The sequence below is a fragment of the Monodelphis domestica genome, chromosome 1, assembly GCF_027887165.1.
Source record: "Monodelphis domestica isolate mMonDom1 chromosome 1, mMonDom1.pri, whole genome shotgun sequence".
NCBI classification, from domain to species: Eukaryota; Metazoa; Chordata; class Mammalia; order Didelphimorphia; family Didelphidae; genus Monodelphis; species Monodelphis domestica.
In genome coordinates, this window is record NC_077227.1 from 160,867,958 (window position 1) to 160,940,046 (window position 72,089).

The 72,089-nt window shown below is 38.3% G+C and overlaps 1 protein-coding gene across 2 annotated transcripts; it reads left to right on the forward strand.

Annotated features, from left to right (window-relative positions):
- Positions 1-6,049: 6,049 nt before the first annotated feature.
- On the forward strand, positions 6,050-43,284 carry NOX5 (NADPH oxidase 5). Of its 2 annotated transcripts, NM_001291670.1 has the most exon segments (22): positions 6,109-6,228; positions 9,945-10,095; positions 10,188-10,196; positions 11,845-11,851; positions 12,015-12,071; positions 12,452-12,456; positions 12,632-12,842; positions 15,622-15,856; positions 16,122-16,275; positions 24,134-24,312; positions 25,156-25,338; positions 26,459-26,591; positions 27,006-27,148; positions 28,293-28,297; positions 29,307-29,321; positions 29,323-29,353; positions 30,938-31,062; positions 32,185-32,250; positions 33,274-33,289; positions 34,433-34,532; positions 41,185-41,351; positions 41,930-42,061. In NM_001291670.1, coding segments are annotated over 22 exon segments (2,244 nt in total).
- Positions 43,285-72,089: the final 28,805 nt, after the last annotated feature.

Below are 72,089 nucleotides of genomic sequence, written 5' to 3' on the forward strand. Positions count from 1 at the left end.
TCTAGTGTTTTTAATAGGAATGGGTATAATATTTTGCAAAAAGTTTTACTACATTTATTGATATCATTATATGGATTTTGTTGTTTCTGTTATTGATCTGGCCAATTATGTTGATGGTTTTCCTAATACTGAACCAGCCCTGCATCCTTGGTATAAATTTTACCTGTTCATAGTATATGATTTTTGTGATATTGCTGCAATCTCTTTGCTAGTATTTTATTTTTTTGCATCAATATTCATTAAGGAAATTGGTCTATAGTTTTCTTTCTCTGTTTTTCATCTCTTTGGTTTAGTTATCAAAACCATCTTTGTGTCATGAAATGAATTAGTTAAGACTCTTTACCTACTTTTTTCAAGTTGTTTATAGAGTATTAGGACTATTCCTTTAATGGCAGAATTCACATGTAAATTTATCTGGTCCTGGGTATTTTTTCTTAAAAAACTCATTCATCCCCCCCAAGACAGAGTTACTTAAGTATTCTATTTCTTCTCCTGTTAATCTGGGCATTTAATATTTTTATAAATATTACTTTATTTAATTTAGATTGTCAGGCATATAATTGGTCAAAACAAATCCTAATAATTACTTTAATTTCATTTTCATTGCTGACATATTCTCCCTTTTCATTTTTGATATTGGTAACTTGGTTTCTTTCTTTTCATCTTTAAAATCAAATTAACCAATGGTTTATTTTATTGTTTTTTTCCACAAAATCATTTCCTAATATTTTACTGACTAGTTTAATGTCTTTTTTGTTGTTGTTGCTGCTGCTGTTGTTTTACTTTCAATATATTAATCTCTCCTTTAATTTTCAGGATTTCCATTTCAGTGTTTAATTGGAGATTTAAAATTTATTCTTTTTCTATTTTTGTTTTGTTTTGTCCCCAATTCACTGATCTGTTCTTCATTTATTTTTCTGATATACATGTTTAGAGATATAAAATTTCCCCTAAATATTGCTATGACTTCAAGGGATAAGATTTTTAAAGACTTTTGTAAAGGTCTAAATCAGACCTAGATTCTCCTCTGTCTAGCATGAATTATGCTAGGATAGCCCATTAGGAAGCCAGACTTCATTGAAGTAACTTAGTATATCTGAATCTGTCCCTCTATTCCCATTCTAAGATGGATCTCTGGATTTGGGGCTGGTAGAGGAGGGGGAAAGGATGATGAATAGGGAAGAATCCTAGGTCCTAGGAAATTCAGACAATTTCTTTTCCTCCTTAAGTTCTGGAGTTCTCTCCTATCTTGGCTTAGCCTCTGTGATAGATAGGCGCCAACATTGTAAAGGATAGTAGATGGTGAGGAATCCTGGGTCTTAGGAAACTTAGACAGTTCTACCTTTTTACAGTCTGGAGCTCTTTCCTCTTGGCCAGTCTTTATGACTGTTAGGCACACTAACATTGCACCAGCAAAGAGAGACAAACAAAAATTACAATAAGGCAAATGGGCAAAAGCTAAAGTAACAACAACGAAACAATTGAAAGCTGTGAAATTAACAATGACCAAACTAACTGCTGGGTCTGTACCCCAAAGAGATAATGGACACAAAGACTTGTACAAAAATATTCATAGCTGCGCTCTTTGTGGTGGCCCAAAACTGGAAAACGAGGGGATGCCCATCAATTGGGGAATGGCTGAACAAACTGTGGTATATGTTGGTGATGGAATACTATTGTGCTCAAAGGAATAATAAAGTGGAGAAGTTCCATGGAGACTGGAACAACCTCCAGGAAGTGATGCAGAGCGAGAGGAGCAGAACCAGGAGAACATTGTACACAGAGACTAATACACTGTGGTATAATCGAACGTAATGGACTTCTCCATTAGGGGCGGTGTAATGTCCCTGAACAACTTTCAGGGATCCAGGAGAAAAAAAAACACCATTCATAAGCAAAGGATAATCTATGGGAGTGGAAACACCGAGAAAAAGCAACTGCCTGAATACAGAGGTTGAGGGGACATGACAGAGGATAGACTTTAAATGAACACTCTAATGCAAATACTATCAACAAAGCAATGGGTTCAAATCAAGAAAACATCTAATGCCCAGTGGACTTACGCGTCAGCTATGGGGGGTGGGGGGGAGGAAAAGAAAATGATCTATGTCTTTAACGAATAATGCTTGGAAATGATCAAATAAAATATATTAAAAAAAAAAAGAAAAAAAACAATGACCAAACTAGGCCTTAAGTAAGAGATGTGACAAGGCACCACCTTATTTGCAAAGGAGAACTATGGGTATTTTTTAGCCTAATAAACGTTTATTGTACTGCATCTCCAATACTCCAAGCATTATTTTAATAATATTTATTAAAATCAACTTAGAGCAAAGAGAAAGCAAAAACCAGAGCAAAAGCTGCAGCCTCTTCACTCCACACTGTCCCAGCCAGCCAGCAAGAGCATGCACTGACAGAAAGGACTTGACGATGCACATCCAGGGAAAGGAAAGGGAATTGTGGGGATTGTAGTCCCCAGGGTTCAAGATTCCAATCAATACAAATGTGCACGTGAAGCATTTCCAGATTCATCAGAAAGCATATAATGTTGGGCTTTTTTTGCTATGTTGGTTAGTTTATCTGAATGACTCCCCATCTCACTCCTACTCAACATGTTAAAAAATGGAACTTATACTTTTCCTAAAGCTACTCTTCCTACTTATTCCACAATTTCTGTTGTGAGTACTGCCCATCCCCCCACCCCCTAATATTTCTAGATACCTAGGATCATCATCAAGACCCAGAGTGATCTTTGGCTCTCTTTGTTTTCACTTACCCTTTCCCATGTTAATTCATTTTTCAAGTCTTGATTCCATCCCCACAACATTTCTGGCATCCATCCCACTCTCATTATTCAAATGGCTACAGCATTACTTCAAGCCCTTGTAAGAAATTAAATTTAAGTTTTTATGCTAATATGAAAGTTCTAAAATAATGTTGTGGGCACCAATTTAGAAATATTACAGCTTAAGTCAAAATTACTTTTAGCAGCTTTATTTACAGAGGTGGAAAGAGTGAAAGTGGAAAAATGTAGAGACAGATTCTAATAAGTCTCGCAGCCCTTCTCTTGAGAAGCTAGACTAAGTCCCAGCAGGACTTCTCCAAGACTGTCTCCACATGGATTTTTCTGGTAGTCCTCAACCAGAAGTCTTGGACCAATGCAGCCTCCCCCAAAGCCAAGGCAGGAATCTCTGGAACCAGTCTGTCCAAAGGCCAGGAAAGGAAGGCCAGCTATTCACTCTTCAAACTGATGCAGGATTCAGGGAAAAAGTCTCCTCCTCCAGTCCATCTCACCAACACAGAGAGTCTCCAAAGACGAACTCCAAAGGAGAAATTCAAAGGAGAGGTCCCTTGGACAGAAAGTTCAGGACTTTTTATAGTCGTTTTTTTCACATCACTTCCTGTCCCTTCCCCACTTTACAGGAACCAATCATAGTCTTTTAATTTGCCTAGCACTACCCAGGGGTGGGGAGCAGTGTCCTTTGGAATTGTCACCCACTCTAGCAAGTGACTTGTGAACTCTCTTACTTAGTGACTGGTAATGTACTAAGTAGGGGTATTTGAGTTTTTGATTGATTAACTTAAAAGTTGCTGATTGATAGACAAAGAAAGTCTGATTCATTTTCCACACCCTCAAAATGTCAATACCTCAATATTCCTTCACCTGGACTATTGTAACAACCTTCTAGTACCCTCTATGCCTCTAGTCTTTCCCCCTTTCAAATAATTCTCCACATAGTTGTCATTCTAAGAAAATATCACTCCCTTTCTCAGAAACTTTTTGCCTTTAAGATAATATAGAGGGGCAGATAGTTGGATCAATGGATATAAAATCAGATCTAGAGACGGGGGGTCCTGAGTTCAAATTTGATCTTAGAATCTTCTTACCTATGTGTTCCTAGGCAAGTTACCCAACTGCCTAGCCCTTACTGCTCTTCTACCTTAGAACTGATACTTAATATTGATTCTAAGACAGAAGGTGAGGGCTTAAAGAAAATACAAACTTTGCTTCTTTGTTTCTTTTTTCCTTTCTTCTTTCTTTGTTTCTTTGTTTCTTTTTTGTTTGTTTGTTTGTTTGTTTGTTTGTTTGTTTCTTTCTTTCTTTCCTTGTTTCTTTCTTTCTTTCTTTCTTTCTTTCTTTCTTTCTTTCTTTCTTTCTTTCTTTCTTTCTTTCTTTCTTTCTTTCTTTCTTTCTTTCTTTCTTTCTTTCTTTCTTTCTTTCTTTCTTTCTTTCTTTCTTTCTTTCTTTCTTTCTTTCTTTCTTTCTTTCTTTCTTTCTTTCTTTCTTCATTTGCCCTTTCTATCTCTTATCCTCCTCCTAATAATGGAGTATATATTTTTCCTCTTGGTTCTCACTTTAGTCTAAATCATTTGAGTGATATTCAAATAGTACCTGTTACCCCTACCCCTTCTTCAGTCATGGTCTTCTATTTGCACTCCTAATTATCTGAGATGAATCCCACTATCTCATTCCTTTCTCCCCTTTCATTCTTTTTAAGATCATCAAAACATAACAAAATGTCTCCAAGGCTCTTTATTTTGCTCGTCTCCCTCTGTGGGCCCTGCTGCATCACCATTCTTAAGAGATACTTATATAATCCCTCTCCAATTAAAAACATAAACAGTTTATAATTATAAGGTCTTCTCTGATTGCTCACCTTCATTTACATTTTTTGTTTCTTTACTCTCATGTTTGTATCCCAAAGTTTTATTAAACTCTAGTCTTTTCATTAGAGGTGATGGAAAGTCCTCTGCTTCATTAAAAAATAAAATATAATATGTTTTAATATATTAAAATTCTATTTAAATATTTATTTATATTTAAATATGAATAATAAAATAAATAATGAAAAATTTAAAAAATCTTGTACGATTATATTTAGCTTTTCTGGATAAACTATTCTTGATTGTAAGCCTATATCATTCACCTTTTAGAGTACTGTATTCCATACTCTCTCTTCCTTTATTGTGGTAGCTGCTAAATTTTGTGTGATTCTGATTGTGGTTCCTTGGTACCTAGATTATTTCTTTCAAGATACTTGCTATTATGTATTTCAGGGGTATTATTAATTATTACCCTTTTATATTCTATAACAATACTCTTCACTTCACTACCATGATCCTCAATTCATGTCATCAGCATTTCACATCAAGCAGCAATCCCAAGGTTGCAGATCATTTCTCACTGTTTCTATTTAGAAACAAACCCAGAGGGTTGGTCTTTTTTAATCTTTTCCCAGTATTCTAGGATCAATTTTTACCAGAATCCTTTTACACTGAGGACATAATATAAATGCTTTTATTTTTTGAGGGGAGAACCCTGGCATGTTAAATATATATATGCCTAGGTGTGCAAGAATTCTAGTCCAAATGAATTTACTAAGACCCAATGAAACATGCTGTGGGTCTGGAAGTGATCAAGAATTCAGGAAATCAAAAAGAATGAGTAAAATCTGTACTTGACACCATAGGCAAGCTCTCTTCTTAGGTAGACCCTATTTACTTTTAATTGAACTTCATATTTCTTGCTTAACATGGTATTTGGTGTTAATAAAAATCTTTCTTTCCTCTCTCCTTCCTTCCTTCCTTCCTTCCTTCCTTCCTTCCTTCCTTCCTTCCTTCCTTCCTTCCTTCCTTCCTTCCTTCCTTCCTTCCTTCCTTCCTTCCTTCCTTCCTTCCTTCCTTCCTTCCTTCCTTCCTTCCTTCCTTCCTTCCTTTCTTCCTTCCTTCCTTTCTTCCTTCCTTCCTTCCTTCCTTCCTTCCTTCCTTCCTTCCTTCCTTCCTTCCTTCCTTCCTTCCTTCCTTCCTTCCTTCCTTCCTTCCTTCCTTCCTTCCTTCCTTCCTTCCTTTCTTCCTTCCTTCCTTCCTTCCTTCCTTCCTTCCTTCCTTCCTTCCTTCCTTCCTTCCTTCCTTCCTTCCTTCCTTCCTTCCTTCCTTCCTTCCTTCCTTCCTTCCTTTTCTGAGTCAAATGAGTTATATTTAATCAGAAAGAAGTCAAGGAAATTATAAATGAAATCTACGCCTAATTAGGATACCTGGGACGTCTCTCAGGATCCTAGTCCACTTTCCATTGACAAGCCAAAAATTTCCTTTTTGTTCTCTAGTGACATGAATGCTGATGATGATGCTAAGTGGCTGGAGTGGGTGTCATTTCAATTTGAGGCCATCGCTGGAGAAGACCGAGAGATTGACCTGCAAGAGTTCAAGAAAGCACTGAAAGTGAAAGAGGCAAGTGCCTACTTCATAAAACCAAGTTAGAGTATATTTCAACTAGAGAGAAGGAGGGAAAGGTCATAAGAAATGAGCCACTGATCTATGTACTGCTTCAAGAAAAGATGAGGGCCCCCCATCAATGAGAGTCTGCAATCTTTTTTTCTCTATGGAAAATTCCTCTTTAGGTCAGTTATATGGTACAATGGATAGAGCACTAGGCTTGAAATTAGAGAGATGTGAGTTCATATTCAGTCTCAGACATTTACTGGGCAAGTCACTTCACATCTGTCAACCTCAGATTCCTTAACAGTAAAATGGGTATAATAGCTGCACCTGTTTTTTAGTGTTCTTGTGAGGGCCAAATGTGATAGTAATTATAAAGTGCTTAGCACAGTGCCTGGTAAATATTAAGTGCTATATAAATGTTAGTTATTATTATTGTTGTTATTAGGTAGGAGCAACAATATTCTCCCTCCTCCACTTGGAAGTATCAGGAATAGCCCCATTATATTCATCCATAGGTTTTTTTTTCGACCATGATTGGCTGTAGTTCTAGGTCCCCTCAATTCTTCTTTCCCAATATTTTTGTTCAGCTTTCTCTGCCTTCCATTTAGATTGCCTTAAGCACTTCCCATGGGCATTTTCTTCTTTGAGCAGGCTAGAATCTTTGCTGGCCCAATGCTGAGCTAAAAAATATCTCATATATAAAGTTTCTCCTTCAAAGTCTAGTCAGTAATACTACTCTCCAGGATGCCAAATTATCAGCAGGAACCATCAGAACAGGTAAATCTTTTGCTGGTCATCATACGGTCATTTGAAATCAATCCCACTGGCTTTCCAGGTATGTTTTTCCATGTGGAATTGTTGCAATTGGTACATATTAGAGGAACTTGATACTTCATTATAGGAGAATCCTTAGCAACCACAGCCTTATAGGAATTGATTTTCTAGGCAATCCTTTTGTGTGGGTTACATGCATTGGGATGCTGACCTAGCTCTAGATTTAGAGTTACTTAAAATTAATAATTTATTAATTTTAAAAATTTAGCTACTTAAAATTTCAGTATGAGATTTTATTCCTTGAAAATCAGTAAAATAAATCAGGGCTTGTTCTACTCTTTTATTGATTGTCTAAACGTATGAGAGTGATGGAGAAAATATAATAATGTAGATTAAACTCAAAAGGGTGCCCTGGGTACTTTTTTCAGAGAGCCAATTAAACATTTATTAACAGATCTGCCTCCCCAATTGCCTTTTCTTAAGGTTTTGTAAAACTATTATATTCCCTAAAATGGCACAGGAGTGAATTCAACAGTCTATGCACATGCACACTTCATTCAATCTTCAAAAGAAAAGATATTTTAACATTACAGAACATAAGGGGGGGGGAGTTTTAATGGGCAGCTGTTAATAAGTACTAAAACCCTGATTCTGAATCTTGAACAGATTGTCTAATATTGTATACTGGCTCATATCTGTACATGCAGAACTCCCTAAAAGTCCATTAAACCATTTTCATTTATAAATAAGGGAGAGAGGTTAGCCTTTATTCCCTAGGCAAAAGAGCAGTAAGAGTCATTTTATATGGGAGAAAAAAATGCTATCTGCCCAAATAACTTACACACTGCTGGCACTACTCTCCCCTTGCAGAATCTTGAGTTTTGTTTTACATTTGTTTTACATATCCCTGGGAATATAGAAAGATGTGCTATTTTTGTCGAGAGCAAAGAGAAAGTGATACTGATGGGAATTTCCTAGTTGGACCTGCTGAATCCATGCAGAATACAAAGACGAAAGCTGCTACCTGATATTTTTTGTCCCTGAATACGTTTTTTTTTAAAAACTTTTTTTAAGCCTTTATTTGGTCATTTTCCAAGGTTATTCATTAGAAAGAAAGATCACTTTTTTTTCCTCCTCCCTCCCCCAACCCCTCCCATTGGCGATGCGTGATTCCTCTGGGTATCACATGCGTCCTCGACCCTAGCCCATTTCCATGCTATTGATTTCCTAGTAGGGTGTTCATTCAAAGTCTCTCCTTGATCATATCCCCTCCACCCCTGTAGTCAAGCTGTTGTCCTTCCTCAGGTTTTTACTCCCACCGTTTGTCCTCTGCTTGTGGGTAGTGTTTTTTTCTCCTTGGTCCCTGCATGTTGTTCAGGATCATTGTATTGAGACTAATGGAAAAGTCCATTACTTTCGATTGTACCACAGTGTATCAGTCTCTGTGTACAATGTTTTCCTGGTTCTGCTCCTTTCTCTCTGCATCACTTCCTGGAGGTTGTTCCAGTTCCCATGGAATTCCTCCACTTTATTGTTCCTTTTAGCACAATAGTATTCCATCACCAACATATACCACAATTTGTTCAGCCATTCCCCAATTGAAGGGCATCCCCTCATTTTCCAATTTTTGGCCACCACAAAGAGCGCAGCTATGAATATTCTTGTACAAGTCTTTTTCCTTATTATCTCTTTGAGGTACAAACCCATCAGTGCTATGGCTGGATCAAAGGGCAGACAGTCTTTTAGCGCCCTTTGGGCATACTGAATACTGGTTTAACTTTTATTGAAGCAGTTCCATAATAGCCAGGATCTTCTTTAAGACATTCTGCTGTACATCCTAATCATTACTGGGTGTTTTAAGTTTATCTGAATGTGTCAATTTTAATGCATTTTAATGCAATTTATATGCAATGCTGCTAGATCATCTGACAAGTCAATTCTAGAGTGATCTATAGTGTCTGGAAGTTCTGATACATTCCCAAGTTCATCTAAAAAACATGCTCATATGAAGTTTGTTACTCTTGATGAATGGATTTACTCCTTCCACATAAGATTTCTTGGTGCCAAACTCAATCAGATTTACTATTTGCCTACATTTAGCCACCAAGGGAAGTGTTCTTACAGCAGTTGGGGAAGGAGAATCTGAGATGATATCAAACATATGTGGATTCAAGATAGCAGGACAGAGAAGTCGAAGAAAGACAAAACCACTAACAACCCTGGTTCTCAAGGTGGTTGTGTTCATTGGCCATTTATATTGTACTGATGAACACCCCAGAGTCCGAGCCCAAATCTGTACAGCCATGAATACTCTTCCCACAAGCTCTGAAAGTATGTTCAATAATTGCCTTAAGTTAGTGTTTACTTTGTGTATGTGTGTACTAAATTAGTCTTAGCCATTTGGGTTGTACAAATAAACATCCATAAATAGACCACAATGTACAAGGCAAAATGTCTGCAGCTGTGAATACTTTTTCCACAAGGTCTGCTTCATTTAAGAATTATTGACAATCTTAATTACTTCCTATAGAAATTGACTTCCTGTTGATGGGTAGTATTCATTGATAGAAATATTCAAGAAGATTTTAACAATGGAGATTCTTTTATCAGGTGTGAAGACCCAGTATTAGGGAGTACGGTGGATAGAGAGCACTGTCCTTGGAATTGGAGAAGTTCTGAGTTCAAATTTGGTCTCAGAAATTTGGGAGCTGTATGAACCTGGGCCCTTGAGGCTCTCAACCACTATTTGCCTGTCTTTGTTTCTCCATTAGTAAAATAATAGCATCTATCTTCAAGGCTCCACTGTGTGGATAAAATGAGATAATATTTGTAAAGCACTTTGCAAACTTTAAAGCATTATGTAGATATTCACTGTAATTAAAATGATAGAATGATGATAGATCTTCTAAGACAACAGTCTTAGCTAACATTTTTTTTTTTGATTCCCACAGTCCTTCTTTGCGGAGAGATTTTTTGCTCTGTTTGACTCCGATGGAAGTGGCACCATTACTCTACAAGAACTTCTGGGGGCTTTAAACCTACTCATCCATGGGAATACAATGGACAAACTCAAGTTCCTCTTCCAAGTCTATGATGTGGATGGTAAGGGGATGGCCACAAGAGGTAGAATATGATGGCTATGACTGTGAGGGTCAGGGGAAAGGCAGGAAAGTAGGGCTGTTTTTCTCCCCCAGGGCTATGTTATTTTTCAGTCATTTTAGTCAAGCCTGATTCTTCATGACTCCATTTGGGGTTTCAAAGATACTAGAGTGGCTTGCCATTTCCTTCTAGAACTCATTTTATAGATGAGGAAACTGAGGCCAACAGGGTTAAGTGACTTGCTCATGGTCACACAACTAGTTAGAGTCTGAGGCTAGATTTGAACCTAGGAAGATGAGTCTTCCTGATTCCAGACCTAGTGATCTATCTACTGTGTCATCTAGTTTCCATGGTTAATTCCACTAGAAGTTCAGTATTTTTCTGAAGAATGAATAGCCTTGTTTTTTGGTAAAGGAATGTCAGGCAAGAAGGTGTTGACTGGGGGATTTCTTTGGGAGTAGTAGGATTCTGTTCTTTCTTCCCTAGTGCCTTTCCTCTGAGATTACCTTGTATACATCTAGTTGTTTGGTGTTGATTCTCCCCATTAAAGGGTGCAAGGATCATGTTTTTGCTTTGCTTTGTATCTCCAGCATCTGGAAAATAGTATGAGCTCAATACATATGTGTTGACTGACTTACTGATAGTTACCTATTCTGCATGTGCATGATCAGCCCTTAGTTCCAAATGGGGGACCCTAAGTAGCTACTAAATTCTTAGAGGAAGACTCATTGAAGTGAGTAGGAAAGGGAGCCATTGGCAGGAGGACAGAGTCCCTTCAGACAAATTTCATTTACTTCAAGATAGTCAGAAAAGCTAAATAAAATGGGTTTGGTCCAGCTAGACCCCTAAGTCTAGGAATTGGGTTCACAAAACCAGTAATAGGGTTCTTATCTGGATCAAACAGGAGCAGACATTGTGGGGAGGGAGTAAGGAGCCTCAACCTGAGGACTGATGCCAATTCAGGCATTCAGTGGAGAACAGGACAGAGACAAAAGGGAAATTTTCTGGAGAATACTGGAGGGGGAAGTTCCTGGAATTTGGCAGCTAGCTGACATTTAAACTCTCCCATGGTAGGCAAAGGGGTTTTGAGCCATTTTTGCTGGTCTTACTCTGACTGAGTGACTCAAGTGTTTTGTGCTTCTCCAGGAGCCTCCTTGTCCAGTGGAGTGGGGAGGCTAATGGGGTCATTACAGATTCCAATGAGTTAACTGGATCCAAGTCCAGGGCTCTCTAGAAAGCTTAAGTGAAGTTGGCAACCATTGGGCTATAAAAAGAGTCTATCTAACTCTGATCTTAACCACTATCTGTCTCGGTTTCCTCAAACGTAAAGTGAGAATAATAACAGTAGCTACCTCCCAGGATTGTTGTAAGGATCAAATGAGATAATATTAATAAAGCACTTACCACAGAAATACATAGAAGGAGCTTAATAAATGTTCTGTGTTCCCTCATTCCTTGTTTCCTCAATTCTGCGATCTCTTCATGATTATGTTTTATTAAGTGTTTTCTGTTTGAAATTATGCATCTGTTGGCTTGATGTGGGAGAATCATGGAAAAGTGAACTCAGAGCTACAAATGTGAAAAGATGGGAGATCCTAACAGAATTATGCATTTGGATATGATCTTTAGGGGGGCCCCAAGTTGCATATAGGGAGTTGATAGTCTTTGCTCCATCATTACCTATACTCTTTCTTCATTATCATACTTGTTAAAGCCATCCACACACTCCATACACTCAGTAATCTACTTAAGACAGAAGATAAGGATTTAAAAAAAATTTGTAACCTCAGCTCTTAGCATGATGCCTTGAACATAATAGAAATTTAACAAATGGCTGTTAAATAAATGTTTTTGAGCAGAGGGAGTTCTATGATGACTTTTATCTATTCTTCTATTACAGTAAAAATTAAAATTAATCTCATTTATTCCCCATCTACAGGAAGTCAGTGGTCTCTCGGGAAATGTAGTTCCCCTTTAGGGTAACAGATTTTCAATTATACATTAGTCATGATGTTATTTAGATGTTTCAGTCATGTCTGACTCTTCATGACACCATTTTGACTTTTCTTGGCCAAGATACTCAACTGGTTTGCCATTTCCTTCTCTAGCTCATTTTACAGATGAGGAAACTGAGGCTAATAGAATTATGTGACTTTTTGGGTCACATAGCTAGTAAGTGTCTGAGGTCAGATTTGAACTTAGATGTTCCTGACTCTCAGGCCTGGCACCCTATGATATATTTTGGGATATCTATAGGAAAAGGAAGAGGACACCTGATCGGGGTTCAAGAAGACATGGGTGAATCCAGGTCAAAGTCAGTACTCTACTCCTTATTCCATTCTGCTGCCTTAGGAGGGAGTCATGGCCAGCCATCATCATTCATTTTCCTTTTGGAAAGACATTGTCCTGGAGGCTCTGAAAATTTATATTGTGATATTGGACTTGATGGATTCTTAAGTTCCTTTCTAGCTCCAAATCTATGTTTCTATGATGACAAGAGTGCCTACTCCTCCCCATGACACTCACTTCTCCCCACCAGGAAATGGCTCCATTGATCCAGATGAGCTACGAGTAGTGCTGCAGTCATGCCTAAAGGAGAGTGCCATCTCTCTGCCAGAAGAAAAGCTGGATGACCTCACTCTGGCCCTCTTTGAATCAGCTGACAAAGACCACAGTGGTTCTATAACCTTTGAGGAGCTCCAGGAAGAATTAGACAAATTTCCTGAGGTCATGGAGAATTTAACCATCAGGTACTATTGCCTTTCTCTAAGTTGTGAATCTTAAAAATTCTCAGACCCTACTTCATAAGGTTTGGTTAAGACCATTCCCCATTTTAAACAATGAAGGAACTTAGATCAGGAATGTGAGACCTCTACTCCACCCCTACTTAAGCCTGCTTTAGGGGAAGAAACTCCTTGCTGAACAATAAAAAATACTTAAACCCATACTTATAGTAAGGCAAAAGTTCTTAAGCTATGCCTATTTTTAGATCTAATACAAAAGGGTGCTAATACCTATAAAGGTCAGGCAACTTGTGAACTTGCAAAAGGCAAAGAAGTGAAAACTTACTCAGGCGTGAATTACTCAAAAGTTTAGCCTTCTTAGGTGTGAATTAAGAATGGTCTGTCCTTTGGAAAACGTCTACTGTGATTGGTAGATGTGAGAACTTAGGGGAGGTGACATAGGAGAAAATTCCCTTTAAAAGGAGAGGAAAAGCTGCCCTGAAGGACAATCTCAGAGGAACTCTCTCTGGAGATGGCAACTGGCCAAAGCTGAACTGGTCTCTCTCTGAACACTAGAATCCTTGCTTGGGACAAATCTTGTGGTGAGTGGATAAAAAGACTGACTGATCTCTCTCTCTTAAGGCTGGCCTTAGCTGGCCTAGCTCTTTTTTCTCATTATTCCCTTTTCTTTCTCTCTCTTTCTTTAATTCCTCATTTGTATTAATTAAAATCTGTATAAAACCCAGTTGACTTGGGTATATTTCATATTTGGGATTTTTTCCCTGGCGACCACCTTATATTTGATTTAAAACAAGACACTGTCTTGAAACCATATTTTCTGCGGTCATAATTTAAGGCAACCACTCTATTATCTGCAACAGTTTATGTCTTCCACTATTTTAATCACTACAGTTTATGGCCTCAACTATGTTAACTCTTATAAAGTGGATGATTATCTAATGATGCATCTACTTTGAACCAATTCCCCTTCCCCAAATTCCCTCACCTCAACCTGGATTTGATGTTAATACATTGCTTACTGTTGAAATTTCATTTGTTACCATTTCCCTTTGGCCCTCTTTGTAGATTGTACTATGTTGATAAATGTCATTCTGTTTATCTTGGACCAATAAATCAATCAGTCAAAATCTTTTAGGCAGGGGCATTTAAGTGACTCAATAGATTGAGAGCCAGGTCTAGAGATGGGAGGTCCTGGGTTTAAATCTGGCTTCAGACACTTCCTAGTTGTGTGACTCTGGGCAAGTCACTTAACCCCCATTGCCTAGGCCTCACCTCTGCTTTGGAACTGATATACAGTATTAATTCCAAGATGGAAGGTAAAGGTTAGAAAAAATCTATTAGGAACTGACCATATGCTAAGTATTGGGGTTATAGATACAAAATTCAGATGATCCCTCCCTTCAAGGAGTTTACACTATACTATACTGATGGGGACACAATAAGTAAATATGAAATATATACAATATAAACACATAGTGAATAGTGATAGGGGGATGCATTAATTAACAATAGAGTAAATCAGTAGGGGCCTAGGAGTTTAGTTTAAATGCTATGGTTAGGGGAGGGTAATGGAGTCGTCATAGAAACTCAACAATTAATTGGAACCCAGTATAGCAATTCCCAGAGGGGAATGGCAGTCACTGGGCTATACAGTCTGAATTCTTACTATCTAACCCTCTAATCTTAACTGCTATCTGCCTCAGTTTCCTCAACTATAAAAAAGGTAAGAACAATAGCAGCAACCTGCTGGGATTATTGTGAGGATCAAATGAGATAGTATTTTTAAAACTCTTAGCACAATACCTAGCACATAGTAGGCACCTAATAAATGTTGATTGATTGATTGATTGATTAAGCTCCTTGTCAGCAGGTATATTATACATTAGATAGCTGTTGAACTACTAGATCAAATGCAATCAGGCTCATAGGTGAAGACTTTCTAACAATGGTGATGGTCATGATCTACTTTCATTGAATCATTTTCTATTGGAGTTTGGTAAATTATCCCAATTGTGGGTTTGTAAGCTTTGTAGATTATCTGTCCCATTGTTTACTAATCTTTTAAATGATCCATTTTGTAGTTTCTCTAGTTTTGGGGGTTATCTCTATAAAATAGACACAGTGGATAGAGTAATGGGACTGTGATCAGAAAGATCTGAGTTCAAACCCCATCTCAGACATTTACTGGCTATGTGATCCTAGGCAAGTCATTTCACCTCTGTTTGTCTCAGTTTACTGTAAAATTGGAATAATAATAGCACCCTTCCCCCAGGGTTGTTGTGAGGATCAAATGAGATAATATTTCTAATGTGTTTGGCACATAAAAGGGGTTTAATAAATGCTTCCTTCCTTCTTTCCTTCTTTCCTTCTTTCCTTCTTCCTTCCTTCCTTCCTTCCTTCCTTCCTTCCTTCCTTCCTTCCTTCCTTCCTTCCTTCCTTCCTTCCTTCCTTCCTTCCTTCCTTCCTTCCTTCCTTCCTTCCTTCCTTCCTTCCTTCCTTCCTTCCTTCCTTCCTTCCTTCCTTCCTTCCTTCCTTCCTTCCCTTTCTTCCCCTCCTTCCCTTTCTTCCCCTCCTTCCTTCCTTCCCACCTTCTTCACTTCCGTGTAGAATCATTTTATGGATTGATTATCTGATTTGTAGTTTATCCACTTTGTTGCTTATTAGCATTGATATCAAGGTTTCCTTTCTCTCTCTCTCTTATTCCCTGAACACACTAATTAGGCTTTCCCCACACTGAGGTGTCTTCTCCAATGAATGTAAAGCACACTTTTTTTTTCCCCCACAGTGCAGCTAATTGGCTGAAGCCTCCATCCTCCAAGAAAAGGCCACAGATACCCCGCCACCTGACTTCAGCATACTGGCATAACAACTGTGGCAAGCTGGCCGTTCTGGCTGTCTACATTGGACTCAACATCCTGCTTTTTACTCTGGCAGCCCTGAAGTACCAGTCCTCTGGAACCAGGATCATGATCGCTAGAGGTGGTGGCCAATGTCTGAACTTCAACTGTAGTTTCATCGTGGTGAGGGCTAGATGGAATTTCCTTCACGGGATTATAGGGAGGTAGTTGGATGAGGAGGAATGGATAGGAATGAAGGGGGAAGGTTTTAGCTTGGTACTCTAGGATCATTCAGCTTCCTGAGCTGAGATTCTCCTTACTTTGGAGAAGTAGCCTAGGAGAATGTAATAAGACTATGTCCAGGGAGAAAAGCAAAGGGACCAGAAAGAGGCACAACTATGAAGTCGCCACTGCTTCTTTTTTCTTCCCCACCCCTTGGCCTCCCTAGGTATTGATGTTGCGGCGTTGTCTCACTTGGTTAAGGGCCACATGGTTGGCCCGAGTTTTACCACTGGACCAGAATGTTGAGTTCCACCAGCTCATCGGCTATGTGGTAGTTGGATTCTCCTTCCTACATACCACTGCCCATGTGGTCAACTTTGGTAAGTTTCTGCTCCCAAGAACTCACTTCCCTAACCAAAGCCACTGGAATCTCATCATGATTTTCCTCTCCCCTAACCCTAATTTTGCTCTTTTCTCAAAGTACAGGTCTAAGCATTTCATTCCTCTACTCAGTAAACTCCAGTGTCTCCCGATTACTTCTAAAAGCAAATATAAAGGCTTCTGTTTTGACATTTTCATCCCTTATGACCTGCCCCAAAACTGCTTTTCCAGCTTTATTACACATTATTCTATTATATCTACTCAATGGCCCATTTAGACTGACCTTCTTACTATCTGTACATACAACAGCTGATTTCTCTTCTGAATTCCTTTTATTGGCTTTACCTGAAATGAACTCCAACCTCTCCTCTTCTTTCAGAATCCCTGGCTTCCTTCAAGTTTGATTCCTCCATGAGGCTTTTACTGATCTTCTTTCCCAGCTGTTGTCACAATACATCCGTGATAATAAGAAACTGAGGCACAAAAGGTCCAAGCTTATCTATTTATTCATATGGCTAGTGATTACCAAAAGTAGAGGCCAATGGTTCCTCAGTAACCAAAGACCCTTGAAACAATTAGAATAGTTTTTTAAAATATAGTTTAGTGGTTACATAAGGTCCACTTCTTCCCCAACCCTTGAGAAGGTAAGCAGTATGATATCAATTGTATGTGTGAAGTCATGCAAAATATACTTCCTTATTAGTCATGTTGCAAAAGAAAACAGATACATACACATAAACACAACAAAAGTCAAGGACGTTTTAAAGAGTATGCTTCAATTAGCACTCAGAGTTCATCAGTTCTCTCTCTGGAGGTGCATAGCACTTTCCATCACTTGATGGATCCTTTGAAATTGTTTAGGATAGTTCTCTTAATCAGGGTATTTAAGCCTTTCATAGTTAGTTGATCATTCTTACAATAAGGCTTCTGGTATATAATGAATTCCTACTTCTGATCATTTCATTTTGCATCAATTCACATAAGGCTTTCCAGGATTTTCTGAAATCATCCCGTTCATCATTTCTTTGCCCATGTGAACTGGTTCAGTCATTCTAGAGAATAATTTTCAATGATGCCCAAAGGGCTATAAAACTGTGCATATCCTTTGATCCAGCAATACCATTACTAGGTCTGTATCCCAAAGAGATCAAAGGAAAAAGAAAAGGACCTATATGCACAAAATATTTATAATATCTCTTTTTATGGTGATTAAATTGGAAATTGAGGGGATGTCTATCAATTGGGGAGTGGTTGAAAAAGTTGGGGCATATGATTGGATGAAATACTACTGTATAAGAAATGACCCTATAGTCTTTGCCCATGGTTAAGACTGATCAATATCTTCAGATTATTAAGAATTGTAGACTGATAGTTAAGGAAAATGTGTATCCTGTACATATAACAGTGTTTACCAGAAGCATCTGGCAACCCTTTCTGCAAATTTTTCCAGCTTCCTCTAGCTCTAATGACATGAGCTGTGTGTAATCACATCTAGGATATAGATTTTCAATAAACTAATCATCAGCTTGAAGGCCTGCATTACTTAGAAAGTCAGTCCTGTTGCCAGTCACTAGATTAAGGCTCTAACAAGAGCAGTGCTATTTTAAAAACCTATTTCTACTGAACTGATATACAGAGACTCTAGCTCTGAGCTCTGCTGGAGGGAGAACAGGCATGGGCTTCTGCCTTCCTCAAGTTTTAGGATGGTTCTAGAGGTTCTTATGACAAGGCTAAATATTTATTTTAGTGGATGTTATGCAAGAAGCTGGTAACCACACACTGTGTTAGCCAAACAACCATGCAGGTGAAAATTGATTTCTTTTCATTTTTCATTTTTTTTTACTTAAAATTTCATTTTAATCTTATTTTAATGATAGATTTTGCTTTTATATTACCTTCATCTCCAGATATCTCATTTCCACTCCCATTCCCCTAACTCGTGAGCTCTTCCTTGTAGCAAAGAATAAAAAAGGAAGAGGGGGCAAAAAAGCATTTCAGTAAAATTAACCAACTCATTAACCAAGTCTCACAATGTCTACACCTGTAATATTCCCTGCAAAGAAGGGATAGAAGCATATTTCTCTTCTCTTCTCTGGGATTAAGTGTTGTCATCATACTTATATAATGTTCAGTTTTGGTTTCTTGTTCTTTCCATTTACATTATTATAGCCATTGGATATATTTCATAGATCTTAGATTTGAAGCTGCAGAAGACATTGGAGTCCAATAATCCAATCCTCTTATTTTACAGATCAGGAAACTATGAACCAATGAGATTAAATTATTTGTCTGACAGGGTCATAGAGATATCAGAGGTAGTATTTGAACCCTCTTCTTCTGACTCCAAATACATTGTTCTTTCCACTATATCGAGTGTTTAACAATTTGGGGGGGTTATGGGGCCTATTTGACAGTCTGCTGAAGCCTATGGACTCAGAATAATGTTTTTAAATAACTGAATGAAATACTAAATTTAAATTAGTCATTTAGTCACAAATGTTTAAGTCTGCTTTGTACTGGGAACTTTTTTTTAAAGAGTCAAAATGTGATTAAGCTCAAGGAACTTAAAATCTAATGGAAGAGACAAGTAAACAAATATGTGCCAAAAAATCAATATATAGGATAAACAGGAAATAACAAACAGAGGAAGGCTCTAGAATTAGGAGGAGTTGGGAAAGGCTTCCAATAGAAAATGGGATTCTAGTTAGAACTTAAAGGAAAGGAAGCCTGAGCAGCCAGTAGGAAGAAAGGAGGGGGAAGAGCATTTCTGGAACAGTGGTAGCTGAAGCCTAAAGATGAAGTGTCTTGTTTGTGGAATAGCCAGGAGGCTGGTTTCATTGGATTAAAGAAGATGTGCTGAGGAATAAGGTGTCAGAAGACTGGCTAGATAGTAGGGGGTTAGGTTATGAAGGGCTTAAAACTTCGAACAGATTTAATATCTGATCTTGAAAGAGATAGGGAATCATTGAAGTTAATTGAATTGGTGAAATGGTCAAAACCTTTTGGTATCTGAAAGAAGGATGGGGGGAGGCTTGAAGAAGGTTAATGGAACAAAAAAATATGTAATTCCCCCCATTCCCCATCCAAGTCTGCAGAGCTGCTGAGATCTATCAAAGAACTCCAGGTTAGGAATTCTTGAAAATGTGAAGTATTTTTTTGGTTCTGCCTACCTTACTTGGTTACAATTCATAATCATCTTCCCAAGTGTCTGTTAAAATGTCAATTCTTATGATGCAGCAAAATATTCTATTATATTACCAGAGTTGCTGCCTCCTACATCATGATTATTTGCTATATTGTTTTTCCTTCAGTTCTGCTTAAGGATTACAGGCAGGACCAGTAAAGAACTAAACAACACTGGAGTTCCTAAAATTTTATTCTATTTAAAAATGGAATGGGCAGCCATGGGTAATAGTATATTTGCCCTCATTGATGATCTTCAAGCAGAGACTGCACTTGGTGGGCATGTTGTAGTAGGGATCTCTTTTGAGTACGGATTGTACTAGCTTAAGTAATGTGACAAGGAAATCACTTTAAAAAGACTGATATATATTAATTTAAGGTCGCCAAGGAATTCAGCTATGTAATTCCTAAATGAAAACTCAAGTCAGCAGTCAACCTTTTATGGAGTTTAATTGCAAACAGGAGGAAGAAAGGTATTAGAGATAGAGAGAGAGAGAGGGGGGGGGGGAGAGAGAAAGGGGAGAGAAGGGAATAGGGCTTAAATATCCCCTCTGCTTAGGCTGGGCCAAAAGGTCCAAGCCCTTAGATAGCTGAGGCAAAGAAAAGAGATCAGTCCCTATCACTCACGTGACCAAAATGGAGAAACAGTCTCAGGGGCCTCCACCTCCAGCCTCCTTCAGAGCAAGCCCTCCTCTCAGAGCAAAACCTCTCGAACTCCTCCAGTCCTCAGACCCCGCTATCTTTAAGGAAACCATCCAAGTTCCCTCCCCTCAGTTCTCACATCTACCAATCACTGTCCATGTCTTCCCTGTGCCAATGGTGGCTCTAGCTTAACCCAGGACCACCCAGAGGTCTGTGGTTTTGCACATGTCTGTTGAAGGTCATATTCTCAAATAATTAAATCTTGATCCTTTGCTGCAGCCCTTCCTAAATCCTTTTACTCTGAGTAGGGTGGAGATTGTATTTTCCAAGACCTGGTTCTGTCATTCCAAGTATCTCTATTGTATTAATTCTAAAATCAATCATGACTCAAAGAACTTCCTGTTCTATGCTTAAGCATAGGTCAAAGCCCTTTCCATTGTTTAGCAAAAGGTTTCTGTCCTAAAGTAGTCTTAGGTAGGGAGGAGAAGGATCCTCCCGTGCCAAGGGGGTTCACATTCCAATAGAGATCTTACTATCAGTAGGAAATTTTTTCCAAGTATGAAATTTTCCAATGGTGAAATTTCCAACATTCATAAGTCTAAGAAATTTCAAGGTTTACAGTAATCAACCTATGAAAACTTATTATGTGCCTGCTATAAGGAAGATGATGTGCTAGGGACCAGAGAAATAAGACAAAACAATGACCACAGAACAGTCCTTGCCCTAAAATAGTTTATATTCTATAAAGAGAGACAGCAGGTACAATATATTCATGTACAAAATAAGTGCATAAGGCTCAGTGGATTGAGAGTCAAGTCCAGAGATGGGAGGTCCTGGGTTCAAATATGATCTCATACACTTCCTGGCTGTGTGACCCTGGGCAAGTCACTAAACCTCCATTGCCTAACCCTTACTGCTCTTCTTCCTTGGAACCAATACACAGTATTGATTCCAAGATGGAAGGTAAGGGTTTAAAAAAAAAAGAATAGTAAACAATAATCTATGATTACAGTCCATGTTTCAAGTGAGTATGGTTTCATTCATCCTTTTTGCCAGAGTAGTTCAGGTCTTTAACCTCTTCAAAACTCTCATAATTCCCAAAGTCCCAAATTCCATAAGTCTAAAAGCTTGGACAAAAATCTCTTTGTAGCAAGAGTGGAGAATTTAAAACTTCATCAGAGACAATATTTGCCAGTACAGGCTGGGTGTCTTATAGCTTACTGTTTCCAGGATGTATCCTCTTCCTGTCTTGCTGACTTCTGGATCACACTGGCTAGCTGGACAGCCAAAATCCTTGCTGCTACTACAGATTATTCATCCCTCTTGGGTGTCCTCTTTTAAAGAAACTTCTATCTCCTTCTAGGCAACAGCAGTGCTATCAATACCTGGTCTTCTGGAAAATAGAATTCTTAGTCTCCTCAAATAAGTATTATATCTTGGGGTCACATATCCTGAGAAATATAGTCCTTTTTGCCTTGGAAATACTGTTATATATAGATAAGGAAATGAAGGCTCAAAAGGATATTCACTTTGCTAATGGTCCCATAGTTACTAATTGCCAAAGGCAAGATATGACCTTGTGCAGAAGATATCATAAGATTGAAGGGCACTAGTGAGTACCAGCAGACAGTCTCAACTCAAATAAAGGACAACATTTAATACATATGCACATGGATGTGTCCAACTCTGTGCTAGGTGTTGTGAGGAATAGAAAAGAGTCATACTTAAAACTGTATGTGCCTTTTGATCTAGTAACACCACTACTAGTGGTCTATATTCCAAAGAGATCCCCCAAAAGGGGAAAAGGACTTATTTGTCCAAAAATATTTATAGCAGCTGTTTTTGTGGTAGCAAAGAATTGGAAATCTAGGAGTTGTCCATCATTTGGAGAATGGCTGAACAAGTTGTGACATATTTCCATGTTGCTGGTGTTTACATTACAGTGTTCATTTAGAGTCTACATCCCCAATCATATCCCCTCAACCCATGTATTCAAGCAGTTGTTTTTCTTCTGTATTTCTATTCCCACAGTTTTTCCTCTGAATGTGGATAGTGTTCTTTCTCATAGATCCCTTCAAGTTGTTCAGGGTCACTGCATTGACACTAATGGAGAAGTCCATTACATTTGATTGTACCACAGTGTATCAATTTCTATGTACAGTGTTTTCCTGGTTCTGCTCCTCTCCCTCTGCATCACTTCCTGGAGGTTGTTCCAGTTCCCATGGAATTCCTCCACTTTATTATTCCTTTGAGCACAATAGTATTCCATCACCAACATATGCCACAATTTGTTCAGTCATTCCCCAACTGAAGGGCATTCCCTTATTTTCCAATTTTTTTGCCACCACAAAGAGCGCAACTATGAATATTCTTGTACATGTATTTTTCCTTATTGTCTCTTTGGGGTACAAACCCAGCAGTGCTTTGGCTGGATCAAAGGGCAGACAGTCTTTTAGCGCCCTTTGGGCATAGTTCCAAATTGTTCTCCAGACGGTGATATTTTTTGATGAATAACTGTGAGTGACTTAATTATTCTCAGCAATGCAGTGATCTAAGACAATCCCAGAGACTCTTGATGAAAATGCTGTCTGTCTTCATAGAAAAAACTGTATACAGATCAAAAGAAGCTGGATTTCAATTTCTTTCTTCTTTTTTTTTTGTAATTTGAGATTTCTTCCACAAAATGGCTAGCATGAAAAAATGTTTTACATGATTGGATATGTAAAATCTATGTCAAATTATCTTCTATCTCAAGAAAGGGAAAATAATGGGAGGAAGTGAGGGAGAGAGGGCAAAAAGGAGGGAGAGAATTTAGAATTTAGAATTTAAAATTAAAAAAATGAATGTTAAGAATTATTTTCACATATAATTGGGGAAATAAAATATTATTAAAGAGAAAAGAGAGCCATTCTCTTTGTCCTTAGGGAGTTAGCATTCTAGCTGTGGAAATGAATTAACAATTAGAATATGTAAAAACAATTCAAAATGAACTGCTAAATTAAAGATAACTAAATGGAAAAGCATTTATTAAGTGTTTATAACGCATCAAGCACTTTGCTAAACTCTCAAGATGCAGACAATAAAATTGAGAAAATCATTGCTTTCATGGAGGTCACATTCTAATTGGAGGAGATAATACACCAAGGAAAGCTCTTGTTTATGTTCAGTTCATGGAAAATGGAAAAGCCAAAAGTATTTAGGAAGATAAAGTTGCAAGGCAATTGGCAAGGTCCAGAAGATCTTAGAGGGAAATGGTTGTTCCACTATAAAAAGAATCATGAGTAAAAGGGTACAGTGGGGCTCTGGGATATCTGCTGCACAAGTAAGGATCCAGGGGTCAGCCTCAAATTAGCAGTAGGCATCCTGCACTTTGCGGGAGATGGGCAATGGGACAATGAGGGGTGTTTGGGGAAGAAAAAGTCAGTGGCTTCCTTCAGTGACATCAGATATGTCTGGTCTTTCTTTTTGTCACTCATTGACTGGATGGGGTCAGGGAAGGAAACAAAATTATATCATTTTTAAGATACTCATTTATTTAAATAGCTAAGACAAGCCAATACATATGATACTAATTAACTGTGGGGTCTTGAGGTACTCATCTTCTTTGGATTTCCATTTCCTTCCTAAAGGATTCAAGAGAACAAATTAGTGGGGGGGGGGCAGGAAGTGAGATGTCCTAACTTATACATGCCTGAATGATTTTTAATGAAAAAGAAAAGAACAACAAATAAATATCCCTGCTGTGGGTCCAGCTGTGAACTAGACACTATGAGAAACAGAAAAGACACATTCTAAACTGGAAAATTTCCAAGATGCCTTTCTGACACTAGCATTCTATGCCTGGGAATCTAAACACTGTGTAGAAGAAAGAACGTTCAATGTGGTTTAGAAAAGTGATGTCTATTAGTGGTTGCTGGCCCCTGGCCCCTGGAACAGATTTGAAGACTGGCTTGGATCCATAGTTGTCCCGGGTGCCCAGAAGAGTGGTCTGTTTCTGCTTTCTCCATTCTGGAAATCTTTTTTTTTTTCTAGCTCAACTGGCTCAATCAGAGAACAGCACCTTCCAGTTCTGGGAATATCTCCTCACCACTCGGCCTGGCATTGGCTGGGTCTATGGCACAGCATCCCTCACGGGCATCGTCTTGCAGCTTCTCATCCTCATCATGCTTGTATGTTCCTGCTCCTTTGTCCGAAGGAGTGGACACTTTGAGGTATGCTATATAATCCCTTCTTCCCTCTCCCTATATAGCCAGTTTCCCTTTCAGGACCATTATCTGAGGCTATCTGTCCACCTCTTCCATTCCATATCCTTAATTCTAGTTATTGCTTTTTTGATCTTCTAAGGGTCATATTCCAGTGAATAAAAGACTCATGAATATGCGTACATGTCATTTATATGCAAGTTTCAGGCACTACCCTGGACAGCACTATTTTTATAATCAAGTCAAAATGCTTGGCTTTGGAAAGCTCCTCAATTTCCCCAGTGCTTTTCATCCACTTAATATCATTGTCGGGTCCACCTGTGATGGGCAGTAGAAGCAAAAAACCCTTTTGGGATCAAAGAAGGAAAAGAAGAACTGGGATACCCTTTTTAAAAAAAAATTTCTAGTTACTTCCAGACCAGAACTCTCTTCTCTAAATCTCTAAATCAGCCAGCACCACCCCCAAGAGGTCAAATAGTAGATGGGTACCAAATGTTTGCACTTTGCAGAAAAAGGCAGATAGGGTAGGGCCCTCCATAGGGCTTAAGTCCTCTAGTCTATTGTGGGGAACTTCACCCTACTATAGGCAAAAAATCAAAGGAATATTGTCTCCTTTTCCACTCCTTTGGCTGAAATTATTGCTCTTAGCTAGTGAATGGTCCTCCTGGCCATGGCTGTCCTGGCTCTGGCAAACCCAAAAGTGAAAGGAAGTTATTGACACTGAGGAGCTACACCAAGGCTCTGACTATTTGCCTGCCCAGACCTCCCCAATCCCCATGGGGCAGCTCAAGATGGTGCTTTGCTGAATTTGAAACTGCCTCCCTGTCAATATCTTTCTTTGTGATCTCACAGGTATTCTATTGGACTCACCTCTTGTACATCTCTATCTGGGCGCTACTTATTGTACATGGGCCCAATTTCTGGAAGTGGCTGCTGGTCCCTGGTCTCTTATTCTTCCTGGAGAAAGTTGTGGGGCTAGTATTGTCACGCATGGCAGCCCTGAGCATTGTGGAAGTCAATCTCCTCTCCTCCAAGGTGACTTGGTCCTCTTCTACCATCTTCTTGTATTCTTATGAACTACAACCCCACTTATCACCACCATAAAGATTTAAGGGAACAGAAAGTGGAAGAAGAAAAGTCACATGGGTCTAGGATCTCTTCCAGCTCTAAATCTATGATCCAGTGATTCTATGAATAAAAGAAAGCTATCAGTCATTCCATAATTAAGTGTTCCATTGTAAGGCACAGACTGCAAATGATATAGGAGTTCTAAAAATTCTAATAATAAAAATTTACAGACTTCTATAGAGTCCGTGAGGTTTGTTCCATATCTGATCCTCATAATAACCTGTTATTATCCTCATTTTGCAGATAAAGAAATGGAGGCACTGAAAGTTCAGGGACTTGTCCAGGGTCCTCTAGTTAGAAAGTATCTCAGGGCACATAGTAGGTACATAATGTATATTTGTTGACTAACCAAGGCAGGATTTTGAACCAATACTTCCTGAAGCCAGATCCAACTTCACTATTCCCAATGTATCATGCTCCTATCTAAGAAGGGAGAGATCAGTGCAAGCTATGGTAGTTGGGGGAAGTTTCATGAAGGGAGGATACATTTAAAAAGGTAGTGGAATATTTTAAAATCTTTCCTGAAAAGAACTGAGATGATCTGTATTCATGAATTCATGGATTCAATTTTTGCCCTTATCTCTTACATTCTTGCTCCCCACTTTTGATTTACTCCTAGTTAGTAAGTTAGCATTCTCGATGTTTAATATGGTGCTGGGGCAGCTAAGTGGTGTAGAGGTTAAAGCACAGGACCTGGAGTCAAGAAGACTCATTTTCCTGAGTTCTAATCAAGCCTCAGACTAGCTACATGACCCTGGACAAGTCACTTGCCCCTGTTTGCCTCAGTTTCCTCATCTGTTGAATGAACCGGAGAAGGAAATGGCAAACCACTCCATCATCTTTGCAAAGAAAACCCCAAATGGGATCATGGAGAGTCAAACACAACCTTAGACCTGGAGTCAGGAAGACCTGAGTTCAGATATGCCTTTGACACTTGTTACCTCTTCCCCACCCCTCCATTTCTACCCTATCTTCCCTTCCTTCTGTGGAAAGCTTATCTGACTGCATTTGTTTCCTTTCAACCCAGGTTACTCACCTCGTGATCAGTCGGCCCCCTTTTTTCCGTTACAAACCTGGAGACTACATATACTTGAATATCCCAGCTATTGCCAAATATGAGTGGCACCCTTTCACCATCAGCAGTGCTCCAGAGCAAGAAGGTATGAAAGGATTTTGTCAGGGACATTTGAGCAGCCTGTCACCTGCGGGACTGTGACTGTGCACACCAAATCTTTACCCCAAAACATTGATATCGTCTATCCTTGGAACCCTGGCTGTCTTAGATCTGGCTCCAATTACTCCTCCTTCTTCTCCTCCTCCTCCTCCTCCTCCTCCTCCTCCTCCTCCTCCTCCTCCTCCTCCTCCCTCCCTCCCTCCCTCCCTTCCTTCCTTCCTTCCTTCCTTCCTTCCTTCCTTCCTTCCTTCCTTCCTTCCTTCCTTCCTTCCTTCCTTCCTTCCTTCCTTCCTTCCTTCCTTCCTTCCTTCCTTCCTTCCTTCCTTCCTTCCTTCCTTCCTTCCTTCCTTCCTTCCTTCCTTCTGGTTTCTCATTCCCTCTGGTTTCATCCCCTTCCCAGACACTATCTGGCTGCACATCAGATCTCAAGGACAGTGGACAAATAGGCTATATGAATACTTCAAGGCTGCTGACCCCATTTGTCTTGGTGCCAAGAGGTTGACCCAAAGCCTAAAGCTCAGAAGGAGTCAGAGGAAGTCCCAGGTAGGTTGCTGAAGAGGAAGGGAAGTTTTCTTCAAAAGTCCTGGGTCCCATCGAAAAGTATGCAGATACCAGCTCTTAGGGGGAAAAAAAAAAGTTTTTTTTTTTTGTTTAGTGTGCCCACAATGCATACTTTAAAATTTAATATGCATTATTGATATTTTCTCTATCACTTTCTTAAGTCTAGATTGTTAATAAAGCAACAAATCAAGCCCTAATTTGTTGTGTTTGCAAATTTCCAAGTACTGAATGCTCACACTGAAATGGTAAGGGGCAGGTTAGAATTAACTCATATTATTCACATAAATCAGCACACCCATGACCTAAGACACCAGCCTGACTACTTCTCCTACAGTTAGTGAACATCATTTACCAAGCAGTAGAAGACTGCACAGGGCTAGACTTACTTACATAGTTGCCTATATTGTGTGATTTCATCAGCCTCCAGAAGACCTACTGGATGATATCTGAAATTCCACTGACTAGAGCTTGCCTCTTTAAATTAAGTCTTTATTCTCAGGTAAAAGGCAAATGCTGGGGAGAGGTAAGATACACTGTTCTCAGACACTGACACCTTAGAGGAAAGCGAAGGGTCTTTCTGAATTTCCTGATAGGAAGAAGAGAAGGAAAAAAATATCACTTTGACACAGAAGGAGAATAGTAAGAGAATGTGGAGGCCTGAGGCAGTGTGGTACCTTGGAAGGATGAGTGGTTATTGTTCAGTCATTCTGGTAGTGTCTGACTCTTCATGACCCCATTTAACATATTTCTTGGCAAAGTGTGATTTACATTTCCTTCTCCAGCTCATTTTTCTAGGAAACCGAGGCAAATAAGGTAAGTGACTTGCCCTGGGTCCCATTAATAGCGGACCTGGGTTCAAATCCCAGCTCTGCCTCTTGAAATACAACAGTGGCAAAATCATGTAACTCTTCTGGACCTCAATTTCCTCATTTGTCAAGTGAGGGTGGAAAGCAATTGATCTCTATTAAAGTCCTTTCCAGCTCTTAAATCTGGGTTCCTATGATACTTTGGCCTTTTGGCTAGCTAGTCTTATGTGGGCAGTCTGATAAGATAGCAACACCAAAGGAGAGGAGACCTCATCCCTACCTCCCCTGTGGAGTTTTTAATCTTATTGCAGAGATAAGAGAAAGACCCATGAAATGCCATTGGGCCAATTACACATTGAACATCCTATTGAAAAGCATAAGATAAAACACCTTTAGAAAGAAGGGAAGGGAAAAGAAGGAACCAGAGCTGGAGATGTCCAATGAGCCATGGCAGCCCCAAAGAAATCACTTTCTGAGGAGGAAAAAGCACAGCAAATTAGAATGTTCTATACAGAAAACTGTCCTTTCCAGGAAACCAGGGTTGAGGTCCTGAGTGCTCATTCTGCTAGTGCAAAGGTAGGAGAAGTGGCCACTAGCATGGAGGACACTGTGGAACTGATGTCCTACAATCCTGAGAAATCACCCCAGCAAGAGAAGGAAGACCTTGTTCACTGTGGAAAGGAGAAAGAAGAGAACCCTCTGCTGAGAAACGTGAGGCTCTGGGGTTTGGGGGAGGGTGGAAAGAGGAAGGAGACAGAGAAGTTAGAGGTGGAGAGTAATTTCTTATTTTCCTCTGGGGATTATACACTCTTGGACTCCACTCTATTCCAGGAATCTCTAAGACTTAGCTTCCTGCTTAATGGGTATTCTTAAAAATTCCCAAGAACAGGATATAGTCCTTCATCTATTTGTGAAGAAGTGTGTAAACCCCGCCCCCCCCCTTTATCAACCAAGAATAAACATTGCATGACACACTCAGGTGGTAGTGAATGGGGAGGCCTGGAAAGAGGAAATATATAGTGGAGAATAATTATAGATGAGTGTGTGGGTGCTATCCACATTCCCCCAGTTCAACAAAAACTTGTTTCCTCTTGTTCCTGCCTAGATTTCTGAAACAGCATTCATTGCTCCCAAGGAAATAGTTGCTGTACTCCACAGTGACTTTGGTATCCAATGTTTGAATATTTTAAAAATCTGACCTTAAAAAAAATGCTTCCAGGACTATTTTAGCCTCCCACCAAAACCTATACTAGAAAAAGGTTGTGGTGGCCAAGAACAGGGAAAACAGCTAATGTGACCCTCCAACCATCCCAGCCCAAATTTCTGTTCCTTATAGGTCCTTCCCCTGTTGAATGAAAACCATCGTTTCTGTAAAATTAAGGTAAAGGACGACAAGAGAAGAAGGCATTGGGAGGTAGGGGTGGGGGGGGGGGGAAACCAGAGAGAAGTCTTTAAATAAGTTATAGGCAGGGGCAGCTAGGTAGCACAATGGTTAGAGAGCCTCACCTAGAGTCAGGAAGATCTGGGTTCATATTTGACCTTAGACACTTCTTAGCTGTGTGATTCTGGGCAAGTCATTTAACCCTGTCTGTCTAGTCCTTGCCTTTCTGTCTTAGAGTTGTTACTAAGAAAGTAATGTTTATAAAAAATAGAAGAAGAAAGAAAGTTATGGGCCCCAAGGAGGACCTACATTGTCATTCTTTTCACAGGATGGGGATGACCAAAGCTATATTGGAGATTCTATTGCAAGGCTTACTTCCATAAGCAAAAAAAGCACCTGATTTGTAATTAGAAGGATTGAGTTCAAATACAAGCTCATCACTTTTATGTAGCCATGAGCAAGTAATAAACCTTTCTGGGCCTCAGTTTCCTCATCTATAAAATGAGTCAGAATGAAATAGTAGAAATAATTAGTTTTGAAATTAGTAAATAAGTACAAATTCCACATCCCTCATTTATTATTTGTGTGACCTTAGGCCAGTCCCTCTCTAAAACTCCATTTTCTCATCTATGAAATGGAAGAACGGCAGGTAGCCTAGATGACCTTTAAGGTCCCGTTGAGTATTAAATCCATGGTTTTATGATATCCTGCCCTTTTGACATAACAAGTGGAAACTGTCCAATAGGCCATAATAAGGAAACTGAGGTCCAGAAATATTAAGTGAATTTCCCCACATGACATAACTAACTAGTCAGTGGCAGGGCTCAGATTTGAAGCCATTCCAATAACCTTTCTACTGTATTATGTACATACCCAGAGAATCTAGTTTCTAGTTTTTGCTCTGTCACAGTCTAGGAGTGTGACCTTAATAAAAATCAGTAGCATTTATAATTGAGGCAAACAGAAGTTAAGTGGCTTGCCCAGGATCAAAGAGCCAGTATCTGAGACTGGATTTGAACTCAGCCCTTCCAACTCCAAGTCTAGACCCCTATCTACTGCACACCTTAGCTACCATAGACAAAGCATTTCCTATCTCTGAATCTATATCCATAAAGTGAGGGATTTAGACAAGATTAACCCTCCCAGACCTGAGATTCTGTGATACTGTGATTGTGGGACTTTCCCAAAGAGACCTCCTCAAAAAAGGGGTTGACAGAATGGGAGTGAGACTGGGAAGGAGAGGGATGGAGTACCTGAGACCTGGGCTAGGACTGATCAAGTAATACATTGGTTCAGATGCCTGTATGTTCCTGGAGCCAGGAGAAGCATGAAATTCTATTTTTTTTAACACTTGCCTTCCATCTTAGAATCAGTTCTATGTATTGGTTCCAAGGCAGAAGAGTGGTAAGGGCTAGGCATTGGAGGTGAAAGGACTTACACAGGGTCACACAGCAAGGAAGGATCTAAGGCCATTTTTTAACTCAAGAGCTCTCATCTCTAGACCTGGTTCTCAATCCATTGAGCCACCCAGCTGCCCCCAAAGCATGAAACTATACTCTTTCTTTGTCTCATTCCTGATCCCAGTGCTACCTGGATGGTCCCTATGGAACTCCTACTCGAAGGATCTTTGCTTCTGAACATGCAGTGTTGATTGGGGCTGGTATTGGCATCACTCCTTTTGCCTCCATTCTGCAAAGCATTATGTACAGGTGAGTGGGGGATCTGTGACTGACTTGCCAGTGAGAGAATTATAACATTGTGTGAACCAAATTGACTTATAAAACTGACATATATATATTATAAAATTGACTCTATCTTGAGAGTTAGGTTTCATTGTTCTATAAATTCCATCTGCTTGCTAATCGTGGGAATTGAGTGACATACTATTATATCTGGGAAAGCCTTTTTACTCACTTCCCCCCTCCCAACCCCTGAAACTTGCTTATCCCCCTCCCAATTCAGAAAGTTTCAAATCTTTCCTACATTTAGAAGATTACCTAATCTTGTATCTTGGTTTATATCTTATTAATTATTTTCTTTTAATGCATAAAAATCTGTCTTCCTCTGTATTGGGGTCCATTGCTAAGCTGAAGAGGCCTGGTCCCGATTTATTATGCAATTGGTATATTTTGCTTAGTAAATCAATATGTTCAGAAGCTCAAATCTTTGTTTCCTCAGTTATCTCATATTTCGTCTGTTACACCAGCCCCCAACCTGTTGAAGTTTAGAGAGGGAATTACCCCCTTCTTCTCTTCTCTTTTCTTCTCAGTTGCTCTTACTCCAAGCCCATCCTTGTTAAGATTATGCTTTTGTTACATAGGATCACCCACAGCCTGAATGTTCAATAAACTTTCTAAAGATTCAAATATCCAAAAAATAAAAGTAGTTTCCAAGACAATTAAAAGTAGTTCAAGAAAATAAAAATGTCCACCAAGAAATTAAAAATAGACAGCAAGGAGGTTCCCTAGAGTCTCAGGAGCTCCTCTCTAAAGTCCTAAAAACTGATTTGATGTGTGTGCATATACATATAATAAATATATATGTAAAATATATATAGTATACATATACATATGTGTGTATTTTTACCTAAAGAGTTTGTAATTAAGTAAACTCCAACTGCCCCAGCTCTGCCTTTGCTCCTTTGATAATGACAATCACAGATGGCATTGTGGGGGTGGAGGGGGTTAACTAAAAAATCCTGGCCCACCAGTGTCTTGATACTTTTTTCTCTTTCCCTTCTCCCTTTTCCTCTTGCTCCTCTTTCCTCTATTCTAACTCTAACCCCATTTTCTAATCTCTCTCATTGTCCCCCACTGGTTGACATTACTCAGGCACCAAAAGAGAAAGCAACATTGCCCCAACTGCCATTACTCGTGGTGTGAAGACATTAGGGATGATGAAATGAAACTGCAGAAGGTAAGTGATGGTTTTCTAAGGGTGGGGTGGCTGGGATCAAGTTTTTCTCTAATTATGTATCACCACTTGGGAGGAAATATCCTTCATGGAGGAAGGGGAAGGAATTTAATGACTTTTCATCTGCTGAAACCCTTCATTACTGTCCTATACCCTCCCCCAAAGCCTCTCCAGCCCCGACTCACCCCCATACTGTTTTCCCAGGTGCCCAATGTTCTCATGCTATCCTAACCCTGGAGACTTGCTCTCTCCTTCCTCCATTCCACCCCCAGTTTCTGTGAGATGATCTTAATTACCATCTGGAAGAAAGTATCTGATTAAACTAATAAAAACAGATGGGAAAGGCTATCATGTAGAAGAGACATCAGACTTCTATATAGGTACTGAGGGAAAAATTTGGACTGGCAGGTGTATATGATCTAGAGAGACAGAGAGGAAGATTTATATTATGCATAACAATTAGAGTTGTTATACAACAAAAAAGGGTGATATGACTTTCACAGGAATGAGTTCTCTGTCATGGAAAGCATTGATATCTTTGTCAAAGACACACCAGAGAGGGTTCTTGCATTGAGTCAGAGGCTCTATTAGATTTGTGAAGAGTCTATGTTTTTAAAACCTTCTTGGATTTAAGTTTAAATAAAGGATTTTATGTCTTCTAAGGTCATTCTCGTTTTGAAAGAAATTCATCAAGAAAAAGAAATAAACTTCTAGTGGAGAAAATATATACTGTGGGAGTAGGGTTAGAGGGAAAGATGAAAATGACACTGAGACCTAGTTTCATGGTTAAACAGGACATCTAGTCCTAGATATTCCGATGTAAGGTCTTGAGAGCCAAGACACCTGGGCTTGTATCCTAGCTTGTCTAACCTTGAGTAAATCACTTAAGTTTTTTGGACCTCAATTTCTTTATCTATAAAATGGACAGATTGGGTTTGATGACTTCCAAGGTCCCTTTGGGCTCAAAATATATGATTTTATGATCCAATGGTTTATTTGGATTTCAGTTTTCTCATTTTCAAGATAAGTGTAATAATCAAGGTCACAGAAATATAAGAGGAATCCTAGCATCTAGGGCAGTGATGGCAAGTCTTTTAGAGACCAAGTGCCTGAATTGCAATACTCATGTGAGCTGCCCCTATACCTTAGAAAGGGGAGGGAGGAAGTATTCCCATTGGGCTGCTGGGCAGAGGGGAGGGTAATGGGATAAATGTCCTCAGGTGTGGGGTAGAAGGGGTGGGGAGCAGTCCCCTCTGGCATGCATGCCAAAGGTTTGCCAACACAAATTTAGGGGAACCACTAGACCTCCAGTCAGAAAGACCTGAACTTAAATCTGTACTCAGTAGTACTGCATCTCTTTGGGGGCAGCTGGGTGACTCAGTGGATTGAGAGCCAGGTCCAGAGATGGGAGGTCCTGGCTTTAAATTTGGCCTCATACACTTCCTAGCTGTGTGACCCTGGGCAAGTCACTTAACCCCCATTGCTTAGCCCTTACCACTCTTCTACCTTGGAACCAATACACAGTATTGATTCCAAGACAGAAGGTAAGGGTTTAAAAAAAAAATCTGTATTCAAGTACTTACAAGCTGTGTGATCCTAATTAAGTCACTTAACCTCTGCCTACCTTAGTTTCCTCATCTAGGAGTGGGAATAATAGCACTTATCTCCCAGGTTTTTGTAAGGATTAAATGAAATGACATTAAAAAAACTCTTAACTTCCATCTTAGAATTAATACTATATAATGGTTCAAGGCAGAAGAGTGGTAATGGCTATGCAAGAGGGGTTAAGTGACTTGCTCAGGGTCACAAAGCTAGGAAGTAGCTGAGGCCAGATTTGATCCCAGGACCTCCTTTCTCCAGGCCTGGTTCTCAATCCACTGAGCTACCTAGTTGCCCCTGAATATTTGAATATTCAAATTCAAATATTCAAAGAATATTTGAAAAGCATGTTGCAAACATTGAAGCATAACTTAAATGCTAGTTATTATTACCATTATTACCACAAGTGGTTATCGTGAATAACAAGGGTGAGAATAAATGTGAAAAGCCCTTCACCCAGAATCTTGTGAATAGTAAGTGCTCAGAGGATGAACTGAAGTGAAAGTATCTTGAAAAAGTTAATGGTATATTCACTAACTCGATAACTCGATGGGTTAATATCACTAGGTGGACTTCATTTGGATCAACCGTGACCAGAAATCATTCGAATGGTTTGTGAGTTTGCTGACCAAGCTTGAGATGGATCAAGCTGAAGAGGAACATGGAGGTAGGGTGAGATGATCAGGGAGTTTTAGGTCTTGAGATGACCTGCAAATGGGGTAATACCCTAATTTGCACCCTAATAAACAGAAACAGGGAATGGAGCTTTGCATGCATATACAGAATTCTAAGGTAGCAAACACTAGTTGACTCTGGGAAAGTCACTGAACCCCTCTATGCCTCAATTTCTTCATTTATAAAGTGAGGGAAGGCTAATTAGTTACTTTTTTATGTGTCAATTTCCTCATCTGTAAAATGAGGTTTGATGAATCACTACACTGTGCCCCTTTGCCTCTGTTTCCCCACCTGTAAAATGACAGATTTGGACTAGATGGATTTTGAGTTGCCTTCTAGCTTTATACATGTGATTCCATGAAGTGGCTGTATTTAGGTGCAACCTTAGGGGACCACAGAGGCCATCGAGTCCAACCTCCTCATCTTACTGATGAAAAAATTGAGGGCTAGAAGGGTGGAGACTTTTCAAGGGTCATGCAGCTAGTAAGTGACAGAAGAGAGATTCAAACCCAAATCTCAGACTATATTCTGCTTCCCAGTTCCAACCCAGTAGGAAATGACTATAGGACTAAGGGGTCCTTGGGGAAACAAATTTGGATTTTCTTCAGGAGACAATGAGGAACCTTTGAAAGATTCCAATAACACAGTTGAAGTATTGAATCAGGAAGTTTATTAGGAAGGTAAGTTGAGTAGATTTGGGCAGACAGGGAGAGGCTAGAATCAGGAAGATGGGTTAGAATACCACTGGAACTGTCAGGGGTTCTCCATCTATTAGGGGCAGAAGACCAACCTTTTTTCAATGTCTGATGTGGTTAAAAACCTCAGGAGAGCCTCTGTAGTCTTTTTACCTTGCTTCTTCAATCCCAATTCATCTCTAAGAGTCAAGGATTCAGAGGAGGTAGGAATTAGGGGATAACCTTTTCTCCCTCATATTTGGTAAAGTAGACCAGAGAATGGGGAAAAGTCCTTTAAGATCAGGGTCTTTAGGTAGCATCTTCATGCTCTCTCCTATCCACTGTCACCCACAGGAGCTCTTAGAAATGGTTCTGATGGGGCCGCTAGGTGCCACAGTGAATAGAGCACCAGGTCTAGAACCAGGAGGACTTGGGTTCAAATCTGGCCCTATATACTTTCTAGCTGTGTGACCTTGGGCAAGTCACTTAACCTATTTACTGAGTCCTGGCCCATCTGCCTTAGAGTTGTCATGAGGACAGAAAATAAAGATTAAAAAAGAAGAAATGGTTCTGACAATGTTAGTAATAATTATCTGCAGCTTCACAGCACTTTCTTCACAAGAACTGTTAAATTTAATTGTGGTTGGACCCTGAATATTTATATATATATATATATATATATATATATATATATACATATATATATATATATGTGTGTGTGTGTGTGTATGTGTGGTTGCCAGGGATTTAATTTCTAAATCCCAAAATGAATTACTAAAGTAAATGGAATTTATGGTAGTTTATTTACAATAGAGGGAAGATTTTAAGGAAGAGAGAAAAGGGGGGGAGAGCGAGAGAAAGAGAGGGAGCGAGAGAGCGAGAGAGAGCTCTGGCTTCTTCTGATACCAGTTAGAATTTCTAAGCCCCAGTCAGGTGAAGAGAGTCTCAAGATGATGGGCCTTTCCTGGAGGTTTCACACCTCCAGAAAGGCAGGGTCACTAAGTTAAGGGTCACTTTCAGTCACAAACGGTGACCTAAAAAAAAAGTGACCTTTTCCTTCTAAAAGGAAAAGCAGTCTGAGGTCTCCTGCACGAGTTCCTCCAGAGTTCCTCCAGTCCAACTCTGAGTCAGAGAATCTTCCATCCAACTCTAATCTCAAATCAAATATCTTCTTCTGGCCTTTCATTCTCTTTTTAAATATATTTTTCTCTTGTGTCACCTCCCCTAAATTTCATGTCTACCAATCACAGCAGACACTTTTCTACAGGACTGCCCACTCTTTAGTTCTCACCTTCTTTGGTTAGATCATATCTTTTGGGTTACTTAACACCTTTTTTGGTTACTTCACCTTTTGTAGTTACTTAACACCTTTTTGTAGTTAAAATGGGCAGATCTACTTAAAATACTGAGTTATCACCTTTTTGAAGATTAAAATCTAAAAATAGATTGTGGATTACAATTCAGTCTTCACAATAAAGGTAGAGCTAAGTACCTTCATTGTTACAATCAGGGGATTACAATTTAATCATCACAATAAAGGAAGAACTAAGTATCTTCATTGTTACAATCAGGGGAGAGCTAAATCCAATCTTCCCAGAACTGGGTGAGTTATATATTACATGCGCTATCAACTCCACTTTACAGGAGAAGAAATTGAGGCTCAGAGAAGTTAATGACTTTTCTAATAATAAATAAATGTCAGGGACAGGATTCAAATTCAGGAGGTCTTCTGACCTCCAATCCATCAGTCCCCTGCAACCTCATTGTCAGAGTGGGAAACAGCATTTATGATTTAATGTGCTCCTTCTCCCTGAGCTATTGGTATTTCAACAGGTTACAGGCTTCTCCTAAAGGAATGACTATCTAATAGTATAATTTGTAATTATATGCTCAGGGAGGAGTAGTATCTCTGGTATGGAGGGTTTGTCGTGACTCTCCAACCTCTGACCCTCTCATCTGACACCCAGCTCTCACTTGTGGCTCTCAGTAGCTGCTAGCATGCAGCAGTGGCCACACCCGGGGCAATGGCTTCAACAGGCCGGCTAAACCTTGTGAGGGTAGCCATCGGGTCGTCGACCCCTGGTGAACTAGGGCTTTGCTCACCCAGCATGTGAAGACTGCTTCGGCGGAACAGAGGGAAGAAACCAATAAGAAGGTTCAATGGCTGAGAGGGTGACACAGCAAAGCACTGTGGAGTGCTTAGGGCATGTTGGAGCACAAAGGACAACACGGCCATCCAATGCAGCTGAGGAAGTCTCCAGGTGTAACGACTTTTCATGCTACTGGACCCAGGCTTCCAACGCTGAGAGAGGGGGACTGTCTCTGTGCATCGACTTTTCCACTTAAATCTCCTTCAGGCACAAGTGTCTTTGTGCACACTCATCTACATCACAGATGAAAGCAAGGATTATCCTCAGTTACTGAGAAACTACTACTACACCCATCTAAACCCCTCCCCCCCAAGCCACTTACTATGCCTCTATATAAAATGGTACTTCTTAAGGTCCTTGGGCAAAAGAAAAAGGAGAAAGTGAGCCATATCTCTCCTCTCTATTCCTTCCTTTCCACTCTCTTTTCTACCATTTTACAGTAGTCTAGAGCCTTATCCACTCAAATTGTGACTACTGCAATAGCCTCCAAATCATCTCCTTGCCTCCATCTTCTCTCTCTAGGTTTTCACTCTACTTCCCAAATAAACTTTCTGTGGTATAGGTCTGACCATGTCATTCTCTTTTTCAAAGACATGTAGTCATTCCTATTGTCTCCTTAATAAAATACAAACTTTATCTTATCTTTTAAAGCTCTCTGTTGTTCAGACAGTTTTCATTTGTATCTGACTCTTCATTATCCCATTTGGGGTTTTCTTGACAAAGATACCTGAGAAGTTTGCCATTACCATCTCTAGCTCATTTACAGATGAGGAAACTAAGCCAATCAGGGTTAATTGAATTGCCTAGGATCACACAGCTAGTAAATGTCTGAGGTCAGATTGCCTGGCATTCTATCCACAGTGTCACCTAGTAACCCTCCAAGGCTCTCTATCCTTCCCTAATCTTAGTTTTCAATATAAAATCTTTGCTCCCACCAGACTGGTTTCCACACTATCCCCTAAACATGCTATATTCATTCTGACCTCCTTATCTTTGCTTACAATAATAGTATTACTTTTTTTAAACTTTTACCTTCCATCTTGGAATCAATACTGTATATCGGATCCAAAGCAGGAGAATATAGCAAGTGCCAAGAGTATGAGTGTACAATGAGAGACACTTTATTAGTTGGACTTTGTAAAAAAAGCATATATATATATATATATATATTATATGTATATATATATATTAAACCCTTATCTTCTATCTTAGAATTAATACTGTGTGTTGGTTCCAAGGCAGAAGAGTGGTAAGGGCTAGGCAAAGGGGGTCAAGTGACTTGCCCAGGCTCACACAACTGGGAAGTGTTTGAGATAAAATTTGAACCCAGGACCTCCTGTCCTTAGGTCTGGCTTTAGATCCACTTATTCACCTAGCTTCCCCCACATTTATATAGAATTTTAAAGTTTGTAAAACCCTTTAAACATGTATTATCTCATGTGTTCCTCACAATAACCTTATGTGGTGGGTACTATTATTTTCTCTACTTTTTAAATAAGGAAACTGAGACTGAGGATTATAAATTGATTTACCCAGGGGTGGGTAACTAGTAAGTGTCTGAAGGAGGATTTAAACCAGTGTCTTTCTAAGTGAGTCCAGAACTATATCTAGTATATTATACTGTCCTTTTCCCTCTTGGAATTCTGTAACTGCCTCTTCCTCCTGTTTCTGCTTCTATGAATTCTGCTCATTTTTCAAGGCTTACTTTGAATAATTTGCCAATTGGAATCTCAAAATGGATAATCCACAGACATCTCAAACTCAACATATCCAAAACAGAACTCATTATCTTTCTGCCAAATCTTCTCCTCCCTGTTTTTCTTATGAGTGCTACAGCCATTCTCCCCATTACCCAGGTTCTTAACCTTATTGTCATCATTAAACCCTCATACTCACTCCACAAATCCAATCAGTTGCCAAGTCTTAAAAAAAAAAACTCAACTGAAAAGACCTCCAGGAATTGATGCAGAGTGAGAGGAGCAGAACCAGAAGGACATTGTACACAGAGATGGATACACTGTGGCACAATCGAATGTAATGGACTTCTCTACTAGCAGCAAAGCAATGGTCCAGGACAATTCTGAGAGACTTATGAGAAAGAACACTATCTACATCCAGAGAAAAGAACTGTGGGAGTAGAAACACAGAAGAAAAACAACTGCCTGATCACATGGGTTGATGGGGATATAATTAGGGACGTAGACTCTAAATGACCACCCTAATGCAATTGTCAATAATATGGAAATAGGTCTTGATCAGTGCCACAAGTAAAACCCAGTGGAATTGATCATTGGCTATGGTGGGGAGGGGGAAGAACAAGGATCATGGAATCATGGGAAAATATTCTAAATTAATTGATTAAATTAAAAAACCCAACCCTTACCTTTTGTCCTAGAATCAATACAAGTCCCAATTCCAACACAAAAGAGTGTTAAGGGCTAGGCAATTGGAGTTAAGTGACTTGTGCAAGGTGCCATAGCTAGGAAGTATCTTAAAACCAGATTTGAACCCAGGTACTCTTGACTCTAGGCCTGGCACTCTATTCACTGAGCCAACTAGTTGCCCTGAGTTGTCAGGTTTTGACATTTTTACCTCTACAGCATATGTCCCCTTTTCTTAGCTCACAAAGGAGCAACCTCTGCCCTTATCATCTCACACTTGAACTATGGCAACAACCTGCTAATTGATCTCTGCCTCACTTTCTACCTTCTACTTGACTACCAAAAAAGTAATCTTTCTAAAGTGCAAGTCTAATCATATCCCTAACCTGTGCTTGGTACATAGTAAATGCCTAATAAATGCCTGTTGACTGATTTACTGAAATTTCATGGCCTCTATCAAGGCAATGTATTGATTGCCCCAGGCCTCACTGATTTTTCCCCCTTTTGAACACCTATGGAACTCATTGTCTATATGCCTTACTTGGTCCTTAGAATACATCACTGCTCCCGGTTATTTTTAGTTTTCTGTATCTGCCTTGTTTCCCCAATTAGACTGTGAGTATTTCAAAGGCAAGGATCATGTGGTTCCTTTTTTTAAAGCCCATATATTGTTATTACCAAGATGACAATATAGCAGAGCCTTAAAAGATATGTGTTATATTTGTTGCAAGGGCTTTGCTTTTCTTTCTTTTTCATTGGGGGTGGTCAGAGGGAAAAAAAAGATTATTTTTTTTTCATTGATAAAAACTAAAATAATTCTTTAAAGTGGGTGAAATACTTGTTGAACAGAATCTGCCTCTACTAAAATCCTCCACCTTGGGACAGAGATGGTCTTGGGTTCTGGTATACAATGATGGTCCTATCATTAACATGGAAAGAGTTTGAGTATGGCCCAGTGATAGACTCCATAGTCTATTACTCTCTGTCAGCTGAGGCCCAGACAGTTATATAGAATAGAACAGAACAGAACAGGATACTCCATAATAGTTATATATGTGCTATATAATAGCAAAGTTATACAGAAGAGTTATATGATTATAAAAGTTATGTAGAAGAGAATCATTCCTAGAAGGCTGGTCACCGGGTGAAACATTTTCTGGACCACAGTAACATGAAATCAACAACTAATGAATGGAGTTGGGACAGGGATGTGATCAAGGATGGTGCTAAAGGGATTGTGACCTGGTCTGGGAAGTAAATGCCCACACTTTTCAAACCATAGATATTTTAATGTACTAAATTAGAAGCTTGTTAAATAAATGAATTTCAAGGCCTTGCCTTTGCTATCTCATACCCTAGAGAGGCCAGAACTGGATTATGTCCTGCTTCAGTTGGACTGACCTATCCTTACAGTAAACTTTTTCCTCTCTTGCCCCTAGGCCATTTCCTAGAGCTTCACATGTACATGACTTCAGCCTTGAGCAAGAATGACATGAAGGCCATTGGCCTGCAGATGGCTCTTGATCTCCTGGCCAAGAAAGAGAATAAAGACTCCATCACTGGGCTCAAGACAAGAACCCAGCCAGGGAGACCAGACTGGAGCAAAGTAAGGGCCTGGTGGCATCACAGAATTATAATAGTTTAGAGTCAGGTATGGCTCCAAATCACACACACTAGCACTTTCATACTATCCTGTGGTTCTCCTTCCCATCTAGCAATTTACCCAGAGAGCCATACCTCTTTTCTTCCAGAGAAAATGGGGATCATCTCTTCTATTTCTAAGATGGGGAAACTGAAGGCCATACCAAAGGGGATTCATACAAATGGGATTCATACAAATTCCCTGAATATAATTTAGGATCATGGGGAGAAAATGCTGTAGTCCCTATAAGCTCTACAGCCCAGGGTAGAGAGAGGAGACTTCTCCTATAGAGAAGGAAGGAGAAGACATGGGAGTTGAAATTATATGTTTTGTTTGAAAAGTATGGGGACAGTGTCAGAGTGGTTCAATTTCTGTCCCCAACCAAGATTTCCTAACTATTTCAATCCATTTAATTTTTCTGGAATAGAGTTTCTTTATAAAATTATGAGATTACAGCAGATTATTTCTAAATTCCCTTTTAGTTCTAAATCTATGATCAGTATCCATTGCCCTGTCCTCTACTTTCTCCTCTTGTTCTTCAGGTATTCCAAAAGGTGGCTGCTGAAAAGAAGGGCAAAGTCCAGGTCTTCTTCTGTGGCTCTCCAGCTCTGGCCAAGGTGCTGAAGAGTCACTGTGAACAGCTTAACTTCAAGTTCTTCAAAGAGAATTTCTAATCCCAATATTGCAAACCCCCTCTCCCTCCCTCCCTCCCTTCCTCCTTCTCTCTCTCTCTCTCTCTCTCTCTCTCTCTCTCTCTCTCTCTCTCTCTCTCTCAGAACTGGGAAACAGGTCATCCTTGGAGGAGTAATTTAGTGGTGATTGATTATTGTTGAATTCAAAACTTGCCAGTTGTTATCAAATTCATGGTGACACTGGCTGCCTGAAAAGACAAAGACAAAGGCAGAGGTAGTAATGCTTATCTCCAAATTTTGCTTTCTTCTGACAGAACTGAAGAGACCTGAAGATTTCTCATTTGAATACAATGTGGCAGAAAATATATCATTGAATGTTTATATCCCAGAACTTTGGAGGGTTTTCATGTTTGTTTCACAACCATCTACTAAGAGAACATTGTACACAGAAAGTGAAACATTGTAGTACTATCCAATGTACTAGTAGCACAGCAATAATCCAGGACATTCCTGAAAGATTTATGAGAAAGAATGCTATCCACATTGAGAGAAAGAACTATGAGAGTAGAAACACAAAAGAAAAACATATGACATCACTTATCATTTGTTTATATGGGTATGAGATTGGGGGTTTTGGCTTTAAAAGATTGCTCTATAGTAAAAATGAATAATATGGAAATAGGTATCAAGTGATAATGTTTGTACAACCCAGTGGAATTGCTTGTTGGCTCTGGGAGTGGGGAGGGAAGAGGGGAGGAAAAGAAAATGAATCATGTAAACATGGAAAAATATTTTAAATAAATAAATGAGAGTGAAAAAACTAACTAAATAAATAAGTAAACTAAAGTAGTCTTTGAAGAGGCCCTCCCTACAATCCCTAATCTACTCTTTCCCTCAGAATAATAGATGAACATGTAATTTTGGGGGACTCTCACTCCTTAGATGGAGAAATAAGGGTTGAAGGCAGTGAGAAAAGGGTTGATGAAAATGACTTCCCTCACTATTCCCTCCCAGAGTCCCTGAATTACTTGAGGGAGACAAAATGGAGATCTCCTCTCGGTGAAGACTTGCCCTTTGATGGCCCTGCCAGCCCTCAAGGGTGGTGGGGAAGTCTCCTCTACCAGGAGAAGTATGTGGGACCTCAATCTGGCTATGCACTGCTTTGGGGTACTCACAAACCTCCCCCTCATATCTTCTTGAAAACTGGTAACAAGATGGAGTCTGCCAATGGGCTTACTTTCTAAATGTAAATAAACAAGATTGAATTCACTATCTGACTGCTTATTTGATTTAATTGTTGATTGGGGCAAAGGGTAGGGGGTTACGGGGTTGTGGGTCACCCTAAATCTCTTTATCAATATAACTAATTGCTGAAGTATTAGGTTTTCTTGTAAGCAGGGGAGAGGTAGAAAAAGGGAAGAGAGAGCTGCTCACCGATTTGAGTCCAGTATCTCGATAGTTCATGGAATGCAAGTCTTTGAAGAAATTAAGTTTCTTGACAGGAACCAGTGATATTTCAAACAGGAACCCATGATGTTAAGATTTCTGTCAGTGTCAGAAATCCCCAAAGGTGTCCTGAATGGCCCTGAGAAATAGCTCCTCTTTCAACTCCCTTCTGTGTCTCAGTACTCCTCTTCAGGAGAATTTCCCAAAAGTCCTTGTTCCATTTCCACCTGCTGTTTCTGCCTCATGAAACTCTAGAGTTCTTAACATTTCTATTTCTCTCAATGATTCTTTTGTCCTACTCCCCATCATTACAAGTAGAAAAGTGTTTCCAATTCTTTTGCTATTTTTTCCCTCTACATCTTTCTATGTATTTCTATCTCTCAGTATTTTTGTGTCTTGTAAAAATGGAGATTTGAACCCCAGACTTCAATACCCAGAAGTCCTTGGTACTTCCCAGAATTCCCTATAATTTCACCTGAGTCTCCACCTGGGTGAGAACACAACTGAATATTTAATGGGCTCTCTGCCTCCTAAGAGCTCTCTTCCTATACTCAGAGATTTCAAGATGTAGTGAGTAAGCTAAGCGTGGGGATTCTGAATTGGCTAATCAGCCATGGGCACATGGTTTTCTACTTTGTATTCTTAATTCTAATAATCCTTAATAAACCTCATAAAATATAATACTTTTATTATTAGAAACTAATTTAACTTTTACAGTCTGCCTCTCTCCTTTTTTCTTTCTCTATAAAGAGCATCATAGCATAGGAAGAATGTTGAACTTGGAGTGAGAAAGAACTAGGATTGAATCCCACATTTGAAAATTACTAGTAGTGTGACTTCAGGGAAGTAGAATAACATAAGGCTCAGTCTCCTCATTGCAAAATGAGGAAATCTCTCTCACAGAGTATTGTGGGGATCAAATGGGATATTGTACAGAAAGTCCTTTGCAAAACTTAAAATATAGTCACCTCTCTCTGTTGCTCTCTTGTCTGACAGTCTCTGTCTCTCTGTCCTCTTTCCCATTTTACAGGTTGGGAAACTGAGTCCCAAAGACATGAAGTGATTTGCTCAAGGTTATTTGGTTAGTGAAATCCTGGGAATGCCCAGTTCTACCACATTTGGCAAAGCATTCTCAGAGATGGATGAGCCAAGATGGAAGAATAGCAGCAGGGAAAGCTGGCACTACTCTGCGAATCCTCTCAGATCAGTCTTAAAATAGCACCTCAAAACAAATACAGGAGTCATAGAACCAACAAGAGAATGGAATGAAGTAACTCTCCCACAGGAAAAAAAAACTTAGAAGGTAGATAGTGGGAGTCTATTTTACAGGGGTGAGAGAGGAGCTAGAAGTAAAATCATTCACAGAAGAGTACAAGCTACCCCCCCCCCATTGCCAAGTTCTGAACCAGGACACAAGCCAAATTTGAGACCCTGAGACCCTGCCTAAGTCAACAGAAGAGCCTCCTAAGCCCACCCCTTAAAGTCCCAAGCCCTGACACAAGCCTGCAGTGGGGCTCTAAGCTCTCTCACAGGGTAGTCCATAGTGCACCAGGTTAGTGTAAGCTCTGAGTGAAGCTCAGAGCTTCTGCCCAAGCCAGCAGTGAAGACCCAATCTCTAGAGTAAACTCAGAGCAAGGCAGTCCTTGACTGGTTGGTGCTGGCTTACAAGAAGGCCCAGAGCCTTGCTTAAGCCTGCACTGAGGCCTCAAGCCCCAAGGCAAGGTAGCTCACAGTACTCTAAGATCTCTAAGCCATCAATAGTCTCAGAGGAGATTGAATCAGCAGCTTCCAGAGCTCTCAGCCCACAGGCCATCATACCATCTTGGAAAAACTGAAATTTTCAGAAACTCAGAACTAGAGCTGAGGGCAGTAGCAAGCAAAAACTGAAGTTTAAGAGAGTGCATCTTCAAATTTGCCCTTTTTAAAACTTTTACTTTTATATTTAAAAAAATAGTCTCTGTTTTCAGGTTATATAGCTACCAGGACAAAGAGAAAAGTACTGCAAGAAGACAAAAATAAACAATTCAAATATCATGGAAACACAATTAAGATAACACAAAATTTAACTGCTTCTACATTAAAATATTAGAAGACTTGGAATATGACATTCCAGAAGGCAAAAGAACTAGGTTCATAACCAAGAATAACTTACTCATCAAAAGTGACTATATTCTTTGGGGGGGGGGGGATAGTCATTTAATAAAGTAAAAGATTTCCAAACATTCCTGATAGAAAGACCAGACTTCCTAGAGGGAATAGAAACTATACTCTTTGAGGTATAGAATCCTATATTTTCCTAAAGAGAAGTAGGAGGAGAATAAGAAGGGAGGGGAGTAATATAAGGAAAGGGTAATTGGGGGTGGAGTGATTAAAAGCAAAACACTTATGTGGAGGGACAGTGAAAGGAGAACATATAGGATCAAAAGGGAATATAATAAGATGGAGGAGAATATAGAGATGGCCATCATAACTGAGGGTAAATGAGAGGAACTCACTCATAAAATGGAGGAGATAGCAGAGTAGATTAAAACCAGAACCCTATGATATGTTGTTTATAAAAACAAATCTGAGGGGTAGACAAATACCTCATCTTTACCTGAGTAAAAAACCAAACAAACAACAAAACAACCAAAAAAAAAACCCAAAGAGTAGTGTGAAAATAGGATTAACTCTCCACTTGTCTGTTTTTAGCTAACCAAATCAAGAACTTAAAGTACCACTGCTTACCATTAAGTATGAGAGTTCATGAGTCACTTACTAGAGTAAGCTCATACCTCCAAAGGCCACTGTCTCTACCTTGGGTAGTGCTAGGCAAATTGAAAGGCTGCAACTGGTTTCTGTGAAGAGGAGGAGAGACAGGAAGTGATGTGGAAAAAGGGATATAAAAAAGAGACCAACATGGTCTGAGGGATCATTCCTTTCCTGGCGTTTGGAGGAGACTTTTTCCTTGGATCCTGCATCAGCTTGCTGGGTGAGTGGCTGAGATTCCTTAGGTGGCTTTGGAGAAGCCTGCATTGGTGGACTTCTGGCTGAAGGCTCCATGTGGAAATTGGACTTGGGGAAGCCCCTGCAGGGGGCTGAGCCAGACCTCACCAGAGAAAGACTGGTAGGCTTGTTAAGTTTCTGTCTTTTTTCTACATTTCCTCTTTTACTCTTTCCACCTCTTTGTAAATAAAAACTGATAAAAGTCATTTTTACTTAAGCTATATTTTAAAATCAGTGACCACAACATTACTTTATAACTCTCTTATTGAGATAAAACCTAAAATTTAAACCTTACAGTAGCAATCATGATCTCAGACAGAACTATAGGAAAAATAGATCTACTTAAAGAGATAAGGAAGGAAATTACATCATGATAAAGGGTGCTAAAGACAATGAAGTAGTATCAATACTTAATATATATGCATCAAATGGTATAGATTCCAAACTAAATATGCTTAAGGAGGAAATAGACAGTAAAACTATATTAGTTGGGGAGGTCAACTTTCCCCTCTCAGAACTAGAGAAATCTACCAAAAAATATACAAGAAAGAAGTAAAGAAAGTGAATGAAATTTTAGAAAGGATAGATTTAATCACAATCTGGGGAGAATTGAATGGGGATATAAAAGAATATACCTTCTTTTCAGCAGTGCTTAGTACATACACAAAAAATTGACCATGTATTAGAGCATAAAACCTTCACAACCAAATATAGAAAATCAGAAATAATAAATGCAAACTTTTACATAATAATGCAATAAAAATTATAATCAATAAGGGTTCACAGAAAGAGAAATTTAAAATTAATTGGAAACTAAATAATCTAATTCTAAAAATAGAGTGGTAAAAGAAAAAATTATAGAAACAATTATTTCATTAAAAATAATGAGAAGACAATATATCAAAATTTATGGTATACAGCTAAAGCAATACATAGGGAAAACTTCATATGTCTGAATGCTTATATTAATAAAATAGAGAAAAAGCAGATCAATAAATTTGGCATACAAATAAAAAACTAGAAAAAGCAAATTAGTAATCCCCAATTAAAGACTAAATTGGAAATCCTAAAAAATCAAAGGAGAAATTAATAAAATTAAAAATAAGAGAATTATTGAAATAATAAATGAGGTTGAATTGGTTTTATGAAAAAAAATAAAAGAGATAGAGCATTGTTTAATTTGATAAAAAAAAGGAACGAAGAGGATCAAATTACCAGAATCAAAACCAAAAAGAGTTAATTTACTACCAATGAAGAGGAATTAAAATGATTAGTAAGAGCTATTTTGTCCAATTATATGACAATAACTCTGACAATCTAGGCACATCTAGATGAATATTTACAAAAATATAAATTGCCCAGATTATCAAAAGAAGAAATAGAATACTTAAGTATTTCAATCTCAGAAAAAGAAATTGAACAAGCCATTAATGAACTCCCTAAGAAAAATTCCCTAGGACTAGATGGATTCATAAGTGAATTCTTTCAAACATTTAAAAAACAATTAATTCCAATATTATATAAACTTTATGGCAAGACAAAGTAGGAGTCCTAACAAATTCTTTTTATGACACAAATATGATGTTGATACCTAAGCCAGGAAGACCAAAAACAGTGAAAGAAAATTATAGATCAATTTCCTTCCTGAATATCCAAAATTTTAAATAAAATACTAGCAAATAAACTACAGTTATATATCACAAGGACTATTCTCTATGACCAGGTGGGATTTATACCAGGAATTCAAAGCTGGTTTAACCTTAGGAATAAACTGTCAGTATAATTGACCATATCAATAACCAGAATAACAAAAATAACATTATCATCTCAATAGATGCATAAAAAAGCATTTGACAAAATACAACACCCATTCCTATTTTTTTAAACTAGAAAGCATAGAAATAAGTGGGCTTTCCCTTAAAATAATAATAGTATCTGTCTAAAACCATTAATAAGTATAATCTGCAATGGGGATAAGTTAGAAGCTTTTCCAATTAAGATCAGGAATAAATTAAGGATTTATTTTATATTTAATATTGTACTAGAAATGTTAGATTTAGCAACTGGAAGAAAATGAAATTGAAGGAGTAAAATAGGCAATGAGGACACTAAACTGTCACTCATTACAGATGATATGATGATATTCTTAGAATCCTAGAGAATCACCTAAAAATAGTTGAAATAATTAATAACTTTAGCAAAGTTGCAGGATACAAAATAAACCCACATAAATCATCAGCATTTCCATATATTACCAACAAAATCTAGCAGGAGATAGAAAGAGAAATTTCATTAAAATAACTCTAGACAACATAAAATACTTATGAATCTATTTGTCAAGACAGATACAGAAATCATATGAACACAATTACAAAACACTTCACACAAATAAAGTTGGATCTAAAAAACTGGAAAAACATTAATTGTTCATGGGTAGGTCAAACTAATATAATAAAAATGTTAATTCTACCTAAATTAATTTACTTATTTAGAGCTATGCCAATCAAAATACCCAAAAATTGTTTTACAGAACTAGAAAAAATAATAACAAAATTAATCTGGAAGAACAAAAGATCAAGATTATCAAGGGAATTAATGAAAAAAAAGTGAGGGATGGTGGTCTCATAGTACTCAAATCTATACCAGATCTCAAACTGTACTATAAAGCAGTGATCATCAAAACAATCTGGTACTGGATAAGAAACAGAAGTGTAGATCAATGAAATAGTTTAGGGGTAAATGACCTTAGCAATCTAGTATCTGATGAAACCAAAGATCCTAGCTTTTGAGATAAAAAAAAAAAACTCATTATTTGACAAAAACTGCTGGAAATTGGAAAATAGTATGGTAGAAACTAGATATAGACGAATATCTTAACAACCTATACCAAGATAAAGTCAAAATGGGTATATGATTTAGATATAAATTAGGGGAATGTAGAATAGTTTACCTGACAGATCTATGGTGAAAGGAAGAATTTATGACCAAACAGACATAGAGAACATTACAAAATGTAAAATGAATAATTTTTACTATATTAAATTAAAATGTTTTTGTAAAAACAAAAAAAGCCAATGTAGCCAAGATTAGAAGGGAAAAAAAGCAACTGGGAAAAATTTTATAAAAAATTTTTCTGATAAAGGTTTCATTTCTAAGTTAACTTTATAAGAATACAAGTTATTTCCCAATTGACAAATAGCCAAAGGATATGAATAAGCAGTCGCAGATGAATAAATTAAAGCTATCAATAATCATATGAAAAAATGTTCTAAATCCCTCTTGATTAGAGAAATGCAAATTAAAACAACTCTGAGGTACTACCTCACACATATCATATTGGCCAATATGATAGTAAATTAAAGTGATAAATGTTGGAGGGAATGTAGCAAAATTGGGACACTAATGCATTTTTGGTGGATTTGTGTACTGATCCAAAAATTCTGGAGGGCAATTTGTAGCTATGCCCAAAGGGCTATAAAACAACACATACTCTGATCCTGTAATACCACTACTAGGTCTGTATCCTAAAGAAATAAAAAAATGGAGGTGGATTACGGAAGGACCTACTTATACAAAAATATTCATAGCAGCTCTTTTTGTGGTGGCAAAGAATTGGAAATTGAAGGGATGTCCATCAATTGGGGAATAGCTGAATGAATTGTGGTATATGATGGTGATGGAGTACTATTGTGCTATAAGAAATGATGAACAGGATGATTTCAGAAAGAACTGGAAAGACCTATATGAACTGATGCAGAGTGAAATAAGCAGAACCAGGAGTACATAGTAATGGCAATATTGTGAAATGATCAACTGTAACAGACATAGCTACTCTCAGCAATACAATGATCCTGGACCATTCTGAAGAACTTGTGACAGAGAATGCTATCCATCTCCAGTGAAAGAACTGTTGAAGTCAAAATGCAGATCAAAGCATATGATTTTTCACTTTAGTTTATTTGGATTTTTATTTGGGAATTTTGATTTCATATGATTATTCTCTTACAAAAATTAACTATATGGAAATATGTTTTGCCTGTTAACATGTGTATAACCCAGATCAAATTGCTTGCCATCTCTGGAAGGGGTGAGGGAAGAGAGAGAGGAAGACAATTTGGAACATATGACTTCAGAAAACTTATGTGGAAATTTGTTATTACATAGAATTAGTAAAATAAATATCTTTATAATAAAGAAAAATCTTTGAAAAAAGGGAAAGCATTCTCAGAGGAGCAAAGTCCTAGGGCTTCTTCTGGAAGTCTCTTTCTTGAGATTTTCATGTAGGGAGAAAAATTGCCAGGAGAGAGCCTCAGAAGGAGGAGCTTCCCTCACACAGCACATCAATAAATGTGTGCACATACTTTAAAATTTTTCTTTCCTTTTTCAATAGGAACCGTGATTTAATTGGAGATTGAGAACTCACCATGAGGCAACTCCTTACTTATTCAGCTCAGTAACTATTATATGATGCAAACTCTTAGAAATTTCCTTGGGGCACTGAGTGACTTACTTGGGGCTACACAGCCTGCACAATTCTGAGATGAGATATGAATCCAGCTGTTCCTGGCTCCCTTATAGCTCTCTCCTCACTATACCATGATTCCTACTTCCAGTGATATATAAAGCTATCTTCTAGACAAATGAAATGTTATTGTCTAATATGATATAATATGTGGCATACTGACCACATATTAGACCCAAGTTTAGAGCATGGGACACAATATGAAAAAAATATCTCAAAGGGACAAAAAGATGAAAGGAAATGGTATATAAGGAATAAAGCCTTAGATTCAGGGTAAGACAAGCTAAGTTCCCAATATACTACTTTCATTCTAATCATGGCTATATTAGTTTTATTTGTGCAGTCTTTTATATTTAATATCTTCAAAATTATCCATTTTTTAACTCAATTCTTTCTGACTCTTGTTTATTCATAAGTTCTCCTATCCAAAGATCTGATAGATAATTTGTTACCAATTCTAATTTTCTTATATTTCCCTCTATGCCTAGGCCATGCAACCATTTTGATTTTATCTTCCAAAGAGTTATAAAACTGTATACTTTTTCACACAACAATTATACTATTTGGTTTATTTCTTAAGGTGATCAAAGAAAAAGACAATAACTATGTATTCTAAAATATTTATAGCTGCTCTCTTTCTGGTGGCAAAGAACTAGAAATTGAAGGGATAGCAATCAGTTGTAATGGTAAAGAAGTTGTGGCATATGATTGTGATAGAATACTTCTGCATCATAAGAAATGATGAACAGGTTAAATTTTTAAAAATGGAAAAACCTGTATGAAATTATGAAGAATTAAATGAGAAAAACCAAGAGAATATTATATATAGTAACAGAAAACTTATTTGAAGAATGACTTGGGTATGTTGTGAAATTGAGATGAACACCATACTTCATTGGTTTTGTTCTTTTCCCTTTTATCTCCAAATTACTGTAATTTAAAAGTTGGTTATGTTCATAAGATCCATTGGAGAGACCAGTCTTCCACTGTTTCTCAGGGGAGACTGTGTAATTGAAAAATATGTTACTCTAAAAAAGAACCACATTTCCTGGGAACCCACTGACTTTCAGTCATTATGTACTACTTCCTGTAGACAGGGGATATTAGGCAGTGATGTGGAGTGTCCTGGCTCTTTTTACTTCCTGTTGTAATGATTAAAATAGTGGAAGACTTAAATTGTAGTAGATAAAAGAGTGGTTGTTAAAAATTATGACTGCAGAAAATATGGTTTCAAGATAGTGTCTTGTTTTAAATCAAATATAAGGTGGTCGCCAGGGAAATATTCCCAATTATGAAATATACCCAAGTCAACTGGGTTTTATAGAGATTTTAATTCATACAAATGTGGAATTAAAGAAAAGGAGAGAAAGAGAGAAAAGGGGAATAATGAGAAAAGGATAGGCTGGCCCAGGGCAGCCCTGGTCAACCCAGGCCTAAGCCCTAAGAGAAAGATCAGTCAGTCCTTAATCACTCACCACAAGATGTGTCCAAGCAAGGATTCTAGTGACACCAGGCCAGCTTCATCTCAGCTGACTTCACCAGCTCAATCTTGAATCTGAATGTGAATGTCAGCTCTTATCTGAGCTCCCTTTTAAAGTGAATTTTCTCCTATGTCACCTCCCCTAAGTTCTCCTATCTACCAATCACAGTAGACGTTTTCCAAAGGACAGACCATTCTTAATTCACACCTAAGAAGTCTAAACTTTTGAGTAATTCACATCTGAGTAGACTAGAATCTGAGTAAGTTCTCACCTCTTTGCTCCTTGTAAGTTCACAAGTTGCCTGACCTTTATAGGTACTTAGCACCCTTTTGTATTAGATCTAAAAATAGGCACAGCTTAAGAACTTTTTGTCTTACTATAAGTATGGGTTTAAGTATCTTTCATTGTTCAGAAAGGAGTTTCTTCCCCTAAAGCAGACTTAAATAGGGGTAGAGTAGAGGTCTTCACATTCCTGATCTAAGTTCCTTCATTGTTTAAAGTGGGGAATGGTCTTAACCCAACCTTATGAAGTAGGGTCTGAGAATTTTTAAGGTTCACAATCCAACCTTATGAAGTAGGGTCTGAGAATTTTTAAGGTTCACACTGTCAGTGAGAATGGTGGTGGTAAGTGAGGGTTGGAACTGGCTAATCAGCCATGAACACATGGTCTTTTTATTTTGCTACCTTTTTTATTCCTTTATGTCTAATGATGATTAATAAATCTCCTAAAATATAATATTGTCATTATTAAGATTGAATTTTAATTTTTACAATGTCTATAGAGAAAGAGCTGAAAAACAGAAATAAGCAAGATATAGGGTTTTTTGTGTGCATATATATGTATTCATACATACATATATCTATATATATATTCATATCTTTTTCAAATGATACTCTCTTTAATGGGGAGGGGGGAGGAAGGGAAAGAATTACCTGAGTATTTAATGTAACAAACACATCAATTTAATTTTTTTTAAATAAAGAGTTCTTAGTGTCTAGAATAAAGTAGGTGATTAATAAACGTTTGTGGATGACTTAGGAATATAAGATTTAAATTAATGTGCAATACTTCAAGTATTATTTTATAAAGTTTATTATCTGATGTGACTAAGTTGTCTACCTGCTCAAAGTTGTCACTCTGCCAAAGCTGCAACAGGAAGGAAAGAATGAGAGGTGGAGCTACACCAAATTTATATCCTATCTACATCAACACGTAAAGACAGGAAGTGATTAGGGTGCTGGGAATCGTAGTTTTGCTGGGGATCGTAGTTTTTAGGGTAACAGATTCAAATTACACAGGGAAAAAAGACAAGTTGAGTTCTAGCCCTGACTGCCATTTACAGGGTATATGTTACCTTGCACAAGTCATTTGTCATTTCTGCACTTCATTCATCAATTGGTGATAACATTATATAGTGTTATCAAATGAGGTACTCTATGTAAAAGTGTTTTGTAAACTATAATGCTCTATATACATGCATAAAAGGAGAAAGAATAAAAAAAAAGGAGGGAAGGAAGAAAAAAGAAAGAGAGAGAGAAAAGAAGAAGAAAGAAAGAAAGAAAGAAAGAAAGAAAGAAAGAAAGAAAGAAAGAAAGAAAGAAAGAAAGAAAGAAAGAAAGAAAGAAAGAAAGAAAGAAAGAAAGAAAGAAAGAAAGAAAGAAAGAAAGAAAGAAAGAAAGAAAGGAAGAAAGAAAGAAAGAAAGGGAGAAAGAGAGAAAGAGAGAGAAAGAAAGAAAGAAAGAAGAGAAAGAAAGAAAGAAAGAAAAGAAAGAAAGAAAGAAAGAAAGAAAGAAAGAAAGAAAGAAAGAAAGAAAGAAAGAAAGAAAGAAAGAAAGAAAGAAAGAAAGAAGAAGGAAGAAGAAGGAAGGAAGGAAGAAAGAAAGAAAGAAAGAAAGAAAGAAAGAAAGAAAGAAAGAAAGAAAGAAAGAAAGAAAGAAAGAAAGAAAGAAAGAAAGAAAGAAAGAAAGAAAGAAAGAAAGAAAGAAAGAAAGAAAGAAAAGAAAGAAAAGAAAGAAAGGAAGAAGGAAGGAAGGAAGGAAGGAAGGAAGGAAGGAAGGAAGGAAGGAAGGAAGGAAGGAAGGAAGGAAGGAAGGAAGGAAGGAAGGAACAAAGAAAAAGAAAGAAAGGCCAACTAGAACTTTGGGTGAAACAATATTATAAGGAAGATTTATCTCAAAGAAACTAAAAATGGCAGATGTATTCTTGGGTAGTCAGAGATCTGAAACCATAATGGAGTACCATAAGATATGTATCACAGTGGGCTGGGTTGGGCAGTTGCAATCTAAACATACTATAAAGAAAGACCTGATGGGGGTAGCTCGGTGGCTTAGTGGTTTGAGAGCCAGACATAGAGACAGGAGGTCCTAATTCAAATCTGGCTTCAGACACTTCCCAGCTGTGTGACCCTGGGCAAGTCACTTAAACCCCATTGGGAGCCAATATTGGCTCCAAGACAGAAGGTAAGGGTTTAAAAAAAAAAAAAGACGTTAGGGATGGAGACCAGAGACCTCAGGTTGGGCTTCTAACTCATATCCTTTGGCTCTAAATCCAGTTCTCCATCTGATATATTTCTTGGTGTCTCACCAGTCCAAAAGCTTCATTTTACACCTGAGGAAACTGAGATGCAGAGAGGGGAAATAACCAAGGTCACATAATTGGCCATAATTGGCAGAACTGCAATGAAGGTAAAAACCCTTTTCATTCTGGTTTGGCATACAAATGAAGTCCAACCAGAACAAAAACTAAGCAAAACATGCTAGATCCTTGCCCTCTACTCTCCAGGCCTTCAGTCTTATTTTTATTATGTAAATCTGTCAGCAACAAAACCAGCTGGCTTTGATGCTGGGTTTTGGCCATCAGAAAACCTTATTATCCCTTGAAGGCATAGAGGTCCTTAAACTTTTTGTTTCATGGATTATTCTAGCTGGCTAATGAAGTCTAAAGACCCTTCCTCAGAGTAAATTTTTGTTGCCTTCCTACATTCATGATGGAAGAAAATGCTAATTTTAATTAAATATTAATGAAAATAAAGATGCATTATTTCCCCATTCAATTTCATGGATCTTCTGAAATCTATCATCGGTGGTGAACCCAGCTTAAGAAATTTTGCTCTAAGACAAATTTGGGGAGAATCATCACCAACTGAAGAACTGAGAACTGAGGAAAAGAGAGAATGGGACACGGAACAGTGGGGTGAGTGTAGGGCATCTGTGTGGAATTCCACTAAACCTGAAGGAAAGAGCCCAGCATCCAGCTGAATTTAGTTCTATCTTTGCAGAAGTCACTTAGATCAGCTGGTGAACTTTGAATTACTTAGCATGGGAGAAGGATGAGATGCTTTGAGATCTCATCCCTGGGGTAATCAGCTTCAGAAAGGAGAGAGTCAGAAAGAGAGCAGCAGGGGAAAATAATAAGAAAAAAAGACTAAAATTACTAAAGTCCTAAAGAAGAAGAAAACTCAGACAGTAAACATAAGCATGTATTTAAACAATAAAAATATTAACAGTAAAAGAATACAGCCTCCAAATCTAATATATGATCTCAGGCATCTATGAATAAATACTGAAAAATAAAGGGAAATGATCAGTTGATGAGATAGAGGACCCTTTGGAATTTGGAAATAATATGGAGATACCACAAGCTCTTCTTGAGTAACTTAAATGAGAAATGAGAACTTTGAGAACAGAATTTGACTTGCACAGCAAAAATAATTGATGGAAGAAAAATTTGAATTTGCAAAAAAGAGAACAATTGTTTAGGAATTCAAATACACAGCAATGAAGAACAATCTATAAGAAAACAAAACAAAACAATAAAATTATTAGAAAATAAGCTGTATTTAATTAAGACATCTCGATTCTGAAGAAAGTATGCAGAGACACTAAGAATTATAGATCTCAGAGAAGAACATGATATATCAAAAAAACTTGAAAATCATAATGCAGGAAATAATACACGAACTTCTGATCATAGAAAATAAATACGAATTGGAAGACTGCATAATTTGTCTCCAGGAAAAATCACACACACACACACACACACACACACACACACACACACACACACACTGCTGCAAATTCCAGGACACAGAGTGGTTAAAATAAACAATTCAATTCAAAATCAAGAAGTCCTTCCAGGAACCAAGGAAAAGACCTGCAAATACAAAGGAAAGGAAATTCAAATAACACAAGACATTTTACACCTAGCAGAAAATGCAGGAGGTAGTAAAAGGATGTGTTCTGAAGGTCAGTGGAGCCCAGGATGCAGCCTAGAGTATCTACACTAGCAATCTGAGATTAATCCTAAATGAAAACAGATGAACATTCAATAATAAAAAGGTGCTTGAAATATTCTTTGAAAGAAAACCAACCGTGATGAGATTATTTACTCTTTAACGGGAGAGATGCATTACCAAAACATCCAAGGAAAGCAGCAATAGAAGGACCACAGAGAGAATAGTAAGAAACTTTTTTCTAATTGTACACAAAGAGTCAGGGGCAAAGGCAGAAGTCAGGAGAAGGATCTTGGGCAATATGGACAGAATCCTATGTCACTCTGCCTACAGGTGAATGAATCAATCTTTTCATTTTACTTTTGGGGGACAATATTACAAAATGTGAAGGAGGGAGGAGAGCAGGAGAACAGAGAGGAATGTGCGAAGTGTCCAAGTAAAGCTGGAGGCTCCGTGCAGCTAGGTGGCTCAGTGGATAGAGAGCCAGGCCTGGAGATGGGAAATCCTGGGCTCAAATGTGGAATTACACTTCCCAGCTATGTATAACCCCAAGTGCTTAGCTCTTACCTCTCTTCTGGAACCAATACTTAGTATCAATTCTAAAACAGAAGGTAAGAGTTTTTAAAAACTGAAGGTTAACAATGAGGGGAAAGTAACCGTCTGTGGTCTCAGAAAGAGAAAAGTCTGCATGGGAATAGGAGGTAAGGAAGTGGGGAAAGTGTGAAAATGGGATGGGAAGAGTAGTAGATCTTTCATTGGTTGTAGGGGGGTGGGGTGGGGATTCCATTGATGAATGCCTCTATGAATGAAGAGATATTTTGTGAAGGTCAAGAGAAAGGAAATGATAACTTGAAAAAAAAAACACTCCAAAACTTCAGTCCATTAAGTAGAGGAAAATATACATTTCTCATAATTTGTTAATGTAAGTGGATTTAAAAAATCAATAAAATTTAAAAGAATGCCAGATTGAATAAGAACACAAAACCCTATAATCTGTTTCTTACCAGAGACAGATTTAAAAACAAAGACAAAATTAAATCTGAAGGGATAGAATTTTTTTTTTTACTATGTACCAAGTGAATCCCAAAAAGCAGATGTAATTAAGCCATCCTACTTAACACTTTGTTAGCCATCAAGTAAGTGAATTCACAAGTCACTTACTTGGAGAGCTCCACCCTTTTAACCCAATCAATCAAAAACTTGTGAATCCTTTGATAAGAGTTGATACCTTCAGAAGATGAGAGACCGATCCCACAGACACTGCCCCCCTGGGCAGTGCTAGGCAATTTGGAAGCTGTGATTGGCCTCTGTGAAGAGGAGAAGAGACAGAAATTGACATGGGAAAAGGACTATAAAAAGTCCTGAACGTCTTCGGCTTGGAGTTTCTGCTGGTAACCTGCCTCTTGGAGGTGACTTTGGACTTGGACCTTGGCTTCAACTTGGGACCTTGGCTCTTGGACTGACTCTTGGGTGAGTGAGTAGTTGGCCTTCCTTTCCTGGCTTCTGGAGAGGAGAGGCCTTCCCCTCTTGCAGGAGGCTGCCTGGGTGGAACATGGGGTCCTCTGGTAGAGAGTTAACAAACTTGCTGGGCTGAGTTGAGCACCAAAGTAATATTTAGTGTGATAGACTAGACATCTTCTTTACTTTCTTTTACACTTCTCTACTTTCACTCTTTCTATCTCTTTGTAAATAAAAAGCTATTACAAGTCATTTTGACTTGAGCTATAATATTTTTTAATCAGCGACCACAATATTATCTTAGAATTCTCATATTTTAGTCAAAACCCTTAATTTAATTCCTTACATTATGATGAACTGAAAATATACCATGAATGCAAGGATGGTTCAAAATTGATCAATATAATTGATCATATTAAAAATGAAGACATTCCAAATTGCATGATTATTCTAATAGATAAACAAAAGGCTTTTGACAAAACACAACACAAATTTATGCTAAAACAAAACAAGGAAAACCTATAAAGTGTAGTCATAGAGAGATATTTTTAATATCATAAAAACATCTGATCTATTACCAAAAGCAAGTGTCACATTAAGGAAGATACACTTGAGTCTTTCCCAGTAAACAGGGGTATGAAGCAAGAATGCTCACACTCTCTACTATGATTTGATACAGTTTTTGAAATTCTATCAACAGAAATAAGATGAGAGAAAGAAACAGAAGACAAAGATAGGTAAAGAGATGAACCTATTCTTATTTGCTGATGATATAGTATAATTGGAAAATTCTAGTGTATCATCAGTGATGCTAATTGAGACAATTATTAGCTTCAGCAAAAATTTCAATATAAACTTTCAAAAATCAAAAGCATTTCTATATAATAATACTACATAACAATAACAAAGCATAAGAAGCAATAATAGAAAGGGAACTGTCATTCCAAATAGCTAGAAAATGCATAATATTTCAAGGGACTGATCTATCAAAGCACACAAAAAATTTGTATATATTTAAATACAAAGTACTTCTTTACAGAGTAAAGAACTTAAAAAATTGGAGAAAGATTCAGTAGTACTCATGACTAGGCCATGAAAATATAATAAAAATGATAATACTTCTGAAGTTAATTTACATTTTTAATGATCTTCTGACCAAATTGCCGAGGGGATATTTTATAGAACTTAATAAAACAACAAAATTCACTTAAAAAAAACAAAAGATACAGAATATTAAGGGAAATGGTGAAAAGAAGTAGGGGTGAAAGGGACATCAAATTGTATTATATATAGGTTTAAAGAGATAGATCAATGGAGCAGACTAGCTAAGGAAGAACTAGAAATAATGAAACTCAATAAACCAGAGTTCAATAAATCAAAAAACACAAATTATTTAGGAAAGAACAGTTCTCAAAAGAAAAACTGGAAAGAATTCACGACTACCTGAGAGAATGTTCCAGATAACTAATAATAAGGGGGATACAAATCAAAACAACCCTGATGATCCACCTTGCATCCTACAAATTGGCAAAGGTGACAAAAAATTGCAGTAGTCAATGTTGGGGGTATTGTGGAATAGGCATAATAATACATTATTGGTGGAGTTGTGAAATGGCCTGATGAATTTGAAAAGCAATTTGGAGTTATGAAAATAAAGTGACTAAAATGCTCAGACCTTTTGAACCAGAGACTCCATTATTGGGTTTATTCCTCCAGGGAAAGTAATGGTAAGAAGGAAGTCCCCATATACACCAAAATATTTATAGTAGCACTTTTTGTGATAGCATAGAATTGCAAATAAAACAGATAAATTTGGTACATGAATGTAACAGAATGTTGCTGTCCTATAAGAAATTATGGGTGTGGAGGACTTCCGGTCAAGATGGCGGCTTAGAGAAAGTTAAAGTTCAGATCTCTGGAAACCCTTCACTACCGAACTTAAACCATATGCTCCTAGGGTACCGAAATTCAAAACGATCAACAGCATATACCCCGGGAATCTTCCTCCTGGACCTGGACCAAAAGGTAATGCCCCCCCCCCAAAGCCAGAACCCGAGAACACTCAGACCTAAGGGGTAGGCAGAAGTAAGGTCCCAGGACCCATCCCCCCCAACCCAGAGCTCTGAGTCCAAAGCAGCAGAGGGAACCTCAGAGCCTCAGGGCCAGCTATTCTGAAGGCCACTTCCTAAAAACAACCTGACTCAGATGAGGGGGCACCCAACACAGACAGCAGGGAAACAGAGAGAGGGGGGGGAGCCTGTAACCCCCTGGCTGGATCCCTCCATCCCAGTCTCACGGAAGGTCCCTGCCTCAAGGCATACTCAGTTCAACCCAGTGAAAGCTAATCTTATCAGGAGCCCTCAGAGCTCCTGGAAGCCGTGGCCCCTCCCCCCTCAGAGGGTAGGCTCTTCTGGCCGGCCAAGGCACTGAAAAACCTCGCAGAAAGGGCCAAGCCAGGCTCAGAGTGTGGAAGTAAGGCAACAGAGAAGCATCGGGAGGGAACCGAGGAGGGCAGTAACAGGGAAACACCAGCAATTCCTGGCTTCCCCAGGAAGACAAAACAACAACTGCATAGAACGGACAATCTGCCTAGGGCTAAAATCTCTGAGCACCAGACAGAGATAAGAAAAGCTAGTCCTCCCCACTCAGATAGAGATAGCAAACTCCACAGAAGCACAAAAGCCCCAAAATTCCAAGAAAAACAAGAAGAAGGGGGCGACTTTGGACACATTTTATGGAGCAAAAATACAAAATACAGAGGAGATAGAAGAGGAAACACAAGCAAATGCTCTGAAACCTTCCAAAGGAAATGGAAACTCTCCACAAACCCATGAAGAATTTGAATCAGAAAGGATCAAAAAGATGGAAGCCCTCTGGGAGGAAAAGTGGGAAAAAATGCAAAAGAAATTCACGCATCTACAAAACCAGTTTGACCAAAGTGAAAAGTAAAACCTGGCTTTAAAAGTCAGAATCAGTCAACTCGAAGACAACAAGCAAGAATTAATAAAGCAAAGCCAAAAGAACAAGAAATTAGAAGAGAACATAAAATATCACACTGACAAGGTGACAGACTTGGAAAATAGAGGGAAAAGAGATAATTTAAGAATAATTGGACTTCCAGAAAAGCCAGAAATAAACAGCAAACTTGACATCATAATACAAGATATAATCAAAGAAAATTGCCCAGAGATTGTAGAACAAGGGGGGGTATACAGCCGCTGACAGAGCTCACAGAACACCCTCTACACTAAATCCCCAAAAGACAACTCCCAGGAATGTAATTGCCAAATTCCAAAGCTTTCAAACAAAAGAAAAAATGCTACAAGAAGCCAGAAAAAGACAATTTAGATATAAAGGAATGCCAATCAGGGTCACACAAGACCTTGCAAGTTCCACTCTGAATGATCGTAAGACATGGAACATGATTTTCAGAAAGGCAAGAGAGCTGGTTCTTCAACCAAGAATCAGCTATCCAGCAAAACTGACTATATACTTCCAAGGGAAAGTATAGGCATTCAACAAAATAGAAGATTTCCAAGTTTTTGCAAAGAAAAGACCAGAGCTCTGTGCAAAGTTTTATATCGAAAAACAAAGAGCATGGAATACCTGAAAAGGTAAATATGAAGGAAAGGGAAAAGGAGAAAAATGTTATCTTTTTCTTTTACTCAAACTCTCTTCTATAAGGACTACATTTATATCAATCTATGTATACTAACATGTGGGGGAAATGTAATGTGTAAATAGGGGGAAAAGAAAGACCAAATAGAATAATCTTTCTCACACAAAGATTCACACGGGAAGGAGAGGGGAAGAAAACTCCTATAAGAAGGAGAGGAAGAGAGTTTTTACTTAAACCTTACTCTCAGGGAAATCAACTCTGAGAGGGAAGAACATCCAGATCCATTGGTATCTTGAATTCTATCTTACCCAACAAGGGAAGGGAGAAGGGAAAACCAAGGGGGGGTAGAGGAGGGAACACAAAAAAGGGAGGGAAGAAGAGGGGGGAGGGGGAGGGAAAAAAAAGGGAGGGACAAGAAAGGGAAACATATCAAGGGAGGGGACAAGGGGGACTGATTTAAAGTAAATCACTGGACTAAAAGGTAGAGCCGAAGAAGAAAGGTTAGAATTAGGGAAGGATATCAAAATGCCAGGGAGTCCACAAGTAATAGTCATAACTTTGAACGTGAATGGGATGAACTCACCCATAAAACGTAGATGAATAGCAGAATGGATTAGAATCCAAAACCCTACCATATGTTGTCTTCAAGAAACACACATGAGGCGGGTAGACACCCACAAGGTCAGAATTAAAGGATGGAGTAAGACCTTCTGGGCCTCAACTGACAGAAAAAAGGCAGGAGTGGTAATCATGATAGCTGATAAAGCCAAAGCAAAAATAGACCTGATCAAAAGGGATAGGGAAGGTAATTATATTTTGTTAAAAGGGACTCTAGACAATGAGGAAATATCAATAATCAACATGTATGCACCAAATAATATAGCACCCAAATTTCTAATGGAGAAACTAGGAGAACTGAAGGAAGAAATAGATAGTAAAACCATATTAGTGGGAGACTTAAGCCAACCATTATCAAATTTAGATAAATCAAATCAAAAAATAAATAAGAAAGAGGTAAAGGAAGTGAATGAAATCTTAGAAAAATTAGAATTAATAGACATATGGAGAAAAATAAATAGGGATAAAAAGGAATACACCTTCTTCTCAGCACCACATGGCACATTCACAAAGATTGACCATACATTAGGTCACAGAAACATGGCACACAAATGCAGAAAAGCAGAAATAATAAATGCAGCCTTTTCAGATCACAAGGCAATAAAAATAATGATCAGTAATGGTACATGGAAAACCAAATCAAAAACTAATTGGAAATTAAACAATATGATACTCGAAAATTGTTTAGTTAGAGAAGAAATCAATGAAACAATTAATAATTTCATCTAGGAAAATGACAATGGCGAGACATCCTTTCAAACCTTTTGGGATGCAGCCAAAGTGGTAATCAGAGGTAAATTCATATCCCTGAGTGCATATATCAACAAACTAGGGAGAGCAGAGATCAATCAATTGGAAATGCAAATAAAAAAACTCAAAAGCGATCAAATTAAACCCCCCCAGCAGAAAACCAAACTAGAAATCCAATCCTAAAAATTAAGGGAGAAATTAATAAAATAGAAAGTGATAGAACTATTGATTTAATAAATAAGACAAGAAGCTGGTACTTTGAAAAAACAAACAAAATAGACAAAGTACTGGTCAATCTAATTAAAAAAAGGAAGGAAGAAAAGCAAATTAACAGCATCAAAGATGAAAAGGGGGACATCACCTCCGATGAAGAGGAAATTAAGGCAATCATTAAAAATTACTTTGCCCAATTATATGGCAATAAATACACCAATTTAGATGATATGGATGAATATATACAAAAATACAAACTGCCTAGACTAACAGAAGAAGAAATAGAATTCTTAAATAATCCCATATCAGAAAATGAAATCCAACAAGCCATCAAAGAACTTCCTAAGAAAAAATCCCCAGGGCCTGATGGATTCACCAGTGAATTCTATCAAACATTCAGAGAACAGTTAATCCCAATACTATACAAACTATTTGACATAATAAGCAAAGAGGGAGTTCTACCAAACTCCTTTTATGACACAAGCATGGTACTGATTCCAAAACCAGGCAGGTCAAAAACAGAGAAAGAAAACTATAGGCCAATCTCCCTAATGAATATAGATGCAAAAATCTTAAATAGGATACTAGCAAAAAGACTCCAGCAAGTGATCAGAAGGGTCATGCACCATGATCAAGTAGGATTTATACCAGGGGTGCAGGGCTGGTTCAGTATTAGGAAAACCATCCACATAATTGACCACATCAACAAGCAAACCAACAAGAACCACATGATTATCTCAATAGACGCAGAAAAAGCCTTTGATAAAATACAACACCCATTCCTATTAAAAACACTAGAAAGCATAGGAATAGAAGGGTTGTTCCTAAAAATAATAAACAATATATATCTAAAACCATCAGCTAATATCATCTGCAATGGGGATAAACTAGATGCATTCCCAATAAGATCAGGAGTGAAACAAGGATGCCCATTATCACCTCTACTATTTGACATTGTCATTGACTAGACATTGTCATTGACATTGACATTGACTAGAAACACTAGCAGTAGCAATTAGAGAAGAAAAAGAAATTGAAGGCATCAAAATAGGCAAGGAGGAGACCCAGTTATCACTCTTTGCAGATGACATGATGGTCTACTTAAAGAATCCTAGAGATTCAACCAAAAAACTAATTGAAATAATCAACAACTTTAGCAAAGTTGCAGGATACAAAATAAACCCACATAAGTCATCAGCATTTCTATATATCATCAACACAGCTCTGCAGCAAAAACTAGAAAGAGAAATCCCATTCAAAATCACCTTAGACAAAATAAAATACCTAGGAATCTATCTCCCGAGACAAACACAGGAACTATATGAACACAACTAGAAAACACTCTCCACACAACTAAAACTAGACTTGAGCAATTGGCAAAACATTAACTGCTCATGGATAGGACGAGCCAATATAATAAAAATGAACATCCTACCCAAACTTATTTATCTATTTAGTGCCATACCCATTGAACTACCAAAAAATTTCTTTACTGATTTAGAAAAAACCGTAACAAAGTTCATTTGGAATAACAAAAGATCAAGGATATCCAGGGAAATAATGAAAAAAAAAACCCACAAATGATGGGGGCCTTGCAGTCCCAGACCTTAAACTATATTATAAAGCAGTAGTCCTCAAAGCAATTTGGTACTGGCTAAGAGACAGAAAGGAAGATCAGTGGAATAGACTGGGGGAAAGCGACCTCAGCAAGACAGTATACGATAAACCCAAAGATCCTAGCTTTTGGGACAAAAATCCACTATTCGATAAAAACTGCTGGGAAAATTGGAAGACAGTGTGGGAGAGACTAGGAATAGATCAATACCTCACACCCTACACCAAGATAAATTCAAAATGGGTGAGTGACTTAAACATAAAGAAGGAAACCATAAGTAAATTGGGTAAACACAGAATAGTATACATGTCAGACCTTTGGGAGGGGAAAGGCTTTAAAACCAAGCAAGATATAGAAAGAATCACAAAATGTAAAATAAATAATTTTGACTACATCAAATTAAAAAGCTTTTGTACAAACAAAACCAATATAACTAAAATCAGAAGGGAAACAACAAATTGGGAAAAAATCTTCATAGAAACCTCTGACAAAGGTTTAATTACTCAAATTTGTAAAGAGCTAAATCAATTGGACAAAAAAATCAAGCCATTCTCCAATTGATAAATGGGCAAGGGACATGGATAGGCAGTTCTCAGATAAAGAAATCAAAACTATTAATAAGCACATGAAGAAGTGTTCTAAATCTCTTATAATCAGAGAGATGCAAATCAAAACAACTCTGAGGTATCACCTCACACCAAGCAGACTGGCTAGCATGATAGCAAAGGAAAGTAATGAATGTTGGAGGGGATGTGGCAAAGTAGGGACATTAATTTATTGCTGGTGGAGTTGTGAACTGATCCAACCATTCTGGAGGGCAATTTGGAACTATGCCCAAAGGGCGACAAAAGAATATCTACCATTTGATCCAGCCATAGCACTGCTGGGTCTGTACCCCAAAGAGATAATGGACAAAAAGACTTGTACAAAAATATTCATCGCTGTGCTCTTTGTGGTGGCCAAAAACTGGAAAACGAGGGGATGCCCATCAATTGGGGAATGGCTGAACAAACTGTGGTATATGTTGGTGATGGAATACTATTGTGCTAAAAGGAATAATAAAGTGGAGAAGTTCCATGGAGACTGGAACAACCTCCAGGAAGTGATGCAGAGCGAGAGGAGCAGAACCAGGAGAACATTGTACACAGAGACTAATACACTGTGGTATAATCGAATGTAATGGACTTCTCCATTAGTGGCGGTGTAATGTCCCTGAACAATCTGCAGGGATCTAGGAGAAACAACACTATTCATAAGCAAAGGAAAAACTATGGGAGTGGAAACACCGAGGAAAAGCAACTGCCTGACTACAGTGGTTGAGGGGACATGACAGAGGAGAGACTCTAAACGAACACTCTAATGCAAATATTAACAACATGGCAATGGGTTCGAATCAAGAACACATGTGATACCCAGTGAAATCACACGTCGGCTATGGGGGGTGGGGTTGGGGAGGAAAAGCAAATGATCTTTGTCTTTAATGAATAATGCTTGGAAATGATCAAATAAAATATTATAAAATAAAAAAAAAAGAAATTATGGGGTGTGATGAATCAGAGAAGCATGGAAAGACCAGAGTAAAGTAAGCAGATTAAAAAAACCCCAATATAAACAACTATAATGTAACTTGAAAGAACCACACATAAACAAATCAAGAGTAAATATAACAAAATTGTAAAGATCAAGCATAATTTGAATGAAAGATACCTTCAACTCATACTTTCATGGAAGTGGGAGGAACATAAGTGTTACATGTTTTTGCACATGTTTTTGACATTTTTCAAAGTATTTGTCAGTTGTGCTGGTTTTTTCCCCCCTTTTCTTTCTCTCCCATCTTTAAAAAATACTATTTATTCTATGGAATGACTCTCTTGGAAGGAAGGAGGAAGCATTCTGTGATAACTAGGGTTGTAAAAAACCAGAAGACACCAATGAAAACGTTTTTTAAATAAAAAGAGCTTACTATTTGTCAGACTGTGCCAAATACTAGGAATACAAGTAGAAGCAGAAAGATAGCTAGTATCTACCCTTAAGGAGCTTACATTCTAATTTAGAACACAACAAATGTCCACATATATTAATTATAAACTTACTATATGGTAAAAACACTGTGAATATATATACATACATATAATGTACAGAAAGACAGAGGATACCTATTTTCAAGGCATTTACATTCTAAAGGCGGAAGAATATATAAAATGAAGTCAAAGAAAAAGAGACATAGTGGACAAAGTCTGGAGATTCAGAAATGAAATCTGGAAAGACAGCTAAGTGGTGCAGTGGACAGAACACCAGACCTAGAATCAGGAAAATCTGTGTTCAAATCTAGGCTCAGATAACACACTGTGTCACCTGGGCAAGTCACTAAGCCTTAGTTCCCTCATCTATAAAATGGGGATAAAACCACCTAACTCCTAGGATTGTTTTAGGAATAAAATGAAATGGTATTTGTAAAGTACTTTTCAATCCTTAAAGCACTGCAATGCTAGCTATTATTAGTTATGAAAAGTTGGCTGATCTGGACACTTTCCTTAAAACTGAGGTTCTGGATGGAAACAACCAATCAGAAAAGGAGCTAGAAGGATGGAATTTTCAGTGTGAGATGTCTGTTATGCTGGATATAGGAGATGTATGTAAAATACAGGCAAAATGAATTGAAAATTTTATTTGAGAAGAGGTACATTAGCATCTGGGTAACAAGATGGTGTAGTGGACACAGTCCCAGGCTTGGAGTCAGCAAGACTTGAGTTCAAATCCAGCCTCAAATCCATTACTTATTAGCTACAGACAAGTCACTTAGCTTTGTTTGCCTCAGTTTTCTCATCTGTAAAATGAGCTGGAGAAGGAAATGGCAAATCAGTCCAATATCTTTGCTAAGAAAATCCCAATGGAGACACAAAGAGTAAGACACATTTGAAAAAACAACTAAAGGACAACACTAGTAAGTGGGAATACCTGAAAAAGTCTCACATATAGTATATTATCTGCCCCAAGGGAAGAGTGGGAGAGGTCCATGATGTGGAGGTGTGGACAGTAGCATCCTCACTCATTCATTCACACTCAGCTCTTTTGACCTCGCATGTTAATGGTTCTCAGGGCTTTGCTCTCTTCCCAGTGGCTGGAAAGCTAATAAATGAATCCCAATAAAATACTGGCTTGGGTTAAAGACTAGATCTTTGATTTAGAGCTAGAAGGGCCCTCAAAGGTCATTTCAGACCTTCTCCTCATTTTACAGATGAAGAAACTGAGGCTTAAAAATTAAGTGATTTGCTCAGGGTCACAAAGATAGTAAATGTCAGAGGTGGGATTTTAGCTCTAGAGCCATATTTTCCACTCTTTCCATTAGGAGTGCTTGCATTTGAAACGGGGGATGGCATCTTTTTTATTCCTCAGCAAGGAGAGGCTCTAAGGATGGCAAATCAAATACTGGGAAGATGGAATAGTTTGTAGGCAGAGCCATATTTCTGAGTACCTCTCTCACAGCAAGCCTCCTCTGTGTATGGGGAAGACCAGTCCTAAGTGGAGTAATAAGGAGTGGAGGTACAGTCTTTAGTAGGACAGAGGCAGAAGAGAGCCTTTGGATGCAGTATCAGAAAGACCAGGATCAGTGGAGTTGCTTGTCAACTCCTGGAACAAGGAGGAAAAAGGGGAGGGAGACAACGTGAATTGTGGAACTTTGGAAAACTTATGTGGAAATTTGTTATTGAAATAAAATAAAGATAAAATTTAATTTAAAAAGATAAAAAAGCAACTGAAAATTTATTATTATTTAAAACCCTTATTATTTTATATTTATATATAATATATTAAAATATATTATATTTATATATAATATATTAAAATATATTATATTTATATAATATATTAAAGTATATATATTTTATATTTATATACAATATATAAAATTTGTATTTTTATATTATTATTATTTTTTTAAACCCTATTTTAAAAACCCTATACTGTATATTAGTTCTAAGGTAGAAAGGTGGGAAGGGCTAGGCAATGGGGGTTAAGTGACTTGCCCAGGGTCACACAGCCAGGAAGTGTCTGAGGCTAGATTTTAGCCTTTCTCTGGGCCTGACTCTCAATCCACTGAGCCACCCAGCTGCCCCCTGGGAGAAAACATTTTTTTTTAATGCTTTTTGACTGGGGAAAAAAAAACACAAAGAAAAGAAAAACTGGAGTCTCATCCCCTTTAAACACTAGATTGAGACTTTGAATAAGTCACTTATTTTCTTGGAGACCTAGATAGCTAGGTGACAAAATGGATTGAGTGCTAGAATCAGGAAGACCTGAATTTAAATCCAGCCTTAGGCCAATTTCTGGGTGTGTGACCCTAGCCAAGCCACTTAACCATAATCTACCTTAGTTCTCTCATCTAAAAAAAATGGAAAGAATAATGATAGCACAGTTGTTGTGAGAGTAAAATGAGAAAATATTTGTTAAGCACTTTGCAAACCTTAAAATGCTATATAAATGCTAGCTATTATTATTTTGTAAAAAAAAAATAGAGGGGAACACCTAGGTGGAACAGTGGATAGACAGAGCACCTGAACTGGAGTCAGGAAAACTCACTTTTCTAAATTCAAATCTGGCCTTAGGATTTCCTAGCAGTGTGACCCTGGGCAAGTCACTTTGCCCCACTTGCCTCAGTTTCCTCATCTATCAAATGAGCTGGAGAAGGAAATGGCAAACGACATCACCATCTTAGCCAAGAAGCTCCCAAATGGGGAAACAAAGAATGGGGCAGCTGAAAAAATGACTGAATGAATTCCCCCCCCCCCCAAAAAAAAAAGAGAGGGTTGGATTCTTTGGTACTGAAAGCCCCTTCCAGCTCTTTGAAAAACGGTGTTGGGATTCTTCTTTCATCGCTGTACTAAGCTGTCTGCTCGCTAGAGGGCAGAACAGATTAAGTAATGTCACTAAAGCCTGGGAAATTGACTTGGCTGATACTGACCTGTCAATAAAATCGGAGAGTCTCCATTGGAATTCCTGGGTGCTGAGAGCTAACCAAGGGCTAGTCACCCATTCTTCCGTGGAACCTTGCCCTGGGCTATCAGAAAGATTCCACGAGGGGATCTGGATGAAATTCCTGCTTCTAATACTCCCTACCTTTATGACCTTGGGCTCTCTGGTCCTCAGTTTCTTCATCTGTAAAATATGCTAGACTAGGTCACTGCTGAGGTCTAGCCAGGTGGTATAGTAGTGAGAGTCTGGGGCCTGGAGTTCAAATCCAACTTCAAACACTTTCTAGCTGTGTGACCCTGGGTAAGTGAGTCACTTAACTCTTTTTTTGCCTTCTTTTCTTATCTATAAAATGAGCTGAAGAAGGAAGGGGCAAACTTCTCCAGTGCTTTTGCCAAGAAAACCCCAAATAGGGTCACAAAGAGTCAGGCAGGGCTGCAAAAATGACTGAACAAAAAGAAGGAAGGCCCCTTCCAGTTCTAGATCTGTGATCCTATAAACTAGCGTGGTGCCTCCAGCTGCCCCTAATGAAATTGTGAAGTTGTCCAGTTTCTTATAAAGCCATCCAGCTTTCTTCTTCTTCCCCCCCTTTTTTTCATTCCTTCGCCGACCTCATTTCTTCTTCTGTATCATACTGGGCCAAGCTCTTCTCCTTGTCTCCCCCTGACTAAAGCTCCATTCTCTGTTGGCATCCATTCAACCAACCAACACAGATTTCCCAAGAGTAGACTATGGACGGAACACTGTGCTGAAGCAATATCCAGCAATCCTCATTCTTAAGCTCATCTCTTGGGGAGGAGACACCGTAATGAGAGCCAACTTAGTGTAATGGACAGAGCACTTCACTTGGAGTTAGATTTGAGACACCAAGTCACTTCACCAGAAATCGAAGTTCTAGAAGGAACATCCATTCAGGCCTTGATTTCCCTATCTAAAAAATGAGTTGAGATTTAATGATCTCTAAATTCCCTACCAGTTCTGAATCTATGATTTTATGGCCCTATGTAGGGGTATAAATATATATTGAGTAAATACAAAAAATAAATTGTAAAAAACAAAGAGGATGCATAAAATACAGTAAGACAGGGAGAGAGGGCACTTGTAGGGGGAAGCAATCAGGGGTAACTGTGTAGATGGTGACGGGTGAGCTGCATCTTGAAGAGAGAGACTTACACAGTAAAGGTGAGGAAGAAGGGAATTCCAGCCAGGACAAAGGAACAGATTGTTATTGTTGCTCAGATATTTTTTCAGTCACATCTGACTCTTTGTGGGCTTTCTTGGCAAAACTTCTGGAGTGATTTGGCATTTCCTTCTCCAGCTCATTTTACAAATGAGAAAACTGAGGCCAAGAGTTAAATGACTTGCCCAGGATCACACAGCTAGTAAGTGTCTGGGGTCAGATTTGAATTCCGGAAGATGAGTCTTCTTGACTCTAGGCCTGGCATCCTGTCCTTGCAAAGAAAAAGAGCTGGGAGACAAAGAGTCCTCAGTTCTGAGAAATTAAGAGGAGGCCAGTTGGTTTGGAAGAAAAGTATTGTGAAGCTGGTGCCAGGTTGAATAGGGCTTTAAAAGTCAAACAAAGATATTTTTAGTTTATCCCAGAGGCAATAGGGAGCAATAGTAGACTTGATTGATGAAGAGAAAGGAGGGGCCAGATTTGACCTTAAAGAAAATCACTTTGGAAATTCTATAGAGACTGAATAAGAATGGAGAGGGAATTGAGGCAGGGAAATAAAACTTCCCAGCTGGCAGGAAAAGGCATAATGAACTCATTCATATTTACATGTTTATAACCAAGAAAGCTGAATATATTCTGTGGCTCCCAGGATGGATTTTCATTTGAATAGGGGACAGTATTTCTACCCAAAGGGATAACCCTCTAATTTGAGGACTTCAGTCACTGTGACCAAGTGGACAGTTTAACAGAATGTTAAGGGGTGGGAGGTCTTCCCTAGCTGCTTCTACATGCACTGCAGAGGCAGATGCCTCATCTACCCATTCAAAATATCATCCCTGTTGATTACTATTTGCTCTTATACCCCAGAACCTGAATCCAAGGCCCCTCAGAAAACCAACCACATCAGATGGAAGTCTTTAGAGCTCGTTCAACTGGACACAGTGCTGGCCTCGCCTTCGCGGAGAAAGTACTAACTGCCCTACTTC

Bases quoted from the DNA above. Each gene is read 5' to 3' on its own strand.
- NOX5 (XM_056812161.1), top strand. From the start codon at position 6,109: ATGAATGCTGATGATGATGCTAAGTGGCTGGAGTGGGTGTCATTTCAA. The intron at 15,857-16,121 runs GTGAGGGCTAGA...TGGCCTCCCTAG, and splicing joins TCAACTGTAGTTTCATCGTG to GTATTGATGTTGCGGCGTTG. The intron at 34,533-41,184 runs GTAGGGTGAGAT...TCTTGCCCCTAG, and splicing joins AGCTGAAGAGGAACATGGAG to GCCATTTCCTAGAGCTTCAC.